The 72089-nt window shown below is 36.1% G+C and overlaps 4 protein-coding genes, 1 long non-coding RNA gene and 1 other non-coding gene across 7 annotated transcripts; 4 read left to right on the forward strand and 2 right to left on the reverse strand.

Moving 5' to 3' along the window:
- Nucleotides 1–11529: 11529 nt before the first annotated feature.
- On the forward strand, nt 11530–16282 carry LOC148577191 (putative glucan 1,3-beta-glucosidase A). 2 transcript variants are annotated; one of them, XM_088503315.1, is made up of 10 exons: nt 11530–11746; nt 11871–11986; nt 12249–12368; nt 13113–13298; nt 13638–13796; nt 13992–14161; nt 14257–14412; nt 14948–15300; nt 15589–15768; nt 15994–16282. In XM_088503315.1, exons 1-10 carry the CDS (start codon nt 11671–11673, stop codon nt 16074–16076), a joined length of 1599 nt encoding a protein of 532 aa, XP_088359441.1. In that variant the 5' UTR covers nt 11530–11670; the 3' UTR covers nt 16077–16282. The 2 variants fall into 2 exon arrangements, with proteins under 2 accessions (XP_088359441.1, XP_088359442.1); XM_088503316.1 differs by having other exon boundaries at nt 11634–11751.
- Nucleotides 16283–17818: 1536 nt separating this feature from the next.
- Nucleotides 17819–19410, forward strand: LOC107621752 (uncharacterized). The gene is made up of 2 exons (XR_015902211.1): nt 17819–18804; nt 18886–19410. It is a non-coding gene; the product is annotated as an uncharacterized LOC107621752 (long non-coding RNA).
- An 8352-nt stretch (nt 19411–27762) lies between these two features.
- LOC148577192 (protein FAR1-RELATED SEQUENCE 5-like) lies at nt 27763–29717 on the forward strand. Its single transcript, XM_088502858.1, has 5 exons — nt 27763–28242; nt 28399–28488; nt 28573–28652; nt 28706–28889; nt 28986–29717. The coding sequence occupies exons 1-5, from the start codon at nt 27763–27765 to the stop codon at nt 29715–29717; spliced, it is 1566 nt and encodes a 521-aa protein (XP_088358984.1).
- A 14154-nt stretch (nt 29718–43871) lies between these two features.
- On the reverse strand, nt 43872–44672 carry LOC148577193 (ethylene-responsive transcription factor 15-like). Its single transcript, XM_088502859.1, has 2 exons — nt 44589–44672; nt 43872–44348 (listed from the first exon to the last, which is right to left on the reverse strand). The coding sequence occupies exons 1-2, from the start codon at nt 44670–44672 to the stop codon at nt 43872–43874; spliced, it is 561 nt and encodes a 186-aa protein (XP_088358985.1).
- A 4090-nt stretch (nt 44673–48762) lies between these two features.
- LOC148577194 (small nucleolar RNA R71) lies at nt 48763–48870 on the reverse strand. Its single transcript, XR_015903877.1, has one exon. It is a non-coding gene; the product is annotated as a small nucleolar RNA R71 (small nucleolar RNA).
- Nucleotides 48871–62293: 13423 nt separating this feature from the next.
- LOC148577195 (uncharacterized) lies at nt 62294–62899 on the forward strand. Its single transcript, XM_088502860.1, has one exon. It carries the CDS (start codon nt 62294–62296, stop codon nt 62897–62899), a length of 606 nt encoding a protein of 201 aa, XP_088358986.1.
- The last annotated feature ends 9190 nt before the right edge of the window (nt 62900–72089 follow it).

Genomic DNA, 72089 nt, shown 5'->3' on the forward strand with positions numbered 1-72089 from the left:
GAATAAAGATATACTACTTTAATTGAACATATGTTAGTGTTTCGTTCAAAAAAAACAAAAAAAAAAAACAAACATGTGTTGGTGTTAAAGATTCTGAGTTAATAGACAAAACAAAAACAAGTTAATAGTTGAATTCGAAAAGATTAGTAGCCAGAGATAAAATACCCAGAACTTAAGCTTAGGTATAATGTGGATTGCTAGCTAGAAGAAGATTGATCGTCCAAAGAGAAAAAATGACCATTCTTAACTCATAAGTAATTGTACACGCACAAAAAAAATATGTATTTTTGAAGTATATTTATTGTAGCCTATGCATGGTCAAAAAGAGCATAAAACTTCTTATGAGTGTTAAACTAAAAGGATGAAATCTAAAGTAACCTAACAATGGTTGAACTCATCTTTTTGAATGAAAACTAGCTTGGTAGAGTGATTTGGTTGCATTTTAACTGTAAAAATAATTATACAGTTAGAATTGAATCAAGTTAAGTGTCTATTCTTTTTATGTTTATCACAAAAATTTTCTTACAAAATACTTTTTGTGTAGAACACTTCAAGTATTGTCAAGACTATTATCTCTTTTAAATAGTTTTATTTACATTTACTCATTCTGCTATTTGGATAAAAAGTTAGTATTTGAAAAAGTGGAGTAAAAAACTTTTTTTTAATATGTTTTACTTAGTGGTCAAAACTTTGATTAAAAAATAAAGGCGTGCAAAAAGATTATATTACATTTTTTTTCATGAGAAATGATCTTTTTTCTTCTCAAATTTGACCACTAAATTAGAAATTAAAAAGATTATATAAAAGCCTACTAAGATGATTAGTCTTTGTTTGGATGATAAGAGAAAAAAGAGAAAAAAAATTAATAAAATAAAAGAAAATAAAAAAAATCTTTTCTCTTATGTTGTTTGGATGTAAAAAAAATTGAAAAAAAAATTCATTTTCTTATTTGAATCGAACAAAATGAAGATAAATTTGAAAAACAAAATTTTTCAATATAGTTTCTTCATATTTTTTTCTCAATAATGGAAAAAGAAAAATTGGCCACGACTAAATTTTCTTTCAAACCATATTCACTAGTGAAGCAAACAAGAGAAAATATATTTTTTCGCCCATTTTACTTTCTTTCATTTTCTTCGTTTATTTTTTTTTTTGAACTAAACAATGTATTAAAAATAGGACTCTTTTTCCACTTTCTAGCAACAAAAACATATATATCATATTTCTATACCAAATACAAGAATGTTTTTTAAAATTATGTTTAGATTTTTCACACGATCACCCTATACTAGAATTATTCTTACTATTATATTACCTTAGGAGTGAGAAAAGGGTAATATAAATATTTTATAAAGAGTAAATAGTCATTTCTAATTATGAAAGATTCGAACATTGACAAAACTAACTATGAAACAACAAAATTAAAGTTTTATCCATGAAAGATCAGCTTTATACGATAAAACTATCAAAACTCTAAAAAATCACCCAAAAAAATCCTAAATTATCCTTCCCTCTCCCATCATCATGATCATCACTTCCAGAGTTACGACTGTGCCCTAGCTTCATACATCGCACATTTTGCAGCAAAGAAAAGCCACAATTACTAGCGCTGGCCACAGTAGCGAATCTAATCCCTGGTCCCATCGAGCATTCAAAATCTAAGATGCAATATCAGGAGAGCTTCATCCCCAACGTAATCGAGCAGCAGATGCATCCTTTTTGCTGTAAAGCTTCAACCAAAGGAAGAACCGATCAGAGCTCCGACTAAGGTTTCCTTCGGTGGCAGTCGTCATCAACCCCCACCAGACCGATGTCAGCAAGGAGCGCGATGGAGAGTGAACTCGTCCTCGTCGAAGAAGAGGCCCTGATTCTCAAAGATTAGGAGTAGTGTGGTAAAGTAAACTCATCCTCGTCTTCGTTTTTGTTCGGGTTACGGTTTTAAATTTATTTTTGGTGCTGATTTTGGGGGTTTTTGTTTCTCTGCATCTCTCCGATCGGAGCTTGCATTGAAGCATTTGATTGACGTTAGTGTGGGGTGATTGACGCTGATTACAGAGGACCAGTTGGGGTGATACTGTTCAACCTACTCACATTCAAAGCCGCCACCGTCTCCAGCTCCGAAAAAGGTACCATCTTCACCTTTCTCAGTAACGTATTCCCAGTCCCACTTGCAAAATTCGAATACCAACTGACTTGACCCGAATTCAGCCGAAATGCATAACTTTTTTCGTTTTCCCTAAAGGTTTCACATTGAGCTTCAACGGTGAGTTCTTTGAGCTAAGGTCACAAAGCGAGCCTTGATCGCTACTGGAGGTTATGGAAAAAGCTCGAATCGGAAAAAATAGAATCTGATGCTCACCAGTTCCGAAGATAGCGATGGTGATGAAGGTGGATACATGCGGAGAGAGACACAATGATAGCGGTGGTGAATGAAAGAGGATGAAGGGGGATTGGAGCGGTAAGCCTGTGTAGAGAGAGAGAGAGAGAGAGAGAGAGAGTAATGTGATAATAATGATCGGTGAGGGAAGGGTAATTTAAAATTTTTGGATAATTTTTTAAGGTTTGGATAATTTTATCGTAGTAAGCCGATCTTCCATAAGTACAACTTTAATTTTATTGTTTTATGGTCAATTTTATCAACATTCAAATTTTTCATAAAAAAATAATTATTTACTCTTTTATAAAATTATTTTATATTTTTCTATATGGATCATTAAGATCTAAAATTCTAGTTAGTCGATTAAAATCATTCCCTTAAAACATATGTTAATATCAAAGTATAACTCTATGCACGTTAGAAAATATATTATTATATATTCTTCATTATATTATTATATATTTAGAAATATTTTGAATAAGATGCATATTTATAAATATTTGGTTAAAAAAATTATATTATATAATAATAATATATTTTTAACAAAATTAATTATTACAATATTTTTATTTTTTAACAAATAATCTAATTATTTTTAAATAATATAAAAACTTTTAAGTAATATAAAATAATTATTTTATATTTTGTAATTACAAATGATTTACATAATAATTAATCTTAATAAATAAAAATATTTTTGTATATATTTATATACTTTATATTTAGGGTTAAGTACGATTTTAGTCTCTAAGGTATAGGCCGAAAATTTTTTTCGTCCCCAACCTTTTTTTGCATACAAAATCGTCCTTCAGGTTTAACTTAATTTAAAACTGTCCTTACCCTTCTCCTTCTTCACCAAAATACCCAGTTTCTATTCTTTTTCTTTTTCTCCATAACAGCATCATCTCTTCTTCGTTTTCTTCTTCTTCATCACAGCGCCAGCAACAACAACAATAAAATCAGAAGCACAATCAATATAATAAACATAAAAAATAGAATTAAAAATACAAAGTTCAGAAAATTGATTTTGTTTTCTCATATATACAAAGTTCAGAGAAATGTGGTACTGAGCATTGCAGCTTATTTTTTCTACTGGTAAAGCACCAGAAGATCAAAGAAATCAGAACACAAAAAATCAGAAAAATAAAACATAAAGAGATCAAAGAACAAATCAGAAGCAGAAGAAATTAGAAGCAGAAGAAATAATGAACAATAAAATCAGAAGATCAAATCAGAAGTAGAAAAAATTAGAAATAGAAGCATAGCAGCTCAAAAACATAATTGAAACCCTAGGGAGGACTAGCGGCGAGGACGCGAAGGAGCGGCGAGGACCAGAAGCGATGGCGAAGACCAGAAGCATCGGCGGCAGTGGCAGAGTGTGACACAAACGAGGCATCCCTCTTCCTCTCCCTGGCCGTGCGTTTTCTCTCTCTATTCACGAGCTCTTCGTGTAAGAAATTATATTATTATATGATGTCTCATGTGTGTGATGTGTCTTATTTTGTTAGTTTAATAAATATTTAATTAAAATAATAAAATAAAGGAAGTTCCATGATTATTTTGAAGCGTAACCAACTTGATGGAAGTGGGTTTTTTATGAAAACAATTTAATTTTTGTATGCTAGTCAAAATAGCTTTAAATTATAGTGCTACTAATAAGGTTTATTCAATATAATAGTTACAGTTAAATCATAGCATTGCAGTTGACATCAAATGGTGTTCAAGCTTTTTCAAAACCCTTCTGCTCATCACTATTTAATTTGTTAAACATTAATAATTTTCCTCTTAAACCGTGGCAGCCTACATGGGTTTATAAGTTTAATAAATCTTTTATAAATCGTGGCTGGCTATAAAATTTTTTGGGTATATTTCTGCATTGCTAAACCGTTGTGACCTACACGGGTTTCAGGCTTTCTTCTTTAAAGAATACTGGAAGATTGTTGGTTTTGATGTTTGGACTATGGTTCGTCATGCGTTCTCTGGTTTGGATATGGATCCAAGGATGATGGAAACTCTTGTGGTTCTTATTCCGAAGGTAGAAAACCCGGTTTCCATGAAGGATTTCCGACCAATTAGTCTCTGTAATGTGGTTTACAAAGCTATAACGAAGGTCCTGATCAATAGACTTCGTCCCCATCTCAAAGAGATTATTGGGCCCCTTCAAGGAGGGTTTATCCCGGGGAGAGGAACCCCTGACAACATCATTGTAGCACAAGAGGTTCTCCATTTCATGAAGAAGACAAAGTCAAAGAAAGGCACCCTGGCCTTTAAGATTGATTTGGAGAAAGCGTACGATAGAGTGGATTGGGGATTTCTGAAACAAACCCTGGTGAGTTTTGGCTTTCCTCCTCCGACAGTCAATCTGATTATGCGTTGTGTCACTGCTTCCTCACTGTCTATCCTCTGGAATGGGGATAGATTAAATAGCTTTACTCCGAGCAGGGGTCTTAGGCAAGGAGATCCTATATCACCGTATCTGTTTGTGTTGTGTATGGAGAGATTGTCCTGTTCTATTAATCAGCAAGTTGATAAGGGCGTGTGGAAGCTAGTTGCGGTTTCTAGAGGGGGTCCAAGAATTTCTCATTTGATATTTGCCGATGATTTGCTTCTTTTCTGTAAAGCTGAAAAACAGCAAGTTCAAACTGTAATGGTAGCTTTGGAAAATTTCTGCAGAGCCTCTGGGATGAAGGTTAATGTGGAAAATTCTAAAGCGCTATGCTCCAAGAATGTTTCAGCGACAAGAAAAGAGATTTTCACTGGAGTCTCCTCCATCAGATTCGTTCAGAACTTGGGCAAGTATTTAGGGGTGAACCTTAATCACTCTCGGGTGACACGCGCAACTTTCAACGATGTTTTGGACAAGATTCAGGGAAGGCTAGCCAGCTGGAAAGGAAGATTGCTTAATAAGGCAGGCAGACTCTGTTTGCTCAACTCGGTAGTGACTGCGATTCCTACTTATCGCATGCAAGTATCTCTCTTCCCTAAAGGGGTAACTAATAAGATAGAATCCATGATGCGAAACTTTCTATGGAAGGGTCAAGCTGATGGTAGAGGCCTGAATCTAGTTAACTGGAAAGTGTTGGTCACTCCTAAGAAGTTTGGAGGTCTGGGAATTAGAGATCCCTTTTGTGCCAATATTGCTCTTCTTGGAAAACTAGTTTGGCAACTTTTTCACCATCCCAACAAGCTATGGGTTCAACTGTTGACGGAGAAATACCATTCTTCTAAGGATGATTGTTTTAGTCGGTCTCGAGGAAGTGGATCTTATGTTTGGAAGAGTATATGTCGAGCTTGGGATATCCTAAAGGAAGGTTTTAGTTGGTGCATTGGGGATTTGGAACAGAACTTTTGGTTTTCTAAATGGAGAAGAGAGGGGCGACTGTGTCAGGAGATGGATTATGTCCACATTTCTGATTCGGATCTCAGGATCTTGGACCTTTGGTCATCTGGACAGTGGAACCTTGAGAATATCTATTCTTCTCTGAATCAGTCTCTGCAGAGCAACATTAATTCTTACAACCCAGATGTTCAAGCTGGTTCAGAGGTCGGTTGGTGTTGGACTGGTGCGGCCTCAAAGGTTTATGATGCTCATAGTGGTTATTTATGGCTCAGTAAGAAGATGTTTAGTTGGGAGGATAGGGGTAATTGGCTTTGGCTTTGGCGTCAACATGTTCCGGAAAAGCACAAATTTTTGGCCTGGCTATGTCTTCGGGAGGCTCTTCCTACTGCTGCATTTCGTTTTAGAAGGGGCATTTCGCACATGGATAGCTGTCCACGATGTTTCTCAAGTCAGGAGTCGGTTTTACATTGTATTCGGGATTGTCCAAAAGCCCAACTTGTTTGGCAAGCTTTAGGGATCTCCGATCAACCAGTGAATTTGATGAGTTGGTTCTTACATAATAGCAAACAGCGCCCCTTTAGATTCTTTTCTGGTCTCTGGTGGATTTGGTGTTCGAGAAACAACGAGATCTTTCATCCTCACGAGCATTGGACCACAGACAAGGTGATTGGTATGGCTTTGTCCTTAGAAAAGGAGCTCCGAAATATTTTTGAGTTGCAACGACTATCTATCCCCTCAACCATTAGTGGCTCTTGGATTCCCCCCTCAGTGGGTACCTTTAAGATTAATTGTGATGTTAGCTATCCTGGCAGTGGTGCTCGAGTTGGTTTTGCTTGTGTTAGCAGAGATTGGAAGGGAAGGTGGCAACGAGGCTGTCTGGGAAAATTTGAGAGTCGTAGCATTTTGCAAGGAGAGTTGTTTGCTATTTGGAGAGGCTTTCTTTTAGCATGGGACTCGGGACAAAGAGACATTATATGTGAGACAGACTGTGTGGAGGCTTTTACTATTGTCAATAATTTACAAGATTGCTCTGGGTTTACTGATCCTTTGGTGTTAAAAATCCGAGATATCATGTCTTGGAAATGGCGTGCTGATCTTCGGTTGATCTTGAGAGATGCAAATACAGTAGCAGACATCATGGCAAAGACTGCAATGAGGACTATTTCTCCCCAAGTGGAGCTTCCATTGCCTTGGAAGGAGTTTGAGAGTAGTATTCAGCGGGACTGCCTTTCTTAAGCAGTTTTTTGTTTTTTTTTTCTTTCTCAGTTTTTGTTTATTTTTCTTTTAAGTCACCAAAAAAAAACCGTTGTGACCTACTACGGTTTACGTTCAACACTTCTCCTTACTAAACTGTTGCAGGCTGCTACAGTTTACATGTAAATAGGAAACCGTGGTTAGCTCTCACAAATTATATAATAACAAAAAAATATACAAATAAAAAATTTTCAATTGTTGTAATTACGTAAAATTTTCTCTTTTTTTATTTATTTAAGTACATTACCCAAATTATTAAGCTGATTTTAAATGTATCCAATTTAAAATACAACTCACACAAGAGTCTTATCTAATTTTTGGATTCAGATTTAAATATAAATTTGATTCAATTTTCATTTTTTTTTTGGTGACTATTCAATTTTCATTTGTTTTCCGTAATCAAAATTGTCCAAAATAAATGATGACATGATGTATTAAATTAAAATTTAATTAACCAATACCCAATACAGCAAAAAGGCAAAGAAAACAAAGGCTAAAAAATTTTGATATGGAAGCAAAATAAGTGATATACTTTAACATGGTAATTTTTTGTATTTTTTAAAATTATGGGAGTACACAAATCGGACCCTCCGATTTGTGTTTAAAAAAGTGAAAAAAAATCAGAGTACACAAATCGGAGGGTTCGATTTGTGTTAAAAAATTTGAAAAAACTCAGAGTACATAAATCGGACCATACGAATTGTTTGATTTTAAAATTTTGCTTAAGAGATCGCATGGTCCGACTTGTGGTTGAGCAAATATGAATTTCGGAAGCTAGAAAACGGAGCCTCCGAATTATTTGTTGTTGTCAATTTTTTTATGAAATGAAATATCCAATGCAACTCGGACCTTCCGAATTGTTCTACTGACCCCACATAATTGTGAAGCACCTGTATTCTCCATGTTTAAGTTCAACACCACTTTTATTTTCATACAAATTAAAAAGTGGAAAACAAACAAGCGTTTGTTTTTCTTGATCCGTTTGATTTCGATTTTGTACTTTTTCTTACCATGTCACCGACTATATCTCACAATTCCTCCTTTTTCTCCTCTGAGTCCAATCCATGATAACGAAAGACAAGACACTAATTAATTGATTAATTAATTAAATATTAATAATTTTCCATTATATTTCTCCAATTAATTTTTGGCATAATTTTAAAATATTATATATATATATTTATATTATAATTGATGTTGAATATAAAAATTCATTAAATATAAATTTACTATAATATAAATTTAAAAAGATACATAAATTAAAAGAATAATATCAACCAAAGTCTCATAATTCTATATGAATACAATATAAGAGTGAAATATAAAAGAAAATAGTCAAATATCAAAAAATAATATCAAAATTTATATACATAATTTATTATATTATATATTATATATTATAGAATATAAAAAATAAATACACAAAACATATTTATCAGTATAAATGTATTTTAATTTTTAATTTTAGTTTAAAAAAGTTAAATTCTATATCCTTTGATTTTTAATATATACAGTTTGTTTAAAGTAGATCGATATATTATATTAGTGTTTTAAAAAAAAAAGAATATAATGTATAATAAAAAATAAATATATTAACAAAGGAAAGGAAGCTTCTATTAGCAGCAGCAACACAAAATATTAATAAAGGAAGAAAAAATAACTCATGAACAAAGAGGAAAAAAAAAAAAAAGGAAAAGAGCTTTACGTTTTGGCTGAAATACCACATATATAACTAATGTAACCCTAAGTGGAAGTGCATCTCTTGGGCTGTGTTTCGTTAAACGCGTCCTGATAAAATATTGATAAAATATTGAGAACAAAATATAAAAGATAGAAATATAAAAATAAATATTTTTATATTTTATTTAATAATAAATAAAAATATAATAATAAAAAATATAATTATAAAAAATTGATAAAAATAATAAAAAAGTATGACAATTTGGTTTATAAACCGAATTGAATTTGACATCGATTTTTGGTTAATTTGGTTCGACTATTCGGTTCGATTTGATTTTCATAATTATGGTATATGAAAAAAGTTTATAATAATCTTACATATATTTTGTATCATTATGTAAAAAAATATTTTTTTATTCAGTGTTATAATAATAATAATAATAATAATAATAATAATAATAATAATAATAAAAAAGAAGTTGTATGAGTGAAAATTTGGAGAGCAATAAATTTTCTTATGTTTCTAAAACATGGAAGTTGTTTAGTTTGTATTTTTTGTTTTTTATTCTCATTTTAAATATATTTTTAAGGATTTTGTAAAAATAAAAAATAAAAACATGATTTATTGGTTTTATTATTTTTCATTTAAAAAATTTTGAAAATAAATAACATTAAAATAAAAAAAATGCAAACTAATGGTATATATCTTTAGTTTTTCAAAGTTCATTACACCATAACATAGTACATTAATTATTGAGCTCAAATCCAATAATAATAATAATAATAATAATAATAATAATAATAATAATAATAATAATAATAATAATAATAATAATCAAGAAGTTGTATGAGTGAAAATTTGGAGAGCAATAAATTTTCTTATGTTTTGAGAATGATATTTTCTAAAACATGGAAGTTGTTTAGTTTGTATTTTTTGTTTTTTATTCTCATTTTAAATATATTTTTAAGGATTTTGTAAAAAAAAAAAATTAAAAACATGATTTATTGGTTTTATTATTTTTCATTTAAAAAATTTTGAAAATAAATAACATTAAAATAAAAAAAAATGCAAACTAATGGTATATATCTTTAGTTTTCCAAAGTTCATTACACCATAACATAGTACATTAATTATTGAGCTCAAATCCAATAACACATGGTGAATCTCATATCTATGATAAATCACACAATAATAACATAGATTAGCAAATTATTCGTATAAAATGCATATTAAAATATAAAACATATAACATGTGAAATAATATATATTAAATATATTTTAATATGCATAAAATATTTTTATATCAAAAGATTATCATAATATTTATTCGATTAATTTTAATTTTTAATATATAATAATTATATATATCTAATTGTTTAATATTATGTCAGTAAAAATATTTTTTATATTAAATATATAAATAATTATTAAAAAATAAATGTAATTAAATAATTGACTAAAATATTTTAGACTATTAATACATTAAAATTAACTATTTTAAAAAATAAATCTTTTAAAGAGTTTAATTTAAGTTTTACAAGTACAATCAATAATTATTTTTTATTGATAGCATGATAATCATCTTAAAAAATAAATATAATTAAAGAGTAAAGTATCGTTTTTGTTTTTAATGTTTGGAATAATTCTTAAAGTTGTTATTTAAGTCTATAACATTTTAAAATTGACTCAATGCTGTCTTGTAGTTAGGAATTTGTTAACGGAATTGACGGCGGGACAAAATTGAGACGATTTTGAAACATTATAAATTTAAATAGGACGAACACGTTGGGGACAAAAATGATACATAGAAATAAACTTTAATTTTATCCTTCAATAATATCAATTTTTTACAGTACATAGTTATTCAATTATTTTTAATCACATTTAAGTAAATTACATTTAATCACATTAATTTTATTTTAAAGAAATTTATTTTTTTATAATTTTACTCTTAAAAATGTTTACTCATCATAAAATGTTTGTAGAATGACTAGTACATAAATTTGTGGGAAAAAATGATACATATACAATAAAGTAATGTGATTCTAGTCATTTTATAAATATTTCATGATGACTAAAAATTTTTAAGAGTAAAATTATAAAAAAATAAATTTATTTAGAATCAAAGTAATGTGATTAAGTATAATTTACTTAAATGTGATTAAAAAATAATTGAATAACTATGTACTGTAAAAAATTGGTATTGGTGAAGGATAAAATTAAAATTTATTTCTATGTATCGTTTTTGTCTCCAACGTTTTTGTTCTATTTAAGTCCCTAACGTTTCAAAATCGTTTCAATTTTGTTCTGCCGTCAATTTCGTTAACAGATTTCTAACAGCAACACAACATTGAGTCAATTTTAAAACGTTAAAAACTTAAATAGGACGATTTAAACGTTAGAGACAACTTTAAAACTTATCCCAAATGTTGGACAAACAAGATCCTTTACTCATAATTAAATCATCATATAAAACATTTTATTACACTGCATCGAAATTATAAGCAAAAGTCCAAAAATTCATTCATGAATCAGATATTTAACACTACTCCCTAGTCCCCACAAGTTTTGATTCTAGTACCTTTCCCACGCCACAACATGATTCTTTTCCTCCGCCCATATTTTCGCATTGGCTTCATTTTTCTTTTTTCAACGTAGCTGCAAACATTTCATTTCTTTAACTAATTAATTCATTAATTAACTATAAACAAATGGGAGTTGTATAAGCAACAAAAGCAATCCCAAACCCCAATCACAATCACCTTCTCATGTGTTTTTTCTTCTTCTATCACAAAGTTCAATTTGGTATTAACTTAGTGATAACGAAAGGGATTGCATAGATTCACACACTAACCCCTCAAAAGTGGACCCTTTTTTGTTTTAGCTTAGCTTAGCTTCCTTTGGCTTTGGATTCTCTTTCTTTTAAATATTATTGGGAGCTTTTCCCTTTTTTTTCTTTTCTATGTTGGATTCTTCATTTTTTGCTTTCTGGGTGCTTTTGAAATCCACATTTCATTGATGGGACTTGTTTTTACTAAATGGGCATGCGCATTCTTACTCTCTTGTTGGCTCATAACCTACAAGGTACATTCAGGTAAGGTAAAGTTTTGCTTTTGTTAACTTTCAAAAGGTTCTTTCATTTCATGTGTTCATTCTTCAAAAGTGGCAATGTTGTGAAGCTAACTTGGTTCTTTATTGAATTTGGTGTTTGTCTCAAGTGGAGGGGTTACATAGGGGTTCTAAAGTGAGAGGAGTGAACTTGGGAGGGTGGTTGGTCATTGAAGGTTGGATCAAACCTTCATTGTTTGATGGCATTGCCAATGGAGACATGCTTGTAAGCAAGCTACTATCTTCACATTTTTGTTTCCTCACTTTTCCATTTGTTTATTTTGATTTTTGAGTTTCATTTCTATGTAGTGGCATTGGCATCCAATTAGGTATGGAAGTTAAATCTTTTTTGTCTACATGGCAGCACCTGATTGGATGACAAATCATAGAAATTAAACATGTTTATTCTTTATCTCTTAAATTTTTGTATTTTGGTGACTTATTATTATGTGGTTGATTCATATTTGTGTTGATATTGGGAAATGTAGGATGGAACAGAGGTGCAATTTAAGTCAGTGACATTGCAGAAGTATGTATCTGCAGATAATGGGGGAGGAATGAATGTGACTGTTGATAGGGATGTTGCATCTTCATGGGAAACCTTCAGGGTAAGGCGGAGGTTGAGTTCTAGTTTCGATTTAATAACAATTTGTCCAGTCAAATTGTTAATCCTTAACCAGCTATGAAATGTTGCCTGTTTCGGGCATTATCTTCAAGCAAGTTTCATATTTAGATAGTCAATTAGTCATCATGTTTGTTATTATGATTTCCTTTGTTGACGTTTAAGTTAAAATAACATTTGAAGCAGCATTGATTTAGTCCTAATATCAGTTCACTTTCTGAATTCACCATCACTTTTTATTTATGATCTTGAATATCGTCCGAAATTGGAAGTGTTTTGCAGCATATACTGACTCTTGCCAGAAAAGGTATCCTTCTATCGGATCTGATGTATTGTTGCTTACTCAGAAGAATCACAAAATCACTAATAACATTGACCTGGTTGAATAAGTTATGGTTTCATTCACCATCAATTATTCGTATGATCAGTAGTAAGCTATATGAAGATGTTCCCATTAAGAATGGTGTATTTGCTTTCTACTTTTTAGTTTCATTCCTAGTTACATTAAGTATGAAATGCTTGTAAGGCAAATGTTCTTCGCTCCGTGTCGGTAGTTTCTTGGAAGAAATTGTAATTGGAGAATTTATTGTAGTTGATGTAATGATATCTTTCTTGTTTTACTGTTTGTGCATAACTGAATTTATATCACTCAACATAATGGTAAAAGTTAGATATGGCAATTGGTAAAAGCTTTATTAAATAGAAATATTCTCCCTTTGTTCTGTTGCAGTTATGGAGAGTCTCTCCATCTGAATTTCAATTTCGTACCTCAAAAGGTCAGTTTCTTACATGTGATGGCGATGGCTGCACTGTCTCGGCAACAGCAAACTCTCCTTCAACATCAGAGACATACGAAATAGAGCGGAATGGGAACAGTAGAATTCATATGAAGACAAAGAATGGGGCCTATCTGCAGGTATTCATCCTTATTTTCTGGAAAATCCAAAGTAGCCGTTCGATAGTGTGTAAAATATGATGCTTGTTAACACAACACTCTTCGCTGTTCGTGTAAAGGACATTTCCATTGGCATTCAATTAAATGCTTCATAATAGCCAAAAATGGTTAACTTGCACACTCACTATCTTAGAAAGAAACTACTTTTACCTACACGACAAGACCCGATTGGATGTTAGGATAAAACATTTTATATTGATAGTGCTGTATATCAATCAAGCTCTATTTTACTATGTAAAATCATATTGACATTAAACTTTTAACAGATTCACATGATTGAATGTACCGCTATATTTATAGGCTACAACAGATGGTCAGCTTACAGCAGATTACCCGGGTTCACCAGGATGGGATGATAATGCTGCCACATTTGACATGACAATTTTGTCGAATAATTTACATGGAGATTACCAGCTAGCAAATGGATATGGACATGATCGTGCGAAAGATGTTCTTAAGGTAAAATCATATTGTTCAAATATTTTCTTCACATAAATGGCAAAAAGGATCCTTTTGTTGAACATATATATATATATTTTGTTAGAAAAAGCTATAACATGCAAGTTAGAAGTTTCTTGGCTATTTTATTTACTTGCAAAATCAAGTAAAAGATTGTGTTTCCTATATTGATTGCTCAACTTTCTGTGACTGCAGAGACATAGAAATACCTTTATCACCATTGAGGATTTCAAATTTCTATATAAACACGGAATAAACACTGTGAGGATACCAGTTGGGTGGTGGATTGCTTTCGATCCTGATCCTCCGAGTCCTTTTATTGGAGGAAGTCTTGATGCTCTAGATAATGCATTTTTATGGGCACAGTAAGTGCTATTTTAACTATATTATCCTAAAAGTTTTAGCACAATTGGAACTGTATTTTTTCTTTCTGAGAATATAAATGATTATTTTGGTGCAGAGAATATGATATAAAATGCATAATTGATCTTCATGCTGCTCCTGGTTCCCAAAATGGGATGGAACATAGTGCAAGCAGAGATGGATTCACCGGCTGGCCTGATTCTCCAGATAACATTCAACAGTCGTTGAATGTTATTGAATTTTTAGTTTCTAGGTAAGTTTAAAGTGTGTGAATATGTTTGATATTTTTCTTATTATAGAATAACCAACTTCTATGTTGAGCATTAGGGGTTAATACTCAAATTCGTCCTTGACTAATATGACTAACAAAATCTTTCGAGGATCAATTTGAAAAATGAGTTATCTTTTAGGGACAAATATGAGTATTAACCCTTTTTTACATGAATAGAAAGAGATTTTTAGCATTGAAACACTGAACAAGATATACAGTTGGTGTTGTAGTAGCCAGTGAGATTCTCATCCAAAGTAAAAAATATCATTTAGATCCTAGTTTCCTTTGGAATAGCAATTCCTTCATTCTAGATTGTCCTTTTTTGTTCCTGGTTAGAAAATAGACAAAGCTCATCTTAAAGTTCATCATTGCTGACTTTTGTTCTTTTTTTAACTTTTTTTTTTATTTAATAAATACTTCTCTCTACTAGGAAAATGACATGGACTCATTTAAGATCTGCTATGTGAATTCATGCGATCTGCCGATATCCTTACTGAATAGAGATTTCGTTTTACAGATATGCAAGGAATCCTGCTTTGCTGGGAATTGAGCTTCTAAATGAACCGTCTGCCGGAACAGTTCCATTAGATACTTTAGTTTCTTATTACAAACAGGGCTACCAAATTGTTAGAAAACACTCTTCAACAGCTTATGTAATAATGTGCCAAAGAATTGGCATGGCAGATCCTATGGAACTTTACCAAGCCAACATAGGATCTCATAACACAGTTTTGGATTTGCATTACTACAACCTCTTCGACGCGTATTTTGTTAATATGAGCGTCGGCGATAACATACAGTACATATACAATAGCCGGGAAGGTCAACTCAAGGCCTTGAATAGTTCAAATAGCCCACTTGTTTTTATTGGTAAGACAACTCTCTCTAGTACTTGTTTGAGGCTATATTATTATGTTTCACTGTGAAATGTTTATGTACATATTTTGTTTGGTATACCAAGTTGACACACTTCCCTCCACCATTAGATTCATCATGTGGTGGAGGGATGGTATAATGTACGGAACAGAAGTGAGTACAAATAACCGATCTCTAGCCATAAACCTTGACTTTTGAAACCTCTTGATTCCCTGCTCATTACTATGAGTTTCCCATTGTCGATCGACACATAGTATTTACAAATATCATTATTCTTTTCAGGAGAGTGGGTGAATGAGTGGAATGTGACGAGCGGATCGCAAAAGGATTATCAAGATTTCGGAAGGGCACAGTTAGAAGTTTACAATGCAGCTTCCTTTGGATGGTGTTACTGGACAATAAAAAATGACAGACAGCACTGGGATTTTGAGTGGAACGTTAGGAGCAACTATCTTCAGTTAGGTAATTAACATCATAAATTTGGCGGCACTCTATAAATTTTACGATATATTAAAACAAGAATTTAATTTGGATTCACTGTTAAACAGTTTTACATAATGCACATCACAAAATAATTATCTTTTACATTGACTGCTTAAATGGTCATAAAAAGGATCAGGATCAGATACGATCAAAATTAAACTTTTAAAAAAAGTAGAAGATTAATGTGCCTATTTATTTATGCAGGCAAATCACCCAGCAAACAGAGATTTAACATTTTTGGATTGATAGGATTGGCATTCACCTGCTTTTGTCTCCCTTTTTTGTGAAACAACCTTCGCCTTAGCCTGCGATGAAAGCATATTTGATTCGATGCAATTATTTTTTTCTCATAAACTTTTCCATCTTGTTCATTTAGATGGATTCATAGAGTGATGTATTTTCAGGCATAATTTTCAATATAGCATTTCATTCAAATAAAACTGGGAGGTAATATTTTACATTGAAAATAATTGGAATGGAAAAGTTGCAATTCTATTGATTTGGTTCCGTACAAGTATGAGGGAAAAGTAGTTAGAATAACTAACTGAGTCTAATAACTACTTCTAACTGCGTTGTAACCAAATAACAAAGTATAATACATAGAGTTATGTGAAATCCCTCTCCCCCTGTTTTGTAAGAGGATGTGGACAAGAATATATGAAAAAAGAAACAAGTTTAACAACAACCAAAAAAAAAAAAAAGACACTATATAAAAGGATTAAGTCCAGTAATTAAAATAAATACAAAAATAAAAACAAATAAAAATATAACTTTATATAATTTTAATATAAAAAATTTTTGTATTATAAAATATTTTAAATAAAAATACATCAAATTTAATATTAATTTATATATTTTTTAATTAATTTTTAAACAATGTAATACTTATTAAAATATGTTTTATATTATCATTAATTTATCACGGATGGGTCTCTCCGAATTGATAGTCAATTTCAATGTGTCTCGACTATTCATAAAAAGTAATGTTCAAGTTTGTATTAATACACCAGTTCTACATAATGTATTAAGGTCAATTCTTTGGTGTCTATGAGTTTTTATCCAATTCTATAATGCATTAATATTCAATTTTAGTTGTATTATATGGAAAACAAAAACAATCTCATATTCTCATCAGAGCAAAAATATGCAAGTCCAAATATCACATAGCCCAAATAAACCCTGGCTCTCCATTTCAATAGATTCATTAAAACGTTTCCAAGGCCCACCGATTCGATTCCTATTAAAAACAATATTTTGACCCACTACAGTAGACTCTTTTACAAGCTTGGTAGTGGCAGGTTGTCACTAGTCGGTGATTGTCATCCCTCACGTCAGTCTAGGGGTTACGACAACCTTATCCGCGGATACCCAACCTGTTTCAATCCAATCGGGTAGGATTGAGCGTGGAACAGATTAATCTGTGAGTTAGTCGAGTAGGATTGAGTCTCAATTCGTATTTTTTATATTATATAATATTAAAAAGTTTTTTAATGATCCAGTCTACTTTTTTAGAACTCTGATGATCCACGTATGGTAAGGCTACCAGTTAAATTTTTGTCTTATAACATGTGTAATATCTTTAATGTCCCTGCAATAAAATGAAAAGTGACCACAAGGGCAATGATCTCTGATCAGCTTAAAAGCAAAATAAAGCCAAAATTCATCTGAGCCAGCTGGTATACTATCTGAAGCCATTGGACTTTATTTTATTGTTTTTGGTCAGGAGGCACTGGGCCTAACGAGCAAAATTCAAGGAATGTGTGCACGTTTGAAATTTTAGTCGGGTTTGTTTATTGCAGGCCTTTGTATCATTGCTGCCATTTTTGAAATAATGGTAGTGTTGGTGATCCAGTTAGGGGAAAACAATGAAGCATGTTATAGAAATGATGCAGGGAGGGATGGTGGGAAAATGGTAAATTATTTTTGCTCATTAATGGAAAACGTTGTCGTTTTCAAAACCCAACCAGTTCCCTAATGTTTTGGTGACAACCCACCCGTGGAGTTTCGGAGGCTGGCCTCACCCCTCATCGTCTCTCTTCTCTGTGTGTGCCTTTGCTGACACTGTCTCCCTGAGGCTGCGTCACCTCAATCACGGTAGTTTTCGGTGTCGCATGCAACCCGTGTCGGCGTCGACAGATTGCTTAGTTCTTACCCGGGGACACACCGTTTTTTAGTGAAGGTCGTCGCTCACCGTTGCCGCGTGAAGCTCGCCGCGGTAGGGCGTGACGGTCTGAAGGTCATTTGCTGCCTTCCTGCTATCGCTTTCCCGGCAGCTGCAGTAGACAAAACCAGCAACGGGTCCGTGGGGTGGTGGTCGTTGTTGTCATTTTGCTTCTCCCATCAATTTAGTATCTCATCTACCTTTGCCGTCAGTAGCTTTCTGGGCAAGTGAGCGTCCATTGGCCATGTTTCTTTTTTTTTTTTTCAATTTCATTTACGTATCTTGAATCTGTTGGTGAAAATTTAATTTGTTAATGAAGTAATGTTTTGTCTTAGTTGAATTGGATAATATTTTTGCGATTGAAAGTTATCATAATTAAATTTTTTGTTCAAAATTATAATGACCTGAATTTGTTGGTTTGACTTCAATTTCTAGGTAAACATATGAGTGAGCCAATTTTTTTGTTGCTGGAAAACATGACCGCATTGAGTTTGTTCCCTAATGTCATCTCTGACCCTCGAATTTGTTTGATCCCTTTCAAGATATAGACGTCGACTTTGAGATAATCCTTTAAATCTAATTTATGGATTATGTTATTTGTTGCTCAAGTTTATCGTAAAATGGTATTGATAGGAATGTCAGTAGGTTAGGTGTAGTGTGTATGCATGTTGGTGCTGTATCTGTAATGCCTGTGCTGTTATTGGAAATTTGTGGGTGTAGTTGGCATTTGGAGGCTGTGAGGTTGTGGCAAGTGGCTTGGATTGCGTACAATTTGGGAAACGAAGGGTGTCTGAGCCAAAAATTTGGAATATATTTTCATTGATCACGGGATATGGTGGTAGAAGACAGCAAAGGTGAGTGTTGTCACTGTGTACAAGAAATCTGTTATGTCTATAATTCATGGTTTCTTATAGGTAGAATTATGTGTCTTGCAGATAATAATGGCATCAACCAGCAAGTTTGGCGAGGAGCCGCATATGTGGAATGAACTAGTTGGGGATTACTGGATGGATGGTAATATTGGTGTTTCGAATCAACATGTATGATGTGTTTACCTTGTAATTCATATGTATAGAGTGGGGGTTGATTAGAAGTAGCTGGATATGTGCTTTTAGATTTGTTGTCGTAGTTAATTTGGAATTCGTAGCCGTGTCGTTTTTCGAATTTCATAAATGAGTTTGGGCAGACTGATTACGGAGTTGTTAGTATGGGTAGTAGGTACGAGAATTATGTTCCGAGAAATATTATTTTCTCTGCTGAGGATAATGTCACGGATCCGATATCTAGGATAAAAGGTAGGGTGGTTTTCTTTTTGTTAAGGAGGGCGCGGCTGCAGTATGTGAAAAAGCTGGATAGACCGGGACAGATATTTACTTGAAGTTAGGGGGATAAAATAAAAAAAAAATATAACACAGCATATATAATAATACATCTGTGCTCTCATTGAGGATTTATATTTTTTCCCACATCACAAAATATATGTTAATTTTTGTGTGAAAATTTTAAGTCTATATTCTTTAACTTGTATAAACAGAAAAAATATATATTACATCCACTTGTGAAAATGACTATCCGAAAGAATAGACGTAATTAGATAAGTCCAAAAAACATTTTACACTGACCATACTAGAAAATAAAAGTTTAAGCAGTATGCATAAGCATAATTTTAGAAAAGCATATTAAAACAATTTAATAATAAACTAAGAATTATTTTGTTGAAGTTTATACCGTTGAATGGATTACCCCATTATTCTTTATTACTATATCAGTTTTGATCATATAATTTCAATATTATTTAATATCTAAGATTTTCATGTTAGATAGATTTGATACACTTTGATATGTTATTTAACACCAGTTTTGTGAAGTAGTATAAATGTTGGTACATGAATGACTTACCGTCACAGGATAAGAATGCATTTCAGATACATCCACAAAGATAACGAAATGTAATTTTTTCTTTCAGGAGACAATGTTTGATACGGGAGTGGAGGCAGACCCTGACTTATCCGACTGGGAATGCAGTGGGGTGATAAACCGCTATTTTATGGTTTATCTTATGCTCAATTGAGTGGATTTTATCAACTCTTTACCCACTTATTCATACTATTTGCATGGTTTTACATTTGCCTTCCTAATTATGTGCTTTGATTGAAAACATGCTTCTTTGACCTTAAGTTCCCTATGTTTAATCCTCTCTTATTACCATTAGATGCCTTGATATGTGTGTTAATTGATTTCAGAGATTACAGGACAGGAATGGCTCAGAGGATGGAAAGGAAGCATGCAAAAGTGGAAGGAATACAAGAAGTTGGAGAAATTGCTAAGTTGTCCAGCCTGACCTCTTCGCACTCAAACGGCTATAACTTTAGCTACAGAAGTCCAAATGACGCGGTTCTAGTTGCGTTGGAAAACTAACGTCCGGGGCTTCGATTTGATATATAATATGCCATAGTTGACCTGACGCTAGGCAACGCGAACGCATGCTTCATCCAAAAATCAGCGTGGCAGATTTCTTCTCCAGCGATTTCTGGGCTGTTTCTGACCCAGTTCTCGACCCAGAAAATACAGATTAGAGGCTATAAAGTGGGGGAATCCATTCATTCATGATAACATGCTTTCATAATTCACAATTTTAGGATTAGATGTAGTTTTTAGGGAGAGAGATTCCCTCCTCTCTCTTAGGATTTAGTTTTAGGATTTAGGATTATTTCTTCTTCATCACAGGTTCAATATTCCTTTTTATTTATTTTCTCAATTTAATTTATGAATTCTTCTATGTTACAGATTATTCTTTTGATTAATGTTATTTGAGGTATTTCAGTTTATTATTGCTCTCTTTTATTTATATTACTGTTGCTTCCAATCTGAAGACATTTTTATTCCGGTAGATTTACTTTTCCCTTTTTGGTCTTGGTTAAGAAATCAGTAACTCAGGAGTTATCAAACTCAAACATGATTGATAATTGTTATCTTTGCTAATTGAATTGAAATTCAATAATCCCAATCTTTCCTTAGGGATTAAATAGGATTTGAAGATCTAACTAATTAGTCACTTGACTTTTCTTTACTTTAAGTAAAGGCTAACTAAGTGGAATTAAGATTCAATTTTCATTATCATTGATAAGGATAACTAGGATAGGACTTCTAATTTCTCATACCTTGCCAAAAATTTATTTTACAGTTATTTATTTGCTTTACAGTCTTTTTACTTATTTCAATTACAATTTAAATTACATGCTCCTCATCTTCAAAACCCTGATTTACAATCTCCATAACCGATAATAAGAACATACTTCCCTGCAGTTCCTTGAGAAGACGACCCGAGGTTTAAATACTTTGGTTATCAATTTATTTAGGGGTTTGTTACTTGTGACAACCAAAACGTTTGCACGAAGGGATTTCTATTGGTTTAGAATCTATATCTACAACGCGACTATTTTTATAAAATTCTTTACTAGCAAAAATCCCTAACGTCAAAATGGCGCCGTTCCCAGGGAATTGCAAACGTGTGCCTTATTATTGGTTATTGTAAATATTTACTTTTAAATTGATTTTTTCGAAAAATTTTTTTTCAGATTTTTATTTTAAAATTTTTTATCTTATCCTATCTTATTTAAAAAAAAAAATCAATTTTCAATTTTAAAAATTCAATTTTCAAAATTTAAAATTCAAAATTTCAAATTTCAAATTTCAAATTTTAAACTTCAAATTTCAAATTTGCTTTTATTTTTGTTTTTAAATTTTTATTAACTAACTATGAGTTCTCACCCCTTTCGCTTTGAGTTTGGTTCTAATGCTGTTGAAAGGAATGGAAGCTATAACAGGAACATACATCAAGGTCAGAACAACCAGAGATGGAAGGAGCCACGAGGATCTGATCAACCCTTTAGGCAACAACACCTTCCTAACTATCACAGACAAAGACCATTCCACGATGCATACCAAGACAATAGTTATGGTGGACCCTTCCGTGACAACCAACACCCACCAAATTACTATAGTCAAGAGCCATTCCAGGGGGCATACCAAGATGATAGATATGATGGACCCCCATCATATGCCTATAAACCTCCTCAACATAGCTTTAAACCACCACACTCACAAGCCAACTACCACCATTCACCTCCATATGACCATAACCCGTATCCACCATACCAACCACCTTATGAGCCAAATGAACCATACATAGAACCACACTCATTCCAACACAATTACTCCCAAGAACCACCACCTCCCTATACATCATGTCCATCTCCATCACCCCAAGAATCAACGGAGCGACTCAAGGAAACATTTGACAAATTTAATGCCACACTTCATCAATTGAATCAAGCAATAAATCAATTAGCTTCCCGACGTTCGGACACTCAAGGAACTCCTATGGCTACATGTGGAGAATCAATAAAAGAGCGTAGCATAAAGGAGATACTAGAAACTCCAATGGACAGTACGGAGCATGACTTTGTACTGAAACAAGTGGAGGAAGCTGTAATTATTGAAGAGAAAGAAGTGGTTGCAGACTTAGGAGATGCTGAACCTCCATGGGAAAGTCAGGTTATAGAACCTCCTTCCAAGGCGATTGAAATTGATGCTGAGGAGGGTGTACAACCTCTAAGGCATATCATGATTAAGGACTTGGAAGAGGTCGATCAAGAGATGGAGATTAAAGAAGAAGAAGCACAGCCTCCCATGCCCTCAGTAAGCAATGAAGAAGAGATTGAATTGGAAGAAAGCTACCAAGAGGAAGATGTTGAAATTGAAGAAGCTTGCAAAGAGGTGGAAGTTGTCAAAGAGCACAAGGGAGTGGAGCTTGGAATCACCTTGCCAAAGTTATTGGAGACCCCTCCCCCTAAGTTGCCATCATCCTTCACAACATTCAAGTGGGTAAAATTCATATTCCTTAGCTTTCTAATTCCACTTGAATATGGGCTACTGGAGACGGATGGTCAACTTAGAGCTCTTTGTGACATTAAGAGTAAGAGGAAGATGGTCAGTGGTAAGAATTGTCCTGCAATGTTCATTATGGTTGGAAGCTTTAAGTTTAAATGCAAAGGTTGGCGTAGAGCTCAATTGAATGGGTCTGGGAAGTTGTTTGGACGCTTCAGTGAGAATTCTAAGACTAAACCACCCAGATGGAATCATGATAATCAACTAGAAGATGGGTGCAAAGGCAAGGTCTGGGACCCCAGAATTCAATCTAGAAATCAACACTCTTGGGGCCTTGTCACTTGCTTTAACTTACTTGAAGGCTTTCTGCGCCTAGTTTGGGATCCCGGAGGCCATTGGAATTACAAACATTGGTGGAGATTTCTGGATGAGTTCAAGCACAAGCCACCATAACAGGAAGCTCATCAAATGTCTAACTTAAGGACTTTAACTAAAAGTGCTAGGTGGGAGACAACCCACTATGGTATGATTGTTCCTCTTACAATTTTTATTTAGTTTTATTTGTTTTTGAGTTTTATTTTATTTTATTGTATTGAACCTGGAGTTTTGCATAACATTCATATTAGCATTACATTCTGCATTTTTCATGCATAAAAAAAAAGCACGCACGCGACGCGGCAGCGTCGCTGACGCGTCCGCGTCACATGTGCGTTGTGAAGAAGAAAAATCGAACAGAGAGTCACGCGATAGCGTGGCTGGAGGCATGCCTTTAGCACAATTCATCCCACGCGACCACGTCGCTGATGTGTCCGTGTCACATGGGGAACCTGCCTCCCACGCATCCGCGTCACTCACGCGGCCGCGTGACCTGGAAATCGACGTAAGAAAGGGTGCACGACCGAAAGTTGTGCGAGAGTGGTGCTGGACTGGTGCTGATTGCACACGCCTTACCTCGCGGACGCATGGCTCACGCGTCTGCGTCATATCCCCATGATGGCCACTCACGCGATCGCGTCGACCACGCGACCGCGTCACCCTGGATTTTGGCAATACCAAGTTTCGAACAGAGAGTTGTGCGATCGCGAGGCTGCACTTGGGCCAATCGCACAAATCAGGTCACGCGATCGCGTGACCCATGCGTCCGCGTCACCTGACCTTATCGCGCACCACGCGACCGCGTCACCCACGCGTCCGTGTCACATGCGGTGCACAGAATATCCAGATCAGCCAAAATATCTTATCTTTTCTTCTCCAAATCCTTATTTTTCTTATCTTTTCTAATCCTAATTTCTTCTATCTTTTCTTCTTTCTTTCTTACTTTATTTCTTTCACTTCTCACTCCTTTTCACTTTCATTATATTTTACTTAATTTATTTGAATATTTCATTCATTGTATTTTAATTTAGTGCATATTTTTCTTTTCTTTTCTAAATTCATTATTTTTCTTTGGTGTTGATTTTCTTATTTAACTGTTGCATCTTTTCTTGAATTATTTTGGTGCTTAGTGACTTGTTTTACACTATGGGATGATATTAATTATCTTCCAATGCCAATCTTTTATGATACTTGCACTTCATTTGCATTGACATGAACTTATATTGATATTTTCATTACCCACACTCTTCCCCATTGTTACAAATTTTGTACCACTGGTATGCCATGGCTTCTATTATTTTCTCACGTACATGTTGAAGCTTCCATGTAAATGAGACCCTTTTCATTTGGCATTAATCCACCCATAGTTCATTTATTTTCTTATCTCTATTTCTGGGTTACTTTTCTTCCCTTTTCTTTCAGGATGGCCACCCGGAAAGGAACCGGAAGACGTTTACATGTGAAGACAAACAAGTCCATCAGCACAACAGTTGGAGAGACCCATCCACTTGTACATCTCAGCATGCACCGAGGACGGTGCAATCTTTAAGTGTGGGGAGGTCGATACCGATCTCCATGGGTTAGTCACTCTTCTATCTCAACACCAATGATTTATTTTCCTTGTTAGTTGTTGCATTTACAAATTTGATTGCATGATTATTTGATTTTATGCATATTTTACCACTTGGTTGAAGTAATATTTTCTTTTTCAAGAAACCTTTTAAGAGCATTTCACTAATTTGAATAAAATTTAATGTTACACTTGTTTGAAGAAATATTATATTGGAACATGGTTTAGAGCTCGAACACACAAAACCAGTGAGATTTTGAGCTTATTTAAATTGGTTGCATTTTATCAACCAATATTCTGTTTTAGTGTGTATTTTTCTCTCTAAAATTGTGATCTTTGTCTTGCTTAATTCTATATTTTTATTATTTGATGTACGCATACACTTACATGATTGAGGCCTTTGTTTCACTAAGCTTACATACCCATATGGCCTTAACCTTTCATTATCCTTTGCAAACCAATTTGAGCCTATTTTACCCCTTTTATTCTTTACTTTAGCACATCATTAACTCTAAGCGGAAAATAATAATATTCTTAATTTGAATCCTTGGTTAGCTTAGACTAGTGAGAGTGCTTATGAATTAAGTGTGGGAAAGTTGAATTTGGAAATATTTGGTTTGAGAATTGAGTATGTTAGAATTTTCTGAAAATGTAAAAAAAATATTTAGGACATGATTCATGCATCCAATAATTTAATCATATGCATTAAGAAAAATAAAAGAAAAGAAAAAAAAATATTAAAAAAAAAGAAAAAAATGAGAAAAAGAAAAGAAAAAAGAGCAATTAAGTAGAAAGGGGACAAAATACCCAAAAGTAAGTGGTGAAAACAATGCATATGCACTGTACTTGAAATTAGAATGCATGAATATGTGGAAAACATGGTTAATGGATAGTTGGATGTGGTACTATGATTACATGGATTGTCTAAAGTTAGGTGGAAAGTTTAAGTTAATTAAGGATTCAAATTTTAGTCCACTTGGCCAAATACAATCCTACCTTGACCTTAACCCCATTACAACCCTTAAAAGACCTCTTGATATGTGTATCTGTGCATTAAATTTATGTTAATTGTTAGATGAAGAGCAAGTCTTAGAAAGCAAGTTTAGTAGAGAATTGAGAGAATCGAATCTAAAACACTTGAGTGATTATAGTGTATACACTACCAGTGAGGGTTCGATGCTCAATCCCTTGTTCCTTGCTTTCATGAGCTATTTTCTTCTGCAAGTTCACTTGTACTTCATTTTTATGATTTGAATTAGTGAATTCCAGTTCATATTTATTCTTGGAGAATTTATTTACTTTTAACCAAGTAGGTAGAAACACTTTGCATGTAGTTGCATTCATACAGATAGGTTGCATTTCATGCATTCTTACTTTCCTCTTCATTCCTTTATAGCTTCTCTTGAGCTTAGCATGAGGACATGCTATTGTTTAAGTGTGGGGAAGTTGATAAATTGCTATTTTATGGTTTATCTTGTACTCAATTGAGTGGGTTTTATCAACTCTTTACCCACTTATTCATACTATTTGCATGGTTTTACATTTGCCTTCCTAGTTATGTGCTTTGATTGAAAACATGCTTCTTTGACCTTAAGTTCCCTATGTTTAATCCTCTCTTATTACCATTAGATGCCTTGATATGTGTGTTAAGTGATTTCAGAGATTACAAGGCAGGAATGGCTCAAAGGATGGAAAGGAAGCATGCAAAAGTGGAAGGAATACAAGAAGTTGGAGAAATTGCTAAGCTGTCCAACCTAACCTCTTCGCACTCAAACGGCTATAACTTTAGCTACAGAGGTCCAAATGACACGGTTCCAATTGCGTTGGAAAGCTAACGTCCGGGGCTTCGATTTGATATATAATATGCCATAGTTGCCCTAACACTAGGCGACGCGAACGCGTGCTCCACGCGGACACGTCGCAGTTCCGAAAATCAGCGTGGCAGATTTCTTCTCCAGCGATTTCTGGGCTGTTTCTGACCCAGTTCTCGGCCCAGAAAATACAGATTAGAGGCTATAAAGTGGGAGAATCCATTCATTCATGATAACATGCTTTCATAATTCACAATTTTAGGATTAGATGTAGTTTTTAGGGAGAGAGGTTCCCTCCTCTCTCTTAGGATTTAGTTTTAGGATTTAGGATTATTTCTTCTTCATCACAGGTTCAATATTCCTTTTTATTTATTTTCTCAATTTAATTTATGAATTCTTCTATGTTACAGATTATTCTTTTGATTAATGTTATTTGTGGTATTTCAGTTTATTATTGCTCTCTTTTATTTATATTACTGTTGCTTCCAATCTGAAGACATTTTTATTCCGGTAGATTTACTTTTTCCTTTTTGGTCTTGGTTAAGAAATCAGTAACTCAGGAGTTATCAAACTCAAACATGATTGATAATTGTTATCTTTGCTAATTGAATTGAACTTCAATAATCCCAATCTTTCCTTAGGGATTAACTAGGATTTGAAGATCTAACTAATTAGTCACTTGACTTTTCTTTACTTTAAGTAAAGGCTAACTAAGTGGAATTAAGATTCAATTTTCATCATCATTGATAAGGATAACTAGGATAGGACTTCTAATTTCTCATACCTTGCCAAAAGTTTATTTTACAGTTATTTATTTGCTTTACAGTCTTTTTACTTATTTCAATTGCAATTTAAATTACTTACTCCTCATCTTCAAAACCCCGATTTACAATCTCCATAATCGATAATAAGAACATACTTCCCTGTAGTTCCTTGAGAAGACGACCCGAGATTTAAATACTTCGGTTATCAATTTATTTAGGGGTTTGTTACTTGTGACAACCAAAACGTTTGCACGAAGGGATTTCTGTTGGTTTAGAATCTATATCTACAATGCGACTATTTTTATAAAATTATTTACTAGCAAAAATCCCTAACGTCATGGGGCTTCAACTGTGTAGGGTTTTTTGGGTTTGGAAGGGTTGCGAGCCGAACATATCCTTGAAATGGAGTTTTCTACACCTGAGGAGGCAAGCAGCTTCTATAACAACTACAGCCGACTAAAGGGCTTTTCCTCAATGCGCGATAAGACGGTTAGAAACACTTTCAGTGAGATTGTGAGGTACATGTTCGTTTGTAACAGGCAAGGGTTTCAAGAGAAGAAGTTGTTGGAAAAGGTTGATCGCAAAAGGGATCATAAGGTTGTAACCCGATGCAGATGTCTTGCCGAGATGAGGATAAAGCGGAAAGACGGTAGTGGGAAGTGGTACGTGTCGCGTTTCGTCGAGGAGCATAATCATGAACTAGCGTTCGGCAAGCTTGTGGATTATCTACGGTCACATAGGAAGATATCTGAGGTAGAAGTTGCTCAGCTAACAAGCATGAGGGAGATTGGGATTAGCATTCCAAAGATTTATAAGTCATTTGCACCACAACTTGTGAGTTTCAACCTGGTTACATTTACAAAGCAAGATATGTATAATGAGGTACGGAAGCAACGAGGGCTCTAGGGTGGGGACGTAAATGCAACTATAAGGTACTTGGAAGGTCTGGCACATATGGATGAGAGAATGTTTTGGAGGTATAAGGTGGGGGTAGGCCAACACCTGTGCAACTTGTTTTGGAGCGACGGTCGTTGTCAGGAAGATTATTCCGTGTTCGGCGATGTGCTAGCATTTGATGCTACGTACGGTCGTAACAAGTATAACCTCCCTGTTGTTGTGTTCTCCGGAGTAAACCACCACAACTAGACCTACGTTTTTGGAACGGCCATGGTTTCATGCGAGTCACATGAATCTTACATTTGGGTCCTTCAGCAATTTTTGGAATGCATGCAAGGAAAGGCACCGCAATCTGTTGTCACCGATGGTGACCCAGCCATGCAGTTGGCGATTCAGTCGGTTTTTCTTGAGGCGCATCATCGGTTATGCACTTGGCATCTTTTTTTAGAAATGCAACATCGAACATCTGTGACCCGGGATTCACACAACTATTTCGACATTGCATGTTGGATGATATGGAAATTGATGAGTTTGAAGCGCATTGGGCCTCCATGATCCATGAGTATGGTGTTGGCGACGTTGACTGGGTGAAGGACTTGTATGTGAAAAAGTACACATGGGCAACAGCTGGGGTACGGACAACTTCTAGGTGCGAATCACTCTACGCCAAACATGGGAGGTTTGTTGAGAGCAGGTATGGTGTGTTGGAATTTGTTACAAATTTTTAGAGGTGTGTCGATTTTCTTTGGGACAACGAGGATGAGCTGGAATTTCACTCTTGGTATGGTACACTTATTTTACAAACCGAGTTTGTTGAGTTGGAAAAGTCAGGGTGGACCAAGTTCACTCGTGAGATGTTCGTTAGATTTCAGGAAAGCCTGAAACGTTGTGTCCGTGTGAGAATATCTGAAATTAATGAAACAGTGCACCCGCATATATATACTATCCAAAAGTATCGGAGGCCTAACATGACCTGGCAGGTCTGTAGGGAGCCTATTTCCAACAGCTTTAGCTGCACGTGTATGCGGATGGATTCGTTTGGTATTCCATGTGTGCACATCATGGCCGTGTGTGTAAGGCTAGACTTAGGGAAACTTTCTGAAAGCCTAGTTTTGCGTAGGTGGTCCAAGACAGCCAAAATACAGTCCGAAAATGAAAACATTGAGCACTGCACTGCTGACCAAAGCATGACATATAGAACAAGGTTGGTAGCATTTTTACAGCTGTGCAAGCGGTTAGCCCGGGTGGCTTGCATGAGTGATGATGACTTTAAGATTTACTCGAAGAAACTTTTATCCGATGCGGTTTTTCTTGAAATAAAGTATGGCCTTCGACCAAGAATCAATGTTCTCGCAACAACAACCGACAATGGAGTGAAGGACCCAGTTCGTGTTAGAACTAAAGGTACAGGTCGGTGCAGTCAAGCCGGTGCTTCTGCTACCAAGAAGAAAAGGAAGTGAAGTTCGTGCAGGAAACTCGGGCACCGGAGGACTCGATGACCTAACGGGGTGACGCTAGCCGCGACAACAAATCAAAATGCCAACAAAGGAGGACAGAAACGCAAGAGAGAAAAGGTTACATTCTAATTTAAACATTCATGAAATATATACGGTCTGACATATGACAGTTAAAGTCAAGGTATGGTGTTGAAAATCGAACGATATTGAATTCTGTGATATCAAGTGTGACATGATGCACTGATCTTTCTATTACTATTTTCTTTTATACACACTTTTTTCACACCTTCGGAATAGTAACCTTACTTTTTTATTCCATATAGAAATGTGTTTTATGAGTTATCAGACAATTACAAATTTAAACTGGCATTCCAGTTGTGTGAAGAATTGAAGTTCAAGTTCCTTTCTTAGTATTTTTCCCATGTCGTATTTCTCTGCTTGAATTCTAATTAATATCTATCGCTTCGTTATTATTAAAATTGATGTATTGTGTCTAAAATCTGCATGTTTAACATTGCAACTGCAGTATTTCTTTCTATTCGCAAAACATGACAAAAACATATGGACATCTGCACTGGTTGGAAAGTCGTGACTTAGTCTCCGTTCGGAATCTTTTAGATGCGTTGATTTAAATAACATCATGTGTTATTTTATTTTTCATGTTAGCTGTTCGATTCATTTAGGAAATAGGCATGTTGATTTTATATTGCATCCTTGGTACCCTTTACTGAATTATTATTTTTCTTCTGGATATGCTTATGGCAACGTCTCTTTATTTATGTCGTTAGTGATGGTGTTAATTTTCTGGTACTTTATCATCTGTGAACCAACCTGCTTTATCATTTGCTGATACAGCGTCATGAAAGAGGTTGGGTGTTACTAACGGGGCAGAATTCTTCTCAACCCGTCGCACAGGATTCGAATCCAATTTCTCTTGCAGATGACTGATGATCCTTTTCGTACTCTTCTACTGTGTCGGGTGGTTGATTCAAACTTTGTGTCCCTTTACCAAGGATGAATATAGGGTCTAGTCAACTGAGATGATGTCTTCCACAGTATTCATATTAGTAATAAAGTAGTGACTAGAAGGACCACGTTTATTACAACTAATGATTTCAAAGAAACTATATCGTTGCATGTTTCTGCACATGTTAATTCATGGCTAATGCAGAATCCTTTGTTATATGATGTAGCAATGCGCACGTCACCAATTAGTTTTCTCTTTACATTGGTTAACATTGTTACAATTTTATCCCATCTTCTGGATGGGCTTTACAACTTTGGTTGTGTGAAAACTAATTCTTATGTAGTTCACCCGAAAGTAAACTTTTATGCTATTAATCACGGTGCATTTTCTCGGCATCAGCTAATAGCCTTTTTATTATGTGAATTTATTTGAAGCTGTTTTCCTACAATATTTGCTCTAGTGATATGTGGTTTTCCATTCCTTTAAAAACAATCACATTTAATTTCAACTGCATGACGTATTAAGATGCAAGAGGGAGCTTTCTTGTGGGTATGAAGCCATTAAGTTCATGAAAGGCATGCAACCGGTCCATTCCTAGTGCAGCGTATCAGCATCGAACATGTTGTGCGTGTCCAAATTGATGCCAAACTAGCTTCGTATTATCCACTTTAAGTAAAGTTGGCGAGAATGTCAGATTGTGAGACAATCTTAGCTGCTTCGGGGATTTTTGGCAAATGTTTTCTTCACCTTTAATTACTCTCTCTCTCTCTCTCTCTCTCTCTCTCTCTCTCTCTCTCTCTCAAACTTATAACATTTACATAACTTAAGTCGTGTTACACTGTCAAGCTGTATTTTATGCTTGCCATAATAAAAAAATAAAAAAAATAAAACTTTATAGGAATCGTAACTGATCCATGCATGATCTAAAGAGCTAAGCAAACCATTAGAAAATCACCTCAGCAGGGCCTCTCTTCGGTTTCAAGTAGCATAGGCAAAGAAAATTGTTGACAGCAAAACCCAATCGAGTTGAACTCTTTTGCACTTGCATTAGCTAGTCATAGTCACATAACCAGAAAGATTACACATTTTAAGCCCGACATTTAAGGTGGTAAATACATTGCAAATTATTCTCCACTATCTCAACAGATGACCAAGTTAGTAATTTCAATGCTATTTGAGAGGCTTATATGGTAATTTAAAAGCACAGGAGGTGTTAAATATATAACTAAAAACCTGTACCTACAAACAATTTGATTTACCCCTCTCATCAATGTAATACGTCATCGCTTTCCTCATTTATTTGTTGAATCTTAATTTTGAGATCACGAAGTTGCGAACAAAATAAAAAAGAAAAAAATGTGACGATACTGTCAACCACATTCATAAGCATTCACTACTTAATGGGTAAGGATACACCCTGTTTTCAAACTAAAAACAACAACATCTATTCAAAACGATTTCCATCATTCGATACACATACATCACCGACAATACATAAAATGGCAACCAAGTAGACTTTATTTAGTATTGGCAATATCCCCATTTAACTTATAGTAACCCAGCTTCACATAGTAGGAAGATGTAAGTGGGGAGTGTGGAGATTGTACTCTAGCCTGTCGACAAGACCACTAGTATCCACACACAAAAGTAGCCATCAGCAGGTAATTAAGGCCTATATTCTTAGACAAGATTATGTAAACAATAAAACAAAATACAACCTAACGGTATCAACGACATCAAACGATATTGGCACCAAAATGATACTTAGCCTATTTCAATATGTTGTATATAAATGTCGCTGAATCTCTTTCATATGATAGAGGATAACTCCTTAGTGCGCAGTATCTTCGTCCAAGCGCCCTCCGCCTTCGACTCCACTGCAGCCTTGACCTCGTTGCAGTCCAAAAGAACAATTATTGTTGCGGTCTTCATCCTTAATTTCAAATGATCCATCCATTAGTAACACAAGATTAGTTGTGAGAAGAAGATTATATCATTTAAAAAATAAAAAAATGAGTTAGAAGATAAACTTGACAAGAAAGGTTCGCTAGTGTGAATTTTCCCTCTGTTTGGAGCCAGTTCAACATCCAGAGACAAGAATCATTACTACGTAACCAAAAATTATGTCCATGTCATTAACTTTGACCAAATCCACTAAATAAACCATTGTTTAAATTCACTTCATAATTGATAGTAAATATGAAGTATACCATTGTGGATCGCATGGGACTCCTTCAGGATACTGTACTGGTCCTCATGTGGTAGGATCAGTGGAAACATGGACAAAACTCTTTAGGTTCATGTCTAGCTTGAAAATCTGGGCTAGCATAAGTAGCTGCATATGGTTAAACGAAAATTGTTGTCATAAACATGTTCATGAATACCACGACAGCCTGTTGCCAAGTCTTTCATGTTTTAAAATCATAAACCACTTTTCAAAATACTCACAATAGTTTGCATATTGCGCTCCCCCCGTTCCTTGTATCCAGGTGCTCTTGTTACATCTAGGCAGTACACTGTGGCTCGCTTCACGTCCACAACCATCAAGTACCATGTGTAGGTTTGTTCGCATACCGGCACAAAGACCTATCAATGCAGTCAGGTCATTGTATGCTTAAATTGGGTACTCTAGATGCAGTACAAAAAGAAAGAGTTATGTTTCTAACATGTTCAAGCTTAGGTGTCACCGATATCCATCTGTTCAGGTATTTCATGATTATAACTTCCAACGGCCTCAGAAAAAGAATGTCATCGACAAACACGAAAGGTGTGTACCAAACACAAGGAGGAAGAACACAACAAGCTTTCATGGAAGCGCTCATTAACATGATGTTCATAATCTGACAAAAACAAAAAGACAAACACTTCAGCTTCCCAGGCAGATAGAAATTTTAATATGGCAGGGTTAGATTTAATTCACATTGACATTAGGCATGTAAATGGGGGACAGAGAGTGGAACACTGCTCTAGGGACTTCTAATGTCGAGAATTTAAACAACACTTCCCTGTTACAACATACACACAATACCGTGTGTGATCCATGGTTTCTATGGAGAAATAAACTAAACAGTACTAAATTTGCAATATGCACATAAGTATACTTACAAATACTGATCAGTTTTTCCATAAATGTAAGTAGCCATTTTGCATTCATCATAAGTCAAATCCATGTGCACAGTTGGCCTGAATACCATTTGAAACCCCTAATCAAACAATCAAAAATAAAGTATCACATCAGCCACTCAATACTAACAACAAATGTACGTCATGATGCGTAATATATGATTCATTTAGAGTGTGTGCATGACTTGCCAGTGGAATTAGTAACACGGGGGGAGTCTATTATGTTCGACATCCCATATGGTCTAAAACCACTTCCATACTGCAGAGAAGGAGAACTTATGTTGGCATGGCCAGTGATAACGGATAGTGTGGGCTAAGTAATGAAAGGTTGGCCTACTGCGTTTATAGCTTTCGACACTACGGGTTTCAATTTGGGTTTCTTTACTGGATTGTTGCAGTTCTCCAGTAACGCGAATACTTCACAGACTTTACTGGTGCAGTCAAACTAAGACATGTTCGAAAGGTCCATAAAACCTGCACAAATTATTGGTATGGCTGAGTCATTCGTTTCAATTCCTAAAACACCATTTTACAGAATTCAAAGGGAAGATGGTATACCTTATCATTAGCAACTGCTGCGGATTCATGTGTAATGGTACCTTTTATAGTGGTCCTTTTAGGCACTCCAGAGCACCAATACTGTGCAAAGGTCCCTTTCAGGGATCCAGCCTGGGTCTTCGCTGTAATGGGACGCGGAGTGAAAAATGCCTCGTTGATTATGACATCGTCATCATAATCGGGAGAGTTCGGCACAATGATATCTAGCAAGGAGTTGCTGCTGGCCAACAATACCCCCTTTCCTTTTTCCACCATCTTTTCGGTTGGCGTTCGTGAGCTGAAACGAGTAGTCGCTGCAGTTGTCGAATGAATTGTTGTGGGCTAAATTAACTCCAACATGGTCCCACCAAGATTAGGGTTGGTAACTGCTGCTATGGATACCATACTCCCCGACGTATTTTGACTCTTCATTTGTTTCGTTAGTAACGATTGCAGCTCTGTTAACGTTACTTTGGTGTGTAACATTGGTCGTTCCAGTGCTGACATCCGTTCTTCCAAAGTGACTATCCTGGAGTCGATCTTCTATGGCTATGGTGCAAAAAAAGAAGAAACTTTCGACATCAGTAAGGAACATTAGTCTAGGTTTAAAACGTGTTACATGCAAATCATTTGAAAAGTGGCTTGTGCAAAATATAGTTTCAGTCTCATTATGTTTTTATTAACACACAATGGACGAATACAGGACCACGGCATGTGGGGCACACCCTTAACTTTACTTAACCCAAGACAAAATTTGCTGCCTTTGTTCCAATCCCAGGCACATGTCATGCGTGGGTCGTCTATCGAAAAGCTATCCAGCCTTAAAGTTAAAGCATTTGTAAATGGAAAAAATTAAATGGGTTAACGATGAACCTCTAGTAGCCTAACTGCCATCTAAATTAAGTCATCATGTGGGACCTTGGAATCTTCCGTGAGGTTTTCACTCGGGCTGTCTATAGCGCCCTGTTGCATCACCAAGAATTTAAAACAAGGTGTTCCCGTCAAAGAAACACAAATTAAACACTAGGAATTGATTCGGAGAAAACAAGGTAATAAGTAATAGCATAATCCAATTTTCAAAAGGATGGCCATACCACATTCATGGTTAGCTCCAGATTCAGATTTGTTGGTCCGTCATCAACAACGATGTTGTCAACAGGAGCCAACTTTACAGCCGATACGACACTGAAAAAAAGGCTCAATAGATAACAAAAGTCGCATAAATAGAGTGGAGCAAGAGTATTTTGACATTGAATGTGATGAAGGGAGATGGAAATTGTTGTGTAACAACATCATTGGCAAGGAATGACATACAGGAAGCAATACTTACGCATCAGTGGCCTCAAAATCCTGGGAGTCGATAATCCCGCACCCAAAGTTATCGATTCCCACCATTGATTTTTTTTGGTGATACCTTGCCTTAGTGAATTGATACCAGAGTAGAAGGGAAAGGTTACTCTTAGACTATGTGTCTTCCACTGTTCTACATTGAATTCCTTTTAAAGAGATCCGTTCATGTATGTGTGACTAAATCTGACAATTGATTCGACAACTTGAAGCTGGCCCACATCCTTTCACCTTAGCGGAACTTTGATACACTTACAAGCACATGATACTTGCAATGTCACTAAAGAAAACCTCACACACCTTAGTCTAACAAAATGGGCTTCGTTGACTAAGTAATAGCAAGCCAATTGCATGTCCACGCTGTTGGCCTAATGAAATTCCATGAGAATCATATGCACGAATCTTAAACATAGACTTGAACGGTGCAATATTAGCAATCCTTGTTGCCCACCTTTTTTTGGCTTTGATAAGACGTCACAAATCCCCTCTGAGAGAGTAGCGTGTAGGTATGTTCTTCTAATGTATACTCATAGACCCTAGTTGAAGGAAACCCATATCCTATACTATAATTGGAAAAGATTCTTAAATTCTAATACATGACTCACCCTACTCCTTGATATCGAAAATGCATGAAAACACCCCCAATAAAAATGGTGCACATACCGATATGTGGTGTTACAATGCTGTGCTTAAGTACATACATACGGCTCCATAATACGAATAAGCATTTACTAACTTATATCAAGTAAATTACATACTACTTTAACTAAATTTATATGTATCATATATATTCATGATAAGGGTATCTAAATTCCAATGGGCAGCACTATAAATTTTGCAGTTCGTAACTATTTCCATTTAAACGAAGATACATTTTAAAGTATATTTCAAAAAATCTTTTGTTTTTACGCCATTTTGTTTTCCTTTATTTGAATTCTTTATAATTTTATCTAATTTTTGTTAATTAATTATGTTGTTAAAAATATAGCACACATTTGTGTGTTGTAGAAAAAATGTATCAAATTATTTTTATGAGAAATTATTTTTTATATTATCTTAAAGAAGAGATCAATATAACAGTTTAAAAAATAATGTAAATATGAAATTTTAAATAAAAATTAATTAATATTAAATTTTTAAAATACAAAAGCAAATTGTCTAGATATTTAAGAAATAAAAATGCCTCAACAAAATAAAGTAGACAGAAATAATTCTCCTTTTTTTAACAAGAGTACTCTCATTTTGTCTCTTTAATTTATTTTAGGTATGTATTTCATATTTATCTCTTAAATATTTATTCAACTTGTTATTGTATTTTAAAATTTAATATTAAATATTTTTTAAGTTAAAATATCATTTTTAAGTTATTTTTTAGACTGTTATATTGGTCTCTTTTTTAAGATAATACAAAAAATAATTTGTCAAAAAAATAATTTGTTTACCCAATATTTACATAACAAGGTACTAATAAATTAAAAATTCAATGAATAAAAATACTATAACAAAAACAAAATAGGAAACTTCGATTTTATCATTTTAAATTTGTGTTATTAGTTCTAATAATATATTCAAGTTTTAAATAATTTATGTGTGATAAAAAATGTTTACTTATTTACAGTACCAATTTTGTTATTATATTTGTATGTTCATGGTTTTAATTATACTTTTATGTACTCTCAATAGATTTATTTTATTGTATTATATTTTATATATGAATATATGTTCTATCGAGTAATTTAATAAAGATATGTTTTTCTTAGTTACATAAGGTACTGTGTCGGGCTGTCGGCTCTGTTTTTATTTATTACTGTTAATGTTTTATTAGTTCTTACTTTTAAAAATTTTACTTAAATTAGTGGGTTTGTTCTTATTACGCCTAATATTTTTTAATTTTTGTGTTATACAAATATGACTTGATTACATTAACTTGCAAGAATAAACTAAAACTAAAGCACAAAAATATATACATGTAAATTTTTCCTTTATAAAAAATGTCGATCTCAAAAACGATCTCAATAGAAAGGATTGTGTTTCGCCCCGCTTGCTACAGGCCAATAACAGTGACGCCTGGGTAGTAGCAGCAGTAATGGATTATTCCAGTTGCTCCAGGTTGAACTTGTCTACACCAGCCTGGGTAGTACCCGCAGTAGTTGTTATTCCATTCGCTTTGGGTTTTGCGGGTTGTACCAAGTCGATCGTAGTTCAAACCCACTAGGTCCACACTTGGTGTTCATGTCCATGGTTAGCTACCGAGACGTGTCGGGTTGCATATATTACCGACAGATGATATCATCAGCCATAGAACAGGCATGCATTATATGCTTGGCGTGAGGCAGCTCAATGAGTCATTTTAGAAGTTTCTGAAGAGACGGACCCTAGATTTTGGGTTTACGGTTATATATATATATATATATATATATATATATATATATATATATATATATATAACTCCATTGTATATATTATGTTTTTTCACCCTTAGAGGTTGCAGCAGACAAGTTAACTGGTATAACTTGTTATTCAATTCTTAGTTCGTCTAATCAGAATAATTAGTTTAACTAGTGAATTACAAGGTAATTAGCGGAATAATTAATTAGATCCACTTAAATTAGAAAGAAACATGACTTGAAAAAAGTTAGGGTTAAGTGAGTTATTGTTTAGGGGTGTTTAGGGTGTAACTTCACAGCGTCATATTCTTGGGTTATATTTTGTCTCAATGAGTTTATAAGTTGATTAACTAACATTGAGCTTGTGGTATAATATGTAAACAGTGATTTTTTATAAATAGTCTCAAAAGTACATTGTTTGACGTATTTAATGAGTAAACCACAACAGTCTGGCATGATTTAGCTGCTGTTCCTAACCCTAAGCAGGGTTCCAAGATTTGTGCTCAATTTGGCACACTCTCAGAGCACAGGCACGATTTACCGTAAACTTAAAATGTTTAAGAAACCCAAAATGACTTACGAAGACTATGAGTCTATAAATTCATGAGGATGCCATAAACAGTTCATACGTGAAGTTTTTTTAATTCGACAGACATAAGAGAGACACGGAATTTGAAATATTATGTATATCTATACAGTGAAGGATCTAAAAAATTTTAACAATGAAGGCAAAGTATAGATAATGTAATAATAATTTTTGTAATTATTTTATGTTATTGTAAAATATAATTAGCCTTTTAAATTATCTAATTCACAAATTAAAATGATAAAATAATAATTTAAAACTTTTTTGGTCCCTAAGATATAAGCCGAAAATTTTCTCATCCCTAACTTTTTTTTATACAAAATCATCCCTAAAGTTTAAAACCAAGTTTTAAAATCGTCATTTTTACTTAAGAAAAACGAAAAATAAGAGTATGAGAGTGTTTGTCGTGCTGTGAAAGGGGAACGAAAGAAGAAGGGGGAAAGGAAGAAGAAGAGGAATCTCTCCACGATCCACCTCTGTCTCCGCTTCTGTCGCGAAAATTTTAAAACCAAGTCAAACCTTAGGGGTTTAAAACCAAGTTAAACCTTACGAACCACTTTGTATGAAAAAAAGTTTGGGGACGAAAAATCTTTTTGGCCTACACATTAGGAACCGAAATCGTACTTAACCTTAATTCAGAACAATAAAAGACAATTTAAAATCTATTCTTTTGAATTTTATATTTTCAAAAATTAAATAATTTTTCTATTGTCAATACAATTAAATATCTCTTTTCATATATGTTACTAAATATTCATCTAAAAATATATCTCCCATATAATTATGAAGTCAACTTTTTATGATGTTCATAGTAGAGATAGTTCTTTCAACTCATGCAGTTACTACGAGCAAAACTAAAACTAACTTCAAAAGAAAAATACTAATGAATAAACAATATTTTTTTGAGTTTCAACTAATTTTTGAAAAATGAACACCAATTGTTTTTGAATTTGAACATTGATCATCAAAATACACATTTAATATGAAGTTCTCAAGTTGACTATCAAGTGTCAAAAGTTAAATGAATGAAAATTTATTGGATTAGATAGAACATTAGTCAAAAGTTAGGGACTTCAACATTTAGGATAATTAGAGTAATTGTAAACCTAAAATTTATTTTGACTTCTAATTTTTTTATGTTTTTATTAATTTTCTTTTTAAAATTTAATACGAAATTAAGTTTAATAAGATAACATTTTTTAATGTGGGATTATTTAACACAATAAATATATATTAGTAGAGTTAAATTTAATAAAATAATTTTTATAATAATTTAATATAATAGGGTCAATATTAATAATATAGTGGAAGGCAAAAAACTTCTTTACCAAGAATCACTCAAAACAAAATTGTAAATTTCACTGGGGCATTTGCCCCCACTCCCTTGTGAATGAATTCGTCTCTGCATCTATATTAATTTTTCTATCAGCATAGTACTTTTGATTACAATATTTTTAAAATCAATACGAGTTGTTCATATTATAACAATAAGATCAACAATATTCATTGTTATGAAATTTAATTAAAATTCTAATGTAACTCATATCTACTTACATTGTGAGTTATAGAATAAAAGTGAACTCTTTGACTCAACCAAAAAAAAAAAAAAACTTCATGAGTTAAAATATAAAGCACATTTTTTATATAGTTTGACCCGCCTAATGAAATTAGTAATCGACATTATAAATGGGTATATTTGTATGGTAAAATAAAAGTACTTATAATAATTGACTTTATAATACTAACCACATGAATGACTCCAATGAACATAGTATACAAATGACTGCATATGCCACCGATATTTATACATCAGTATCATGTATTCCCGTATCTATAGCACCAGCCAAAAGGATGCATATATTTGTTTAGTTTTGGTAGAAAGCAATAGTAAGTCATTGTGTCACATCATTCAACTTCCAATGTACAAACTAGATCTAGACATCCCTTTACAGGGTTTGCTACTAAATCCACCCACCAAATCCCTTGACATCATTCTAATTCCATAGCCAGGTTAGATACACAGTCTAAAACATGAATGCGCCAATGGCCAACAAATGAGCTCAATGATTAATGAATCCTTCAGTCCGATTCGTTTGACAAATTAAAAACCCCATAGGGTTTGCAAGAAAATTAATCAGTGGTGAGGTATTGTCATATAGTTTGCAAAATTATTGCGCCAGTTACCCAGTTCGGGAATGCACACGCCCTCACTTCACCTGCCTTCGCTGGATTAATTCATTACACACAAGTTTGTAGAGCCTTCATGCAAACGAAAAAGCAACCCCACAATTTGTGACACCCAGTTTGGAAATTGTACTACACCCCCACACCTAAATTTCTGCAGCCTCCCTAGTCTTAGATATTTCAGGAAGTTCATTATTACTGAGTCACGGATCAAGTACACCTCCAATCAAATCCGACCTGACGTGTATGACAAAACCACACTTTGTGGTTAATTTTGTCTTTTCAAATCTCGAAAAGAGGACTTCCACATCTTCCCTAGCAAGTTTCCCTCACCCTACAAAGATAGCACTTTCTTTCACATTCTGGCGAAAGCCCATTTAAAAAAAATATGTGAAGTCCTTCCAAAATAAAAAAAAGGAAACCATACCTCCACCGTATTTATCCAACACCAATGGAGCACATGTTGCAGCAATTCACGTTCTTCGTTGTCACCAAGGGAGTTAAGCCTGAAATATATGCATCGTTCGGTGAAGCCAATAAGCAGATCATCAACCATCCGGAACTGGAATACCAGGCCTTCAACAGTTACCTTGTCGCACTCCATGCCTACAAGGCTAGGATGGAAACGCTACGGGCGGACAGAGAAGGTCTTGCAGAAATCATGGCTGAGACGGGCACAGTCGACTCTCCTCCACGTACACCCCGAACAGTTCCGACCGCTGACGGACGCGTTGCTCCCGTTTTGTGTGATAACCATCTCCTTCTCTAATTGCTGAATGTCACTATAAGGCCTTCTTAGTAGTCATTCAAGTTGTACTGCATGATGTTTGAAAATTCGCTAACGATGACTTTCGTATTCTATCCTTTCAAATTACAGGAGCCCCTATGATCCCAGCAGATGAGAGTGCATCTCATCATTTTGCTGCTGTGACTAATGATGTATTGCTACGACACTGCAATTTCCACCCCCTGTTTCTTCCGTGAGGAGAAATTTCACCGTTAACAAGGTCCATTGTATGCCTTCAACGTAGTAATTCCAGGAAACCCATTCGGGGAAGACGTCCGTGCTAAGGGAAGGTACTCTTTGGTCGAAGATGATGCTAGGGAAGACGCTGCTTTCAGGATGTTGTAGGTTCTCCTACAAAAAATGGGTAAGGAAATCAGAGACTTCAACTACCTTCGCGCTAGGGACTTGCAGCGAGAAAACACAGAGCTTCAACAACAGGTAATGATGCTTGAGGACAGGATACAAAAACATGAATCGGATTACGAGAGCAGCCTTTACAATGTCATCCCTTAGAGTCCAACAAACATTGCTTCTACTACTACATAGTACCATTGATATCTGCCTGTAATTTATGTACTTGTATGTTTTTCTCCTTTTATCCTTATTTTCCACCCCTCCTTTAACAATGGCAGACTGCTACTTCAATGAGACACTTTTGCTAATAAAATCAAGTTTACTTCACCGTAGAGTAACACCAAAATATTGATGATGCTACTAAAATTGGTTTCAATGGGTATAATAATTTTACAATTTAAAATGTAATATCCACTTGTTCTCAGTGGGACATAACTTCCATCCGTTTTCTTTAACAAGTCATAATGCTAGTGATTTCGGATAACGTAGAACGTTAACAATACGAATCCATTCTACATGAATAAAACATGAGTGAAGTGGTTCTTCCAATGCGCTAAGGCAGTCACATGAAACTAGACTCAATCCTTATGTTTAATGAAGATGAAACCTCCCCACAAGTAAATCACACCCTAAAAATTGTTATTTTCGGTCGCTCATCTTATACTTTGTGCAAGTGTAAATGTTTACGAAAATTGTATTTTAATGAATTTTAGTTTAGGGAATTTGTGAGTTTGAAGGGAATTTATACCGACATCATACATGTTGCATTGTTGTATCAACATGGATTCAAGTTGCCCGACTTTTAGTTTCGACAATGTTGGTTAAATTTACATTAACCTAGATAAATACTTGCTCATGAAAGAATTGACACGAATGAATTGTTCATGTAGGTCATCATATACATTAACATTACAGTACAACCCTTAGTTAAAAAGCATATATGTAGGACAAACTTTAAGTTCCTTCTCACACATGAATAAGGCTAACAACAACCTGAACTAAAGGCACTGAATGACATTCATTAAGTTGGACCATGTAGTGTGTTACATGAAAGGAAGACTGTGCAGAATAAATGACATCTTTAAATCTTCCGAATGTTTTGTTCTCATACTCATCATGACGTGAAAATCACCGTTTGTCTTTGATTTTGTTGTCCGTATTCGAAAACCAGAAATTGGACTGTGTCTTCCCAACGAGTAATGTATGGCAATTTTCTTTGTCGCAGCCTGCTGAATTCCAGACAAAAAAAGTGTAGCGTTATAAAATTATTTAACCATGAAAGAAGAGTGAAGAATTCACAAATAATTTTGGAACACGGAACTCAGAACGGCTAACTAACAGGAAAAGAAAAAAGCAAAATCTAAAAAATATGCATAACCCCAAAGCAACAAGTTAAAGAATCTAACGGAATAGCCAGTTCAGTACAATTGGATCAGTTACCTTCTCACGAAAAGAAGTAAGTGAATGAATGCAACAAAATCAGGAAATCAGCAGTCTTGTGATCTCACAATTATTGCGCTACCAGCAAAGACGGATCATACTCAGGAAATAGAAGCCTTGAAAAAAATTTAACAAAATTTACACCATAAGTTTAATAAACATTACAACAATTTTGGATGATCACAATTTTACCAAAATTTTAAGACAATTTTAACATTTCTAACCAATCTTTTTCCAAATATCAACCAACAAAAAAAACCAACAGTCAATGAGTCATTCAATGATTCAACCAACAACAAGAATACAGATTTTGGAGTATAGAACAGTACTGATTGTCTACCTAAGCATTCGATGACTCTAGTTACCGCGGTGAAAGATCAGAAAAAGTCAAATTGCCAATAAAGCTGACTGGATCATTTGAAAACTTTCGTGTACTACATAACTACTAGCAAATAATGCCTTCCGAAGAAGTCAAACTCAGAATCTGTTCAAGATACTGAGAACCCAGATCCTCTAACACCAAAACCTTCTCATTGCTATTGTTGTTGGTGTTATTGTTGCTATTACTAATCATCACATTTGACTTTGACTTTGACGTTGAATTTTTCCTCACAGTATGTTTCCTTTTGAATGCTAAAACAGGAGAAGAGCCTTCTTCCTTATTATTGTTGTTGTTAGTGTTTACCATAATGTTGTTCAGTGATTCCCAAACAACTTCAGGGAAATTGAGAACTACCAAGGAACCTCTTGTAGTGAACGTAGCTTGTTCAAAAGCCAAAGTTGCAACTTCGGCTGTGTCAAATGTTCCAATCCAAACCCTAACACCATTTCTTGTTGAGTCTCTAATCTTAGCTACAAATTTACCCCATGGCCTTCTCCTTACTCCTCTATAGGGCCTTTTGTCCTTGTTTTCCCGTGAAGCCTGACATAAACATGCTTGTTCCCTGAATCCTTCGAAACTGTAGCCATCTTCTACGAATAGTTCCGGTTTACCTCAATGCCACCACCTTGACTCTACTTATGTCCAACTTCAAGCTTAGCCGGACATGGTTGTGTCGCGTTACTCTAAGACCCGCTCCGCTGTCGCGTAACCAGTGCCACCGTCACGCACCACGAAATTGACATCAACACGTACCACACACTTCTAACGCGTACGGCAAACCTTCCTATTCTTCCTCCTCTGCTCTATTACCCAAATGTGCGCACGCAGCTTCTGTTTAATCCCCCCCGTCTTCAGCCTCCTCATGAAGTGAACAAAATAAAATCGGTTATTTTAAAAAAATTTTCCCCAATCGAATTTCAGGGTGGTAACTCGTTGACAGAAAACTATATCATCACTCAACTCGTTTTAAATTTGATGCATTCCTATTTTTCTGTGGAACTCTAAATTTTAATCGACAGCAATACTAGGCAAATTTGGCGATTTCGAAGTAACAACATACTTGTTAATATTTAAATTGCGACGTGTTGCCGACATCATGAGGTAGCGTCTAATTTTTAAACAGAAATATTGGAATCGACAACGGAGTCTGATTTCATTGGAGGTACCACCCGAGGGTGAAATATAAGTAAAATGGAGCAGAAAAGAAGACGATGGTGTTTGGTTGAACGAAGGCTGGTACAGAGTTGTCGAGTTATTGGGATTGGAGCATGAGTATTTCGCGGAATTTAAGTATAATGGTGAATCTAAATTTATAATCATGGCAATTTGTTCGAGTGCTTTGGAGATTGATTATTCAAGTTTGAGAAATTTCCATAATGATGACCCCATACGAATTGGAAAATTACTTACTTTTGTAAACCCTAGTAACTAGTTTAGTATAAATAGGACTTTTTACTATTGTATGAGACATCTTTTGATCATTTTGAGATCTCTAGACCTCCATGGGAGGCTGGCCACTCGGCCATAATTACCCTATATTCACTTATGTATTCTTCAACGGTAGAGTTTCTGCACTCCATAGATTAAGGTGTGGAGCTCTGCTGTTCCTCATAAATTAATCCAAAGTACTACTGTTTTTCTATTCAATTCAACTTATTCCGCTTCTAAGATATTCATTCGCACTTCAACCTGAATGTGATGAACGTGACAATCATCATCATTCCCCCACGAACGCGTTCCTGACAACAACTTCCGTTCCACCTTAGATTTAATGAGTATCTCTTGGATCTCTTAATCAGAATCTTCGTGGTATAAGCTAGATTGATGGCGGCATTCATGAGAGTCCAGAAATTCTAAACCTTGTCTGTGGTATTTCGAGTAGGACTCTAGGATTGAATGACTGTGACGAACTTTAAACTCGCGAGTGCTGGGCATAGTGACAGACGCAAAAGGAGGGTGAATCCTATTCCAGTATGATCGAGAACCTCAGATGATTAGCCGTGCTGTGACAGAGCATTTGGACCATTTTCACAAGAGGATGGGATGCAGCCATTGACAAGGGTGATGCCTCCAGACGATTAGCCATGCAGTGACAGCGCATCAGACCATTTTCCAGAGAGGATAAAAAGTAGCCATTGACAACGGTGATGTCCTTACATAAAGCCAGCCATGGAAAGGAGTAGGATTGATTGGATGAAGACAGCAGGAAAGCAGAAGTTCAGAGGGACAAAAGCATCTCTATACCTTTATCTGAAATTCTCACCAATGATATACATAAGTATTTCTATCTTTATTTTCTGTTTATTCGAAAACTCCATAACTATTTGATATCCGCCTGACTGAGATTTACAAGGTGACCATAGCTTGCTTCAAGCCGACAATCTCCGTGGGATCGACCCTTACTCACGTAAGGTTTATTAATTGGACAACCCAGTGCACTTGCTGGTTAGTTGTATCGAAGTTGTGAATGAAAAACGATTTATTAAGACATGCGTACAGAGTTTTTAGCGCCGTTGCCTGAGATCACAATTTCGTGCACCAAGTTTTTGGCGCCGTTGCCGGGGATTGTTCGAGTTTGGACAACTGACGGTTCATCCTGTTGCTCAGATTAGGTAATTTTCTTTTTGTTTTCTTTTCAAAAATTTTTCAAAAATCTTTCAAAAAAATTTCTCATCTGTTTTCGAAAAAAAAAATTCTTTTCAAAAATATTTAATTTATGTTCTTCAGAATTTTTAAGAATGAATTCTAGTGTTTCATGAAGCATGTAAAGCCTGGCTGGCTGTAAAGCCATGTCTAAATTCTTTTGGACTAAGGCTTCCAACCATCAGCATGGAAGCAAGTTAATTGGAATGTCAGCCGTGTCATGTCTGAGTTACATACTAAAGCTTGGCTGGCTATTAAGCCATGTCTAACCCTCAGATTGGAGCTTTAGAATAAGAATACAAGATCCCTGGAATTCATATTAAAAATTTTGGAATCCTTATTTTTCTTTTTTTCACTAATTTTCGAAAAATATAAAATAAAAATACAAAAAAATTAGAAAATCATAAAAATAAAAAATATTTTGTGTTTCTTGTTTGAGTCTTGAGTCAATTTTTAAGTTTGGTGTCAATTGCATGTTTTAAAGTTTGCATAAAATTTTCGAAAAATTCATGCATTTATAGTGTTCTTCATGATCTTCAAGTTGTTCTTGATAAGTCTTCTTGTTTGATCTTGATGTTTTCTTGCTTTGTGTCTTTTCTTGTTTTTCATGTGCATTCTTGCATTCATAATGTCTGAACATGAAAGATTTCTAAGTTTGGTGTCTTACATGTTTTCTTTGCATTGAAAATTTTTCAAAAATAAGTTCTTGATGTTCATCTTGATCTTCAAAGTGTTCTTGGTGTTCATCTTGACATTCATAGCATTCTTGCATGCATTCATTGTTTTGATCTAAAATTTCTATGCATTGAGCATTTTTAGTGTTTTTCTCTCTCATCATAAAAATTCAAAAATAAAAAAATATCTTTCCTTTTTCTTCTCATCAAATTCGAAAATTTGAGTTGACTTTTTCAAAAATTTTTAAAATTCAATTGTTTCTTATGAGTCAAATCAAATTTTCAATTTGAAAATCTTATCTTTTTCAAAATCTTTTTCAAAAATCATGTCTTCTTCACTTTTCTTATTTATTTTCGAAAATTTTTAAAATATTTTTCAAAAATCTTTTTCTTTATTTTATATCATAATTTTCGAAAATATCATCATCAATTAATGTTTTGATTCAAAAATTTCAAGTTTGTTACTTACTTGTTAAGAAAGATTCAAACTTTAAGTTCTAGAATCATATCTTGTGATTTCTTGTGAATCAAGTCATTAATTGTGATTTTAAAAATCAAATCTTTTTCAAAACTAACTTCAATCATATCTTTTCAAAAATATCTTCTCTTATCTTTTTCAAAAACTTGATTTTAAAATATCTTCTCTAACTTCTTATCTTCTTATCTTTTCAAAATTGATTTTCAAAGTTTGTTTCAACTAACTAACTAACTTTTCATTTGTTTCTCATCTTTTTCAAAACTACCTAACTAACTCTCTCTCTCTAATTTTCGAAAATATCTCCCTCTTTTTCAAAATTTCTTTTTAATTAACTAATTATTTTAATTTTTTATTTTAATTTTTGAAAATTACTAACCTTTTTCAAAAACTATTTTCGAAAATCACTAACTCTTTTTCAAAAATAATTTTCGAAAATCCTCTTTCTCTCTCATCTCCTTCTATTTATTTATTCATCTACTAACACTTCATCTCATCAAAAATCCGAACCCTCTCTCTCTGAGTTCAGATTTCCTCTTCTTCTTTTCTTCTACTCACATAAGGGAACCTCTATGCTTGGGCAAAAAGGATCTCTATTATTATTATTTTTCTGTCCCCTCTTTTTCATATGAGCAGGAGCAAGGACAAGAATATTCTTGTTGAAGCAGATCCAGAACCTGAAAAGACTCTGAAAAGGAAACTAAGAGAAGCTAAATTACAACAATCCAGCAAGCACCTTTCAGAAATTTTCGAACAGGAAGAGGAGATGGCAGCCGAAAATAATAATAATGCAAGGAGGATGCTTGGTGACTTTACTGTACCAAATTCCAATTTACATGGAAGGAGCATCTCCATCCCTACCATTGGAGCAAACAATTTTGAGCTGAAACCTCAGCTAGTTTCTCTGATGCAGTAGAACTGCAAGTTTCATGGACTTCCATCTGAAGATCCTTTTCAGTTCTTAACTGAATTCTTGTAGATCTGTGATACTGTTAAGACTAATGGAGTAGATCCTGAAGTCTACAGGCTCATGCTTTTCCCTTTTGCGGTAAGAGACAGAGCTAGAGTGTGGTTGGACTCTCAACCCAAAGATAGCCTGAACTCTTGGGATAAGCTGGTCACGGCTTTCTTAGCTAAGTTCTTTCCTCCTCAAAAGCTGAGCAAGCTTAGAGTGGATGTTCAAACCTTCAGACAGAAAGAAGGTGAATCCCTCTATGAAGCTTGGGAAAGATACAAGCAACTGACCAAAAAGTGTCCTTCTGACATGCTTTCAGAATGGACCATCCTGGATATATTCTATGATGGTCTGTCTGAATTAGCTAAGATGTCATTGGATACTTCTACAGGTGGATCCATTCACCTAAAGAAAATGCCTGCAGAAGCTCAAGAACTCATTGACATAGTTGCTAATAACCAGTTCATGTACACTTCTGAGAGGAATCCTGTGAGCAATGGGACGCCTCAGAAGAAGGGAGTTCTTGAAATTGATACTCTGAATGCCATATTGGCTCAGAATAAAATATTACTCAGCAAGTCAATATGATTTCTCAGAGTCTGAATGGAATGCAAGCTGCATCCAACAGTACTCAAGAGGCATCTTCTGAAGAAGAAGCTTATGATCCTGAAAACCCTGCAATAGCAGAGGTGAATTACATGGGTGAACCATATGGAAACACCTATAATCCCTCATGGAGAAATTACCCAAATCTCTTATGGAAGGATCAACAAAAGCCTCAACAAGGCTTTAATAATGGTGGAAGAAACAGGTTTAACAATAGTAAACCTTTTCCATCATCTTCTCAACAACAGACAGAGAACTCTGAACAAAATACCTCTAATTTAGCAAACTTAGTCTCTGATCTGTCCAAGGCCATTGTAAGTTTCATGAATGAAACAAGGTCTTCCATTAGAAATTTGGAATTACAAGTGGGCCAGCTGAGTAAAAGGATCACTGAAATCCCTCCCTATACTCTCCCAAGCAATACAGAAGAAAATCCAAAGAGAGAGTGCAAGGCTATTGACATAACCAAAATGGCCGAACCCAAAGAGGGAGAGGAGGACGTGAATCCCAAGGGGGAAGACCTCCTGGGACGTCCAGTGATCAATAAGGAGTTCCCCTCTGAGGAACCAAAGGAATCTGAGACTCATTTAGAGACCATAGAGATTCCATTAAACCTCCTTATGCCATTCATGAGCTCTGATGAGTATTCCTCTTCTGAAGAGAATGAGGATGTTACTGAAGAGCAAGTTACCAAGTACCTTGGTGCAATCATGAAGCTGAATGCCAAATTATTTGGTATTGAGACTTGGGAAGATGAACCTCCCTTGTTCACCAATAAACTAAGTGATCTGGATCAACTGACATTGCCTCAGAAGAAACAGGATCCTGGAAAGTTCCTAATACCTTGTACCATAGGCACCATGATCTTTGAAAAAGCTCTGTGTGACCTTGGTTCAGGGATAAACCTCATGCCCCTCTCTGTAATAGAGAAACTGAGAATCTTTGGGGTGCAAACTGCTAAAATCTCATTAGAGATGGCAGACAATTCAAGAAAATAGGCTTATGGACAAGTAGAGGACGTGTTAGTAAAGGTTGAAGGCCTTTACATCCCTGCTGATTTCATAGTCCTAGATACTGGGAAGGATGTGGATGAATCCATCATCCTTGGAAGACCCTTCCTAGCCACAGCAAGAGCTGTGATTGATGTTGACAGAGATGAACTAGTCCTTCAATTGAATGAGGACTCCTTTGTGTTGAAAACTCAAGGTCATCCTTCTGTAAACATGGAAAAAGGGCACAATAAGCTTCTCTCAAAACAGAGTCAACCAGAGCCCCCACAGTCAAACTCTAAGTTTGGTGTTGGGGAGTCTCAACAATGTTCTGAACATCTGTGAGGCTCCATGAGAGCCCACTGTCAAGCTATTGACATTAAAGAAACGCTTGTTGGGAGGCAACCTAATTTTTATTTAACTATATTTTTATTAGTTATATGTCTTTATAGGTACATGATCATGTGGAGTCACAAAATAAATCAAAAAAATTGAGAACGGAAACAAAAACAGCAGAAGAAAAATCACACCCTGGAGGAGGATCTCACTGGCGTTTAAACGCCAGTAAGAAGCATCTGGCTGGCGTTCAACGCCAGAACAGAGCATGGTTCTGGCGCTGAACGCCCAAAATGGGCAGTATCTGGGCGTTTGAACGCTAGAATTGCACCCTGGAGAAGAGCTGGCGCTGAACGCCCAGAACAAGCATGGTTCTGGCGTTCAACGCCCATAACAAGCACCAATCTGGCGCTGAACGCCCAGAGTTGTGTGCAAGGGCATTTTGCATGCCTAATTTGGTGCAAGGTTGTAAATCCTTGAACACCTCAGGATCTGTGGACCCCACAGGATCCCTACCTACCTCCACTCACTTCTTCTCACCCCTCTTTCACACAATTCCATAAACACTCTTCCCCAAAACTCTTCACCAATCACCTCAATCTCTCTCCCCTATCACTACTTCACCACTCACATCCATCCACTCTTCCCCATAAACCTACCTCATAAACCCCACCTACCTTCAAAATTCAAACTCAATTTCCCACCCAAAACCCACCCTTATGGCCGAACCTTATCCCCTCCCTTTCCTATATATAGCCCTCCATTCTTTCTCATTTCCACACAACACAACCCTCTCTTCCATATTTTCTTCTTCTTCTTCATCTATTCTTTCTTTTCTTGCTCGAGGGCGAGCAATATTCTAAGTTTAGTGTGGTAAAAGCATAAGCTTTTTGTTTTTCTATTACCATTGATGGCACCTAAGACCGGAGAATCCTCTAGAAAAGGGAAAGGGAAGACAAAAGCTTTTACCTCCGAGTCATGGGAGATGGAAAGATTCATCTCTAAAGCTCATCAAGACCACTTCTATGATGTTGTGGTCAAGAAGAAGGTGATCCCTGAGGTCCCTTTCAAACTCAAGAGAAATGAGTATCCGGAGATCCGAAATGAAATCCAAAGAAGAGGTTGGGAAGTTCTAATAAACCCCATCCAACAAGTCGGCATCCTAATGGTTCAAGAGTTCTATGCCAATGCATGGATCACTAAGAACCATGATCAAAGTAAGAACCCAAACCCAAAGAATTATATTACAATGGTTCGGGGGAAATACTTAGATTTTAGTCCGAAAAATGTGAGGTTGGCGTTTAACTTGCCTATGATGCAAGGAGATGCACGCCCCTACACTAGAAGGGTCAACTTTAATCAAAGGTTGGACCAAGTCCTCATGGATATATGTGTGGAAGGAGCTCAATGGAAGATTGACTCCAAAGGCAAGCTGGTTCAATTAAGAAGACTGGACCTCAAGCCTGTGGCTAGAGGATGGTTGGAGTATCCAACGCTCCATCATCCCCACTAGCAACCGATCTGAAGTTACTGTGGATCGGGCCATCATGATCCATAGCATCATGATTGGAGAGGAAGTAGAAGTTCATGAAGTCATCTCCCTTGAACTCTACAAAATAGCCGAAAAGCCCTCTCCTTGGGCAAGGCTAGCTTTTCCACATCTTATTTGCCATCTATGTTACTCAGCTGGAGCTTTCATAGAAGGAGACATTCCCATTGAGGAAGAGAAGCCCATCACTAAGAAAAGGATGGAGCAAGCAAGAGAGCCCATTCATGGATCTCAAGAGACGCATGAAGCTCATCACCATGAGATCCCGGAGATGCCTCAAATGCATTTTCCTCCACAAAACTATTGGGAGCAAATCAACACCTCCCTAGGAGAACTAAGTTCCAACATGGGACAACTAAGGGTGGAACATCAAGAGCACTCCATCATCCTTCATGAAATTAGAAAAGATCAAAAAGCAATGAGGGAGGAGCAACAAAGACAAGGAAGAGACATAGAATAGCTCAAGGACATCATTGGTTCCTCAAGAAGGAAATGCCACAATCACTAAGGTGGACTCATTCCTTGTTCTTACATTCTCTGTTTTTCGTTTTCTATGTTAAGTTCTTATCTATGTTTGTGTCTTCATTACATGATCATTAGTATTTAGTAACTATGTCCTAAAGTTATGAATGTCCTATGAATCCATCACCTCTCTTAAATGAAAAATGTTTTAATTCAAAAGAACAAGAAGTACATGAGTTTCAAATTTATCCTTGAACTTAGTTTAATTATATTGATGTGGTGACAATACTTTTTGTTTTCTGAATGAATGCTTGAACAGTGCATATGTCTTTTGAAGTTGTTGTTTAAGAATGTTAAATATGTTGGCTCTTGAAAGAATGATGACAAGGAGACATGTTATTTGATAATCTGAAAAATCATAAAAATGATTCTTGAAGCAAGAAAAAGCAGCAAAGAACAAAGCTTGCAGAAAAAAAATAGGCAAAAAAAATAAAATAAAAAGAAAAAGCAAGCAGAAAAAGCCAAAAGCTCTTAAAACCAAGAGGCAAGAGCAAAAAGCCAATAACCCTTAAAACCAAAAGGCAAGGGTAAATAAAAAGGATCCCAAGGCTTTGAGCATCAGTGGATAGGAGGGCCTAAAGGAATAAAATCCTGGCCTAAGCGGCTAAACCAAGCTGTCCCTAACCTTGTGCTTGTGGCGTGAAGGTGTCAAGTGAAAACTTGAGACTGAGCGGTTAAAGTCAAGGTCCAAAGCAAAAACAGAGTGTGCTTAAGAACCCTGGACACCTCTAATTGGGGACTTTAGCAAAGCTGAGTCACAATCTGAAAAGGTTCACCCAATTATGTGTCTGTGGCATTTATGTATCCGGTGGTAATACTGGAAAACAAAGTTCTTAGGGCCACGGCCAAGACTCATAAAATAGCTGTGTTCAAGAATCATCATACTGAACTAGGAGAATCAATAACACTATCTGAACTCTGAGTTCCTATAGATGCCAATCATTCTGAACTTCAATGGATAAAGTGAGATGCCAAAACTATTCAAGAGGCAAAAAGCTACAAGTCCCGCTCATTTGATTGGAGCTATGTTTCATTGATAGTTTGAAATTTATAGTATATTCTCTTCTTTTTATCCTATTTGATTTTCAGTTGCTTGGGGACAAGCAACAATTTAAGTTTGGTGTTGTGATGAGCGGATAATTTATACGCTTTTTGGCATTGTTTTTAGTATGTTTTTAGTAGAATCTAGTTACTTTTAGGGATATTTTCATTATTTTTTATGTTAAATTCACATTTATGGACTTTAATATGATTTTGTGTATTTTTCTGTAATTTCAGGTATTTTCTGGTTGAAATTGAGGGACTTGAGCAAAAATCAAATTCAGAGGTTGAAGAAGGACTGCTGATGCTGTTGGATTTTGACCTCCCTGCACTCAAAGTAGATTTTCTGGAGCTACAGAACTCAAAATGGCGTGCTTCCAATTGTGTTGGAAAGTAGACATCCAGAGATTTCCAGAAATATATAATAGTCCATACTTTGGCCGAGTTTAGATGACGTAAAAGGGAGTTGAACGCCAGTTCTACGCTGCTGTCTGGAGTTAAACGCCAGAAACACGTCACAAGCCAGAGTTGAACGCCAGAAATACGTTACAAACTGGCGTTCAACTCCAAGATTGACCTCTACACGTGTAACATTCAAGCTCAGCCCAAGCACACACCAAGGGGGCCCCGGAAGTGGATTTATGCATCAATTACTTACTTCTGTAAACCCTAGTAACTAGTTTAGTATAAATAGGACTTTTTACTATTGTATGAGACATCTTTTGATCATTTTGAGATCTCTAGACCTCCATGGGAGGCTGGCCACTCGGCCATGCTTACCCTATATTCACTTATGTATTTTTCAATAGTAGAGTTTCTGCACTCCATAGATTAAGGTGTGGAGCTCTGCTGTTCCTCATAAATTAATGCAAAGTACTACTATTTTTCTATTCAATTCAACTTATTCCGCTTCTAAGATATTCATTCGCACTTCAACCTGAATGTGATGAACGTGACAATCATCATCATTCCCCCACGAACGCGTGCCTGACAACCACTTCCGTTCCACCTTATATTTAATGAGTATCTCTTGGATCTCTTAATCAGAATCTTCGTGGTATAAGCTAGATTGATGGCGGCATTCATGAGAGTCCGGAAATTCTAAACCTTGTCTGTGGTATTCCGAGTAGGACTCTGGGATTGAATGACTGTGACGAACTTCAAACTCACGAGTGCTGGGCGTAGTGACAGACGCAAAAGGAGGGTGAATCCTATTCCAGTATGATCGAGAACCTCAGATGATTAGCCGTGCTGTGACAGAGCATTTGGACCATTTTCACAAGAGGATGGGATGCAGCCATTGACAAGGGTGATGCCTCCAGACGATTAGCCATGCAGTGACAGCGCATCGGACCATTTTCCAGAGAGGATAAAAAGTATCCATTGATAACGGTGATGTCCTTACATAAAGCCAGCCATGGAAAGGAGTAGGATTGATTGGATGAAGACAGTAGGAAAGCAGAAGTTCAGAGGGACGAAAGCATCTCTATACCTTTATCTGAACTTCTCACCAATGATATACATAAGTATTTCTATCTTTATTTTCTGTTTATTCGAAAACTCCATAACTATTTGATATCTGCCTGACTGAGATTTACAAGGTGACCATAGCTTGCTTCAAGCCGACAATCTCCGTGGGATCGACCCTTACTCACGTAAGGTTTATTACTTGGACAACCCAGTGCACTTGCTGGTTAGTTGTATCGAAGTTGTGAATGAAAAACGATTTATTAAGACGTGCGTACAGAGTTTTTAGCGCCGTTGCCTGAGATCACAATTTCGTGCACCAAGCACGCACCAGCACGCACCATTGCCCTCCGTGAAGCACAGCGCAGCGTAGTCCAACCGCCATGTCTTCCGTCACACAGGTTTATTCTTGATTTTCTTTCTGAGTTTTCATTCTCTAACTGCCATTTTTTTCTTTTCTATTTTTGTTATAATTTTCTTCTTGATTATTGATTGGTGTTTTTTATTTTAATTTTGTTTTCTTGGTTCACTGCTATTATTAATTTTTTTAATTTATTCTTCATTTTAATTTGTTTTCCAGTTCTTCTAGCCTTGTCGCCTCCGTCGCAGCATCTCCCTCTGTCGCAACATCTCTATCGTCTGTAATGGAGCCTAAGCCTCAAGTTTGTTTTTTTTTTTTCTGATTCTATTTTTTTAAATCTGTTTTAGTATTCTTATTGATTCTAATTTGGGATGAACACTTGGTTGGCTTGTTCTTGATTCTATCGCTGAGTTGTTGATTTTGATTTTATTTTTTAATTCTGAATTTTTTGTTATGTTTGATTTAGGGTAATTCTTGTTTAGGGTTGATTCTGAATTTCTTGTTTATTCAATATTAATGCACGAAAGGAAAAGGTGAAAGAAGAAGAATTTATGGAATTAGTGCCCTACATGAAAATTTTTGAAATCAGATTGGTTATATTTCTTATTTAGTTTAGTTCTATTTCTGATTCAGTCTCTTGCCTTCTTTTTTTTGCTTCTTGATTTTTGTGAGTGAGGTTGATTATTGTTCCATCTTCTGTGTCCCCTATTTTTACTCTTCTGCTACCCCTATTTTTACAAAATTGTTGATGATTTTAATTTGTTGTGTTTTTACTACTTTGTTAATGATTTGAGTCAAGTTGATTACTTGTTAGTGACTTTGGAATCAGTTTGGTTGTATTCAATGATTTTGTTTGTAAACTGTGTTTATTTGCTGAAACTTGTTATGATTCTAATTTTAAAAATAATGCAAAAATTGAGGCATGGCTCTGTTCCCCTAATTTGAAGATTGAGAATCGAGAATACCTTTTAGAGGCACATTTTTAGTTTAGTTAAGCATTCATATTACTGTTTAACATTCATTTTTTCCTGAATATACAACCCTATTTGGTATTAATTGTTATAACTTAATTTCTAATTTCAGGTTCTTTGTTTGCTGAACAATTTTTTGTAATCTTGCTAGGAAACATCAAAATATGGCTGCTTTGCTGTACAAATTAATGGAAGCAACTTTTTTTTCTTTTTACTGGGTTGAACTTTTCATGTTTTTCGATTGTTGTATTTATAATTTCTTTTGTTGTTGAACTTCTTGTATCAAGATTTTTGTTAGTTATTATGTTGTATGACTGTATTTATGACTTTGTGAAATTAAACTTGTTATTTTGTTGCATATGTTTTTGTTGAAAATAACATAGGACAAAGTTTTAGTACATGGGAAATAACTGGAACTGAATTCATTTTTTGAGTTGAAAAACTGAATAAACCGAACCAAACCAAACCGATTTTAATTGGTTTGGTTTGATTCGGATGGTCTCAGTAAAAAGACCGAACCAAACCGAACCGAACTACAAATATAAAATTGGATATGATAGGTTTTTCTTAAAAAACTGAACCAAACCACACCGCAAACACCCTTATGAATCACCACGAATTTATATTTAGATTCACCGTTACACCTAAAAACAACGAAATAACAATGCTTTAACACTGATAACTTAACAACTCCGCAACGACCTTCATTCAAACAAACGCTATCATCTTCTTTCTCGCTCCATTTCACTTTTACTCTATCCCCGGCTGGTAGGTCTAACGATATTAAAGTTTTTAAACTCCCCTCCCATATTTCTTTTATAAAAGTTGATGCCACCTATTGTATTGGGCAGCACTTACTCAATTAATTATTAACAAACGACAAGGAAAAATCCGTACCCTGTTTGTATTTTGTAGTCTCTCGACATTGTTTTAACATTTTATTTTGAAAAGGAATGAATCAAACTGAAATGGATTGTGAATGAATATTCTGTCTTGTTTTAAGATACTATTGAACAGAATTACGTTTGAAAAATTTGTTAAACTTGATAACAACTTCATACACAACAATAATTAGGACGATTACGAACCGATTCATGATGATGTGGAAGAGGAAGGAAGATGGAGCTGCGTCACAAAATTTGGAGAAGCTACTTGATTTTAAGTTGCTATTTGCATGATTCCGTAGGGGTAGGACGAACCATAAGAATGCGGAGGGACCGAAAATTGTGGTGCAGCTGTAGTGGAAAGACTTGGAAACCAAGAACCAAAACCGGCTATAGTTACATATAAGGGTCATTAATTGAAAAAACATTATTCTCAAAATTGAAGCATAGTTTGTAAGGAAATAAGTTTTCAGATGAGGGAGGAACACCTATAACTATGTGTTCATGTTACTTATCTTCTCTTACGAATTCAGGAATGTCATTTTCGTCAGTCTATGAAGTTCATTCATAGCTTGTCTTGTCCCACCGTTCTACACATGCTACAGTTTGGGGTGGGCATAGTTTGGATTTTCAAAATTTCAAACTGCATCCATTTCAGAACCAGTTTTGGGGTTCATAAAACTAAACTGGAACCAGATTAAAAGGGAAAATCGATTAAAACAGTCATGGAAAATTCAAAACCTGTGTCAAACCCGTTTTAATATTTAAATCCAGTTTTATATATCAACCCGTCTTATATCCAAATTTTTAATATCCAAATTAAAAATCAAGTTTTCCGAGAAATTCCATTTTTAAAACCACATTTGTTAACCAAAAAGGAAGTTTGAAAACCACCTTTTAGGAATCCAATTTCGAAGACTAGAATTTTTTACCAAATATACATTTCCAAAACCAGTTTTTAGAAATCTAATTTTCGAACCATACGAATTTTAAAACTGAAGTTAATACTAAAGTCCTTTTAGACTATATAGGTTCATTACAACTAGGATTTGCTTCTTTATGAATGTAATGACAATAGGTAATGTATGAAACATTTAATCATTCTCAAACAATCAAAAGAATACCATCGAACAATGTTGTAAAATCCGGTTAATTTATGGCTAATTAATCCATAAATTAAAAATATATTCTAGAGAGTGAGAAATAAGGTTTTTATGATTTAATATGGTAGAAAAATTTAAAACGAGAATTTCGACACCAATTTTAAGGAAAACGGCCCAAAATTGGGCCGAAAGAGGCAAACCGGACCAACTGGACCCAAATTGGCCCAAGGGCCCAGCCAAGCCCCATTAATTAATGAGAGCTCAGCTCTCTTCCCTCCCAAAAGCCACTCACACACGCAGAACACAAAGAGAGGGAAAGGGAGAGAACACAAACCCTTGTTCCAATTTCATTTGATCATATCTTTTGATTCGGAGCTCCGATTGATGCACCATTTGCGGCCACGCGACTGCAGCATCGAGCTCTACAAAATCCACCCAAGTAATCTTGAGGTAAGTCTTAGCTGGCCCTTCGAATTATCTGCCCTTGATTTTGAGTTTATTGAGCATAATGTTGAAATTTGTGAACTCCTTGGTGTTATAGGATCAAATTAACTTGAAGGGAAAGCTTTCTCTAGCTCCCTTGGTCTTTGGGTAAGGTGAGATTCTCAACCCTAAGCTAGAGACTTAAGATTTTGTGATTTAGTGATTGAGTTATTGTGTTTTTATATGATATGGTGGCTTAGGCATTGTATATGTGTGTTTTGGAGGTTGATTGGTGGTTTTGGAAAGCTTTGGTGTGGAATCCCAAGCTTGGAAATCTGTTGGTGAAGCATTGAGACATTGGAAGTTGAGGAAAAGTGAACTTGAGAGTGTTTTGGGTGGAACGGAAATCGGCCAAGGTATGGTTTCAGTTTCCTGTATCTAAAATGTAATGTGGTGTGAAAACGTAGGCTAGAGACCCTAAGATAGGAGTTGAATTATTAAGATTGTGGATGGATTGATATGAATTGTGTTGTTGTATATGAATTTAGTGAATTGTGAAATGATGATAAATGTGGTACCATGTGTGAAAATTGGGTGTGATATGGTTCAATGTGTAGAATTGATGATAGCATTGAGGCTCTTGTTGATGAGCATGAATTGAAAATATGAATTTGTTATATATATATATATATATATATATATATATATATATATATATGGTGATTGATGAATTGGATATTGTTGGAGATTGAGGTGTGAATTGTTGATTTTTATGTGGGAATTGTCGCCTTAAAATTTGGTTAGATATGGTGGAAATTGGTGAGTTGATGATTGAATGAGTGGATAAGAGTATTTGGTATTGAAACTTTGGGTTTGGCTGGCTTTTGAATGAGTTTGGTAAAGGTACGCTTTGAAAATGGGGAGTTTATAAGTTTTGAAAAATTGAGATTTTGATGAACTTCAACGGATCATATCTTGAACAATTGTTTTCGAAAATTTATGATTTCTACATCAATAGAAAGATAACTTTATAAGCTTTTAAATGGTTCAAATTTTGTGAAAATCCGAATTTTGTGGAAGGAGATATGATCGTTGGAAGTTTGGGTGAAAAATATGAATTCTGCAACTTCTGCAAAATTTGTGATTTTTGGCTTGTGTGCGCACACACAGCCCTGTGCGCACCCACACTATGCAAGAATTTGGTCCTGTGCACACGCACAGACTTGTGCATACGTACACGTAGAGACAGGGCTACTGGTGGCAGCGCTAGCACGTCCTGTGCGCATGCGCAACCAACGAAGGATTACGAGCTGAGCATTGGGAGGTTTGCAGGATTTGGAAAGGGGACATATAGTTAGACCGAAGATCCTTAAGTCAGTTGCCTGTTTACAATTGTTATGGTTTAGTTATGTTTATACGCTTTGATTATAATTTGGATGTTCTAGGATTGCCTTCGGCATTCCCAGTACATTACATGTTAGATATTTGGGCACCGTTACCATGCTGAGAACCTCTGGTTCTCACCCATGCAAATTTTTGTGGTTTTCAGATGCAGGACGTGAGGCTCCTCGCTAAGGCATGCTGGAGACTTCCTTTTGGCAGAGATCCTTGTATCTTGAGATTTTATTTTGGTCATTATATACTTGTTTAGATACTTATATTCTCCTCTATATATGTATTTTGTTTTTAATCCTCTTAGAGGTTGTTTTGGAGAAGCAAGATTTGTATATTGTCTTTTGGGTTGTCTTTTGGGTTTTCCTTACTATATATATATATATATATATATATATATATATATATATATATATATATATATATATATATATATATATGTATACTGTATGCTCGGACCGGCTATCTTCGCAAGCCGAGCCCCGAGTCTTGATATATGTATTTTGGCACTCTTTTGTATATCTCTTCGCTTTAGCTTGAGTTCTAGCTGTTCACTTACGTTAACGATCGTAGTGTTGCGATTTTCGATGTATCGGTTTTAAATTATCCACTTTTCTTCAAAGGCTCCTAGTTATGAAAATTTTTGCAATACTATACGTACTAAATTTTACCTTTAGAGGTCGTAAAATCTCGCCATCTCTGTTTTATGACTTAAGCATAAGACTCTGTGTGGTAGGGTGTTACATTATGGTATCAGAGCAGTTCGTTTCTGTAGAGCCTAAGGGACGGACTGACTATGCTTTTGTGCATTCTCTATGTTTGTGTTTATGTGCTATTAGGATATCTGATTGATATAACTGACATAAATGTTCATGAGCATACATTTGGGACTTTAAGCACTAGACTTCCGATATTGAGACTGATCAACTTGATATCGATTATTTGGTGTGTATAGGAACCAGATGGCGCCTCGTGGATGCAGTCGGGGCCGTGCGAGAGGACGTACCGGTACTCATGAGCCGGAATTCAATCCGAATGATCCAATAAACTTCATGGCTGCATTGCAGAACATGGTTGCTGCTATGCAGGCCACCGCTGAGGCACTCGGGTAGCAGATGAATAACAATGATCATACTGGGAGAATAGTGGAAACGGAACTCAAGGTCAGATGACGTTGGCGACCTTCCTAAAGGTTAATCCGATAAAGTTTAAGGGAACTACCAATCCAACTAAAGCCGACACTTGGTTCTAAGCTATGGAGCGCACACTGCAAGCGCAGTTGGTACCTGAGGAGCAGTGCGTCGAGTTTGCCACTTACTTGCTCACTGGAGAAGCGTCACATTGGTGGCAGGAAACCCGACGTATCATACAGCATGGTGATGATCCTATCACCTGGGACACCTTTCAGGAGGAATTCTACAAGAAGTACTTTCCAACCTCCGCTAGGACGGCCAAGGAACTCGAACTACTGTAGCTGAAGTAGGATACGATGTCTGTATCTGAGTATACAGACAAGTTTGAGGAGTTGTTTAGATTCTCCCGTATGTGTCAACGAGCTCCAGGGGACTTTGAGGAGTGGAAATGTATCAAGTACGAAGGAGGACTCCGAAGTGACATCTATAGTTCCGTAGGGCCTATGGAGATCAAGACTTTCTCCGAGTTAGTAAACAAAAGCAGAGTTGCCGAGGAGTGTGTGAAGAAGGCAGCTGCAAAAAGAGGAAGCCAGAAGAGATCACTCCCACTGAACCGAGGGAAGAGTTTTACTCCTAGAGGCCCGCCTTTCAAGCGGAGAGATTTTGCACCACAGAGGACTCAAGGTCAGAACAGCTTCAGAAGGCCCAATAACAACAACAACAATGCTTCGGGGAGAAGATTTGGGAAACAACCTTTGAATGAACAGGCATGCACTAGATGTGGGAGTTACCATTCTGGTGTTCCGGTTGGGGTCTATGCTACTCATGTGGGAACCCGAGGCATAAAGCCTCCAACTATCCAGAGAAGCAGACACAGGGTGCCGGGAGAGCACAGCAGCCTAGACGGGTGTTCACTACTTTAGCTATAGGGGCCGAGACACTTATTCGAGGTAAATGTGAAATGGCAGGTCAAGTTTTAAATGCCTTGTTTGATTCTGGAGCATCGCATTCATTCATTGCATTTGAGAAGGCTAGTGAGTTAGAGTTGAAGATTGTAACGTTAGGTTATGACCTGAAGGTGTATAATGCCACCCATGAAGCCATGGTAACTAGGCTTGGATGTCCACAAGTTTCCTTTAGGGTTAAGCAGCGTGACTTTGTGCACAATTTAGTCTGTTTGCCGATGGTAGGTCTTGATCTTATCTTGGGGTTGGACTGGTTGTCCAAGAACCACGTTTTACTCGACTGTTCCGCGAAATCAGTGTACTTCATATCGAAAGATACGGAAGGGCCGGTTGTGGTAAATAACTACTATTTGAATTCCATGATAGTGAATTGTTCTGGGGCTGAATGTCAAGGCATTCTGTTGTTAACCGCGGGCGTCTCGGGTGATGATCAAAACTTAGAACAGATTTTTGTTGTATGTGAGTTTCCTGAAGTATTTCCTGATGACATTAAGGAATTTCCGCCTCATCAAGAGGTTGAATTTGCGATTGAATTGGAGCCGGGAACAAGGCCAATCTCGATTGCTCCCTATAGGATGTCGCCGCTAGGATGGCCGAGCTGAAATCTCAACTCGAGGATCTTCTGGGCAAGAATTTTATCTGACCGAGTGTTTCTCCTTGGGGAGCGCCGGTGTTATTGGTGAAGAAGAAAGACGGAAGTATGCGGCTTTGTGTGGATTACAGGAAACTGAACAAGGTCACAATAAAGAATAAGTATCCACTGCCAAGGATTGACGTCCTCATGGATCAGTTACAAGGAGCCGGAGTCTTCTCCAAGATTGATTTGTGATCCGGTTATCACCAGATAAGAGTAAGAGATGAGGACATCCCTAAGACCGCTTTTAGGATTCGTTATGGTCACTACAAGTACACTGTAATGTCTTTTGGGTTGACTAACGCCCCTGCAGTGTTTATGGATCACATGAACCGGATTTTCTGCCCGTTTCTGGATAAATTCGTTATTGTCTTCATTGATGACATATTGGTTTATTCCAAGACTAAAGAGGATCATGTAGAGCACTTGAGGACCGTGTTGCAGATACTAAAGGAAAAAAAACTCTATGCGAAACTATCTAAATGCGAGTTCTGGAAGAGTGAAATGAAGTTTTTAGGTCACGTGGTGAGTAAAAAGGGGACAACAGTAGATCTTGCAAGGTGGAAGCAGTGATAGAATAGAAGTGACCGACCTCAGTTACCGAGATACGGAGTTTTCTGGGATTAGCTGGCTACTATCGGAGATTCATCAAAGGATTCTCACAATTGGCTTTACCATTGACGAAGTTAACCTGCAAGGACATGCCATTTGTTTGGAATTCAGAGTGTGAGGAGAGTTTCCAAGCGTTGAAGCAAAAGTTAACTACTACGCCTATGTTGGTATTACCTAAACCAAATGAACCTTTTGAGGAGTATTGTGATGCCTCACTGAAGGGTCTAGGGTGCGTGCTGATGCAGCACCGGAAGGTGGTGGCTTATGCCTCACGGCAATTGAGACCTCACGAGGTTAATTACCCGACGCACGACCTAGAACTTGCTGCGGTTGTGTTTGCATTGAAGGTGTGGAGGAATTACCTCTATGGAGTTAAATTCCAAGTTTTCTTTGATCACAAGAGCTTGAAATACCTCTTTGACTAAAAAGAGCTCAACATAAGGCAAAGGAGGTGGAAGGAGTTACTCAAGGATTACGACTTTAAGTTGAGTTACCATCCGGGGAAGGCGAATGTTGTAGCGGATGCGTTAAGTCGGAAATCGTTGTATGCTTTTTGGATGATGCTACGAGAGGAGGAGTTGTTCAAGGCATTCGAGAGTCTAAAATCGACGTTCAAGAAGTGGTTAGAACTTTGTGTTTGAGCCAACTGCAGATCTCAAATTATTTTAGATCCGAACTCCTGAAGGCTCATCAAAACGATGATGCGTTATCGAAGGTGTTGCCGGCTATTGAGCAAGAAAAGCAGTGGAGAGTATCCGAGGATCAAGATGGATTATGGAGGTTCAAGGGTAGGATCATGTGCCGGATGTAGGAACTTTGCGACAATATATATTGAAGGAAGCGCACAAAAGCGGATTTTCAATCCACCCTGGGAGTACGAAGATATATAATGATCTAAAGTCTATGTTCTGGTGGCCTGATATGAAGAATGATGTGGTGGAATATGTCTAGAAGTGTTTAACTTGTCAAAAGGTGAAGATTGAACATCAAAGACCCTCCAGGACGTTGCAGCCCTTAGAGATTCCGCAATGGAAGTGGGAGAGCATTGTGATGGATTTTGTGTCAGGGCTACCAAGGACTAGAACCGGTTTTGATGCTGTCTGGATAATTGTGGACCGGATGATGAAGTCGGCTCATTTTCTACCCATTCAAATGAACTATACTCTTGAGGAGTTAGCACACCTGTATATAAGGGAGACTTCACGGAGTGCCTACAACTATAGTTTCTGACAGGGATCCCCATTTCACTTCAAGATTCTGGGGTGCATTTCAGAAAGCTTTCAGGACCCATTTGAGCTTAAGTACAGCTTACCATCCTCAAACCGATGGTCAATCTGAGAGAACAATCCAAACCCTAGAAGATATGTTGAGGGCTTGCGTTCTGGACCAACCAGCTAGCTGGGATCACTATATGCCGCTAGTGGAGTTTGCGTATAATAATAGCTACCATGCGAGCATCAGAATGGCTCTGTATGAGGCTCTGTATGGGAGGAAATACCAATCTCCGCTATGCTGGTATGAGGCTGGAGAGAAAAGTCTGCTCGGGCCGGATTTGATAGCTGAGACTACTGAGAAAGTTAAGAAAATCAGAGATAGGATGCTCACTGCTCAGAGCCGTCAGAAAAGTTACGCCGATCAGAGGCGGAAGCCCTTTGAGTTTGAGGAAGGAGACCATATTTTTCTTAAGGTTACTCCGACAACAGGAGTAGGTAGGGCAATTAAAATGAAGAAGCTGAATCCCCGATACATCGGTCCGTTCCAGATTCTCGAGAGAGTCGGACTGATGGCGTATCGGATGGCCCTACCGCCTTACCTTTCGAATCTGCACGATGTGTTTCACGTGTTGCAGCTTCGGAAGTACACTCCTGATACTAACCATGTGTTAGAACCCGAATCGGTTCAGATAAGAGAAGACTTGACTCTACCGGTGACTCCAGTCAGGATTGATAACACAAGTATTAAGAAGTTGCACGGAAAAGAGGTTTCATTAGTGAAAATGGCGTGGAGTCGAGACAGTGTTGAGGAGTACACCTGGGAGCTTGAGTCAGAAATTCGAACAGACTACCCACACCTATTCTCAGGTAACTAAATTCGAATTTTGTGGGCAAAATTCCCATTTAGATGGGTAGAATGTAAAACCTGGTGAATTTATCGCTAATTAACCCATAAATTAAAAATATATCCTAGAGAGTGATAAATGAGGTTTTTATTTTTTAATGTGGTAGAGAAATTTAAAACGAGAATTTCGACACCAATTTTAAAGAAAACGGCCCAAGATTGGGCCGAACGGGCCAAACTGGGCCAACCGGACCCAAATAGGCCCAAGGGCCCAGCCAAGCCCCATTAATTAATGAGAGCTCAGCTCTCTTCCCTCCCAAAAGCCACTCACACACGCAGAACACAGAGAGGGAAAGGGAGAGAACACAAACCCTTGTTCCAATTTCATTTGATCATATCTTTTGATCCGGAGCTCTGATTGACGCACCATTTGCAGCCACACAACCGCGGCGTCAAGCTCTACAAAATCCACCCAAACAATCTTGAGGTAAGTGATGAGCGGATAATTTATACGTTTTTTGGCATTGTTTTTAGTATGTTTTTAGTATATTTTAGTTAGTTTTTATTATATTTTTATTATTTTTTAAATAAAATTCACTTTTCTGGACTTTACTATGAGTTTGTGTATTTTTCTATAATTTCAGGTATTTTCTGGTTGAAATTGAGGGACCTGAGCAAAAATCTTATCCAGATGCTGAAAAAGGACTGCAGATGCTGTTGGATTCTGACCTCCCTGCACTCAAAGTGAATTTTCTGGAGTTACAAAAGCCCAATTGGCGCGCTCTTAATTGCGTTGGAAAGTAGACATCCTGGTCTTTCCAGCAATATATAATAGTTCATACTTTTTTTAAGATTTGATGGCCCAAACTAGCGTTCAAAGTCAGCTCAAGAATTTTGGCGTTTAACGCCAGAACTGGCACAAAAGTTGGAGTTAAACGCCCAAACTGGCACAAAAGCTGGCATTTAACTCCAAGAAAAGTCTTTACACATGGAAGCTTCAATGCTCAGCCCAAGCACATACCAAGTGGGCCCGGAAGTGGATTTCTGCATCATTTACTCATTCTTGTAAACCCTAGGCTACTAGTTTTCTATAAATAGGACCTTTTGCTATTGTATTTTACACACTTGATCATACTTTTAATCTTGGTTCTTCTGGTTCCCTCTCTGGGGCCGAAGCCAATGACCTCCATTATCACTTTTGTATTTTCAATGGTGGAGATTCTACAGACCATAGATTAAGGTGTGGAGCTCTGCTGTTCTTCATGAATTAAAACAAGTACTATTGTTTTTCTATTCAACTCAAGTCTATTTCTTCTCCAAGATATTCATTCGCACCCAAGAACATGATGAATGTGATGATTATGTGACACTCATCACCATTCTCACCTATGAATGCGTGACTGACAACCACTTCCGTTCTACATGCAAACAAGCTTGAATGTGTATCTCTTGGGTTTTTAATCTAAGATTGGAACCTTCGTGGTATAGGCTAGAATTATTGGCGGCCATTCCTGAGATCCGAAACGTCTAAACCTTGTCTGTGGTATTCTAAGTAGGATCTGGGAAGGGATGACTGTGACGAGCTTCAAACTCGCGATTGTTAGGCGTGTGACAGACGCAAAAGGATCAATGGATCCTATTCCAACATGATCGAGAACCGACAGATGATTAGCCGTGCGGTGACAGCGCATTTGGAACGTTTTCACTGAGAGGACGGGAAGTAGCCATTGACAACGGTGATGCCCAACATAAAGCTTGCCATGGAAAGGAGTTTGAATGATTGGAAGAAAGCAATAGGAAAGCAGAGGTTCAGGAGGAACAAAGCATCTTCATACGCTTATCTGAAATTCCAACCAAAGAATTACATAAGTATCTCTATCTTTATTTTATGTTTTATTTATCTTTTAATTATCAACTCTCCATCACCATCTAAATCCGCCTGACTGAGATTTACAAGGTGACCATAGCTTGCTTCAAGCCGACAATCTCCGTGGGATCGACCCTTACTCACGTAAGGTATTACTTGGACGACCCAGTGCATTTGCTAGTTAGTTGTGCGGAATTGTGACAAAGTGTGATTCACGTTTAAGAGCTCCAAGTCCTTTGGCGCCATTGTTGATGATCACAATTTCGTGCACCAAGTTTTTGGCGCCGTTGCCGGGGATTGTTCGAGTTTGGACAACTGACGGTTCATCTTGTTGCTTAGATTAGGTAATTTTACTTTTTATTTTCGAAAATTTTTTTTAAAAAAAATAAAAAAATTTTCTATTTTGTTCTTCAGAGTTTTTAAGAATGAATTCTAGAGTTTCATGATGATTTGTTAAAGTCTGGCTGGCTGAGAAGCCATGTCTAATCTTTTGGACCGAAGTTTCAACTTATCATCACAAGAGCTTGATGATTTCTATCAATCTTGCTATTGTTAGCAATGATCTGCTAAAGCTTGGCTGGCCATTGGCCATGTCTAGTGTTTTGGACCGGAGCTTTCATTGAAAGCTTGGCTGACTAGTAAGCCATGTCTAATTCCTGGACCGGAGTTTTAGACTAACATTGCAATGATTCCTGGAATTCTCATTAAAGATTTTGAATCTCTTTAATTTCCTTTCCATATAATTTTCAAAAAATCACAAAAAAAAATTTATAAAACCATAAAAATAAAAAATATTTTATGTTTCTTGTTTGAGTCTAATATCAATTTTTAAGTTTGGTGTCAATTGCATGCCCTTATTCTTCTAATTTTTGAAAATTACATGCATTATGTTCTTCATTGATCTTCAAGTTGTTCTTGATGATTTCCTTGCTCTGATCTTTAAATTCTCTTGTCTTGAGTGTTTTGTTGTTTCTCATATGCATTTTTCAAATTGTTAGTGTCTCTAATAAGAAAATTTCTAAGTATGGTTTCTTGCATGCATTGTTTATTTGATTTTAGTTGCATTTTTTTTATTGTTTCTCATCATTAAAACTTCAAAAATATTTTCAAAATTGTGTCTTTTCAAGTCAATAATACAGAGAATTGAAGATTCAGAACATGCAGCAGAGGAATTAAACATAAAAAGCTGGGCGTTCAAAACGCCCAGTGAAGAAGAAAAACTGGCGCTTAAACGCCAGCCAGGGTACCTGGCTGGGCGTTTAACGCCCAAAAAGGTAGCATTTTGGGCGTTAAACGCCAGAATGGATGCCATTCTGGGCGTTTAACGCCAGGAAGACACTAGAGGGAAGATTTTGTTTTTAATTCAAATCTTTTTCAAATTTTCATAATTTTTCAAAATCAAATCTTTTTCAAATCATATCTTTTCAATCATATCCTTTCAAAATCAATTTCTTTCCATTTTTTTTATTATTATAATTTTCGAAAATCCTTGCTATAATTAATGATTTACTTCAAAATTTTCAAGTTGTTACTTGCCTATTAAGAAAGGATCAAATTTTAAATTTTAAGAATCATATCTTTTAATTTCTTGTTAGTCAAGTAATCAACTTTAATTTTAAAACTTTCTTTTTTAAAATTGATTTTCAATAATATCTTCTCAATCATATCTTTTCAATCACATCTTTTTCAAAATTAACTCTCAATCATATCTTTTTGATTTCTAATTTCAAAATCTTTTTTAAAAATCACTTAATTTCTTTCCTAATCTTAATTTTCGAAAATCTCAATCAAATTTTCAAATCTCTTTTTATTATTTCAAAATCTTTTTAATTTATTTTCGAAAATTCTTCCCCTCTTCTCACATCCTTCTATTTAAGGGACTAACACTCCTTCTCAAGGTGCAATTCGAACTCTACCCCTCTTGATAAGTTCGAATTCTCTTCTATCTACCTCCTCCTTCTATTCTTCTTTTTCTCTGACACCTCAAGGAATCTCTATATTGTGACATAGAGGATTCCCTACTTTCTTGTTCTCTTCTCTTTCATATGAGTAGGAGCAAAGATAAAGGCATACTTGTTCAAGCTGATCCTGAACCTGAAAGGACCTTGAAGAGAAAGCTAAGAGAAACTAAAGCACAATTCTCTCTAGAGGGCCTAACAGAGCTTTTCAAGGAAGAAAAAGCCATGGCAGCCGAAAACAACAATGCCAACAATGCAAGGAAGGTGCTTGGTGACTTTACTGCACCTACTCCCGACTTCTATGGGAGAAGCATCTCAATCTCTGCCATTGGAGCAAACAACTTTGCGCTTAAGCCTCAATTAGTTTCTCTAATGCAACAGAATTGCAAGTTTCATGGACTTCCATTGGAAGATCCTCATCAGTTCTTAGCTGAATTCTTGCAAATCTATGACACTGTCAAGACCAATGGGGTTGATCCTGAGGTCTACAGACTTATGCTCTTCCCTTTTGCTGTAAGAGACAGAACTAGGACATGGTTGGACTCATAACCTAAAGAAAGCCTGAACTCTTGGGAAAAGCTAGTCAATGCCTTCTTGGCAAAGTTCTTTCCACCTCAAAAATTGAGCAAGCTTAGAGTGGAAGTCCAAACCTTCAGACAGAAGGAATGTGAATCCCTCTATGAAGCTTGGGAAAGATATAAGCAATTGATCAGAAGGTGTCCTTCTGACATGCTTTCAGAATGGCGTACTATGATGGTCTGTCTGAACTGTCCAAGATGTCATTGGACAGCTCTGCTGAAGGATCTCTTCATCTGGAGAAGATACCTGCAGAAGCTCAGGAACTCATTGAGATGGTTGCAAATAACCAATTCATGTACACTTCTGAAAGGAACCCTGTGAATAATGGGACTACTCAGAAGAAAGGAGTTCTTGAGATTGATACTCTGAATGCCATACTGGCTCAGAATAAAATATTGACCCAATAAGTCAATATGATTTCTCAGAGTCTGTCTGGAATGCAAGCAGCAACAGGCAGTACTAAGGAAACTTCCTCTGAAGAAGAAGCTTATGATCCTGAGAACCCAGCAATGGAAGAGGTGAATTACATGGAAAAATCCTATGGAAACACCTATCATCCTTCATGGAGAAATTATCCAAATCTCTCATGGAAGGATCAACAGAGACTTCAACAAGGTTTCAACAACAATAATGGTGGAAGAAACAGGTTTAGCAATAGCAAGCCTTTTCCATCATCTTCTCAGCAACAGACAGAGAATTCTAAGCAAAGCCACTCTGACTTAGCAACCATTGTCTCTGATCTAATCAAAACCACTCAAAGTTTCATGACTGAAACAAGGTCCTCCATTAGAAATTTGGAGGCACAAGTGGGTCAGCTGAGTAAGAAAATTACTGAACTCCCTCATAGTACTCTCCCAAGCAATACAGAAGAGAATCCAAAGAGAGAGTGCAAGGCCATAAACACGTCTCACATGGCCGAACATGGAGAGGAGGAAGAGGCAGTGATCTCCACTGAGGAAGACCTCAATGGACATCCACTGGCCTCCATGGAATTTCCTATTGAGGAACCATGGAAATCTGAGGCTCACACAGAGACCATAGAGATTCCATTGAATTTACTTCTGCCCTTCATGAGCTCTGATGAGTATTCTTCCTCTGAAGAGGATGAAGATGTTACTGAAGAGCAAGTTGCTAAGTACCTTGGAGCAATCATGAAGCTAAATGCCAAGTTATTTGGTAATGAGACTTGGGAGAATGAACCTCCATTGCTCACTAAAGAACTGGATGACTTGACTAGGCAGAAATTACCTCTGAAAAGACAAGACCCTAGAAAATTCTTAATCCCTTGTACCATAGGCACCATGACCTTTGAGAAGGCTCTGTGTGACCTGGGGTCAAGTATAAACCTTATGCCTCTCTCTGTAATGGAGAAGCTAGGGATCATTGAGGTACAAGCTGCTAGAATCTCACTAGAGATGGCAGATAATTCAAGGAAACAAGCTTATGGACTTGTAGAGGATGTCTTGGTAAAGGTTGAAGACCATTACATCCCTGCTGATTTCATAATCCTAGAGACTGGAAAGTGTATGGATGAATCCATCATCCTTGGCAGACCCTTCCTAGCCACAGCAAAAGCTGTGATTGATGTTAACAGAGGAGAATTGATCATTCAAGTGAATGAAAACTCCCTTGTGTTTAAAGCTCAAGGATATCCCTCTGTAACCATGGAGAGAAAGCATCAAGAGCTTCTCTCAATACAGAGTCAAACAGAGCCCCCACAGTCAAACTCTAAGTTTGGTGTTGGGAGGCCACAACCAAACCTTAAGTTTGGTGTTGAACCCCCACATTCAAACTCTAAGTTTGGTGTTGGGAGGATCCAACATTGCTCTGAACATCTGTGAGGCTCCATGAGAGCCACTGTCAAGCTATTGACATTAAAGAAGCGCTTGTTGGGAGGCAACCCAATCTTTAATTATCTATGTTAAATTTCTATTTTCTTTTGTTATTTTATGTTTTCTGTAGGTTGATGATCATGTGAAGTCACAAAAATAATTGAAAAAGCAAAAATAGAAGGAAAAATAGTATTAAAAATAGAACACCCTGGAGGAGAAACTTACTGGCGTTTAAACGCCAGTAAGGGTAGC

The sequence above is a fragment of the Arachis ipaensis genome, chromosome B1 (genome assembly GCF_059453495.1).
Source record: "Arachis ipaensis isolate K30076 ecotype BB chromosome B1, ASM5945349v1, whole genome shotgun sequence".
Lineage (NCBI taxonomy): Eukaryota > Viridiplantae > Streptophyta > Magnoliopsida > Fabales > Fabaceae > Arachis > Arachis ipaensis.

Coding starts and splice junctions, on each gene's coding strand:
- LOC148577191 (XM_088503315.1), top strand. CDS start 11,671: ATGGGACTTGTTTTTACTAAATGGGCATGCGCATTCTTACTCTCTTGT. Junction 11,747..11,870: donor AACCTACAAGGTACATTCAG/GTAAGGTAAAGT, acceptor GTTTGTCTCAAG/TGGAGGGGTTACATAGGGGT. Junction 15,301..15,588: donor TAGCCCACTTGTTTTTATTG/GTAAGACAACTC, acceptor TATTCTTTTCAG/GAGAGTGGGTGAATGAGTGG.
- LOC148577192 (XM_088502858.1), top strand. CDS start 27,763: ATGGAGTTTTCTACACCTGAGGAGGCAAGCAGCTTCTATAACAACTAC. Junction 28,243..28,398: donor AGCAAGATATGTATAATGAG/GTACGGAAGCAA, acceptor GGTCGTTGTCAG/GAAGATTATTCCGTGTTCGG. Junction 28,653..28,705: donor GCCATGCAGTTGGCGATTCA/GTCGGTTTTTCT, acceptor ATCTTTTTTTAG/AAATGCAACATCGAACATCT.
- LOC148577193 (XM_088502859.1), bottom strand. CDS start 44,672: ATGAGGAGGCTGAAGACGGGGGGGATTAAACAGAAGCTGCGTGCGCAC. Junction 44,349..44,588: donor AGAGGAGGAAGAATAGGAAG/GTTTGCCGTACG, acceptor TGTTTATGTCAG/GCTTCACGGGAAAACAAGGA.
- LOC148577195 (XM_088502860.1), top strand. CDS start 62,294: ATGGCAGGTCAAGTTTTAAATGCCTTGTTTGATTCTGGAGCATCGCAT.